Consider the following 72,089-nt stretch of genomic DNA (forward strand, 5'->3'; position numbering starts at 1 on the left):
GGGGTGCTACACTCATTTCCCCAACATGGGGAGGAGGGTTTAATGAGTCACAAGTGGGGCAGAACCAATTACCTCTTAAAGGGGCCAGTCACCCCATCACAGCTGGCCCCATTATAAAACATATAGTTGTGTTTATGCGACAAAGTCCACCTCACAATATTATTCAGAAAACAGAAAAACTTTCCCAGAGCAAATATAAACAACTAATTGTTTAACATTTGTGAACTTATTTCTACAATATTACATTGCATTACTTCAAAATTCATTTAAGAGAGAAAGTTGATTTTTAAAATGTGAAAAAAAATAAAGATTGCTATTATTCTTTGCAGACACTGTTACAATGAGCAAGAATATCCAGGAATTAAGGTAGTGTCTTTTTTGTTTGTTTATTAGTGAAGTTATTTTTAAAATACCCTGCTGCTTACCCTTATAGTGTACACCTTGATTATTGAACTTTGACATGACCAGAATAGTAAAAGATAGTCTTCTTAGCAATAATGTGACAACAGAGATAAGGAAGAAATGTGTTACAAAGTGCACCAATGTCAAAGCCATTCTGCGGAAAGGGATGAATTGCATTGTTGATGCCAGGGTAATAGTTAGGGCCAGGTACTTCCTCAATCCACAGTGGCATTCTTACCGATGACAATGGGACTTTTGCACAAAGATGAAGGGTAGAATATGTCCCTGAGTTAATAACTAAACTTTTATGGCCTGATTCTCTTTTACTTACATTTTCATACTGTTACATTGCGCATCAGTCCATGGGGTAAAAATGCTGCGAGGCCCTTTTAGGAATCTTTCTGCCTTTTGTTTATTTGCCCTGAGGTGTTTGCAGTTAACAAATTTACACACATAATTATGCCAATTAGATGCATATTTTAGGCACACAGTTACGCATCAAATAATTGAAAATCTTGCCTGAAAAGTATCATCATTGGGCTTCCGCATTAACAACTGAGATTCATGGGGCAGTTTTAACTCTCTTCAGGTTGGATTTACTAGTAGGTTCTGGTTGCTTTGCACCCTTTGGTGATGCAAAGCACAAGGAGTGTATCAGTGAATCTGGCCCCGAGTTTATAAACTCCTCTGAAATCTTGGTTTTTGTGTTATTTCAGTAGGAGGGCTCCATCTGAGCACTTCATATATCAGACTATTGAGGTGTGAGGTGAAGCTGAGGTGTTGTGTAGCAATATCCAGATGGTGAATGAAGCACCCTCTAATTACAATAGAGATTCAATAAGCTCAGATCAAGTTATAAACTTCCTGTGCAGCACCCATCCAGAGTGGGGGCAATGCAGAGTGCACAAGCTTGCCTCCTTCTTAACCCAACCTCTCCCACTGAGGCAACATGTGCCCTTGAGGCCTCATGGAGGGAGTAGTTCGTAGGGTCTCTTGAGCTCAGAGACTTGACTGAGACAGAGCCTTGTTTGAAACTCACAGGAGGGGGGCTCCTTACTTCCATCCCCTGCACACCCACTGTGCCAGTAACAATCTGGCCATTACTGCATGGGGCTTCGGTCACACCCAGCACACTTAACTGCATTTGCACCCATGAGAAGGTAAGCTTGATTGCAGGTTTTCCCTCCTGATGTCTTTAACATCTCTTAAAAATCTAGCGTTTTGTCCATTTTCATGAGCTGTCTATACTTCAAAAATAGGATATAGATCCACATTTAGAAATATCTCCCTTCCTGTGCCCTTCCCATTTTCTCCTTAACTTCCTCATCCTTCCTTCTTCAAAAGGCTAGATACATGTTTTTAAGAAATGTTGTGCTGCCTAAGTGACTTCAAACAAATAAGATTTTGAAACTCTGCATTCTATGGGCGATGTCATGCTGTGAGCTAGGAGAGTCCTTGTTTCTGTGCTGGAGATCAGTGTGTTTAATTTACAAATGTTTTCTGTTATTGTAGAGGGTTTCTTCTCATTACAACTCTCAAGTGTCTCCACGTAACATCTGAAAAATACAGTCCCATAGCACTTGTCAGAATTCAGTATGAAATTTCTCCTTAACCATTTGATTGATTGAGTTGTTAATGCTTTTGTCAATCAATCAGTCAATCAGCCATGCAAACTTTACACGGTAAAGCAGAATGTCTGTGGTTCTGTGTGAGTAGATGGTATTTCACCAGCCAATCAGGAGAAAAAGTAAGTGGGGGGGGGGAAGGAATCTTGTTTTGATATGATCCAAACAGGTTGTTTTTATTTGTTTGATGGAGTGTTTTGTTTTGTTGTATTTTGTGTTCAGCCCCTTCAGGACAAATCTTGGCTGGTGTATATCAGCAGAGTTCAATTGATTTCAGTGGAGCTATACAAATTTATGAGAGTTAACGATCTGGCACTTTCTTGCTAAATGTGAACGCAGACCCTGGGTGTGTATAATGTCACTAAATGGAGCTTATAAAATGACATTATTTTTAGTTATTCATTTCAGATACTATTTGTGGTGACACAATAAAGTTGGATACCTTCCTCTATTCATACATTGTACTCGCAACAAATACTCAAACATATGATTTTGCAGGGAAGCACTGGAAAGACAAACAAAAGAAACTCTGAAACTCCAAGAAGAAGCAACCAAATTTACGATGGAATCAATCACACATTCTCTGAGTCATGAAGAGACTTTATCAAGTGGCAACATTCCCAGTGGGCGTAAGTACTAAATACAGTTTAACAATACTGAGAATTCATTTAACATCAGGCTATCTCCATTGTGCAAACTGTCCCACTCAAGAGTTATTGTTAAAAAGGGTGTATAAGGGTTGAAATTTTACACTTACGGTGGAAGCATCTTTTAGCAAAACTGGTATTTCAAAACTGCTGTTTTAAAACTGGTGTCTTGAATTCTGAACAACGTACAAAACTATCTACATAAGAATGGCCATACTGGGTCAGACCCATGGTCCATTTAGCCCAGTATCCTGTCTTCCAACAGTGACCAGTGCCAGATGTTTAAGAGGGAAAGAACAGAACAGGACAATTATTGATTGGTCCATCCCCTGTCATCCAGTTGTAGCTTCTGGCAGTCAGCAGTTTATGGACATCCAGAGAATAGGGTTACATTCCTGCCCATCTTGGCTAATAGCCATTGGTGGACCTATCCTCTGTGAACGTATCTAATTCTTTTTTGAACCCAGTTATAGTTTTGGTCTTCACAACATCCCTTGGCAATGAGTTCTATAGGTTGACTGTGCATTATATGAAGAAGTACTTCCTTATATTTGTTTTAAGCCTACTGCCTATTAATTTCATTGGGTGACCTCTGGTTCTTGTGTTATACGAAGGGATAAATAACACTTCCTTATTCACTTTCTCCACACCATTCATGATTTTTATAGACCTCTGTCCTATCCCCCCCTTAGCTGTCTCTTTTCTAAGTGAACAGTCCCAGTCTTTTTCATCTCTCCTCATATGGAAGCTGTTCCATACCACTAATTTTTGTTGCCCTTCTCTGTACTTTTTCCAATTCTAATATATCTTTTTGGAGATGGGGTGACCAGAACCTTATGTGATATTTAAAATGTGGGCATACCAGGGATTTATATAGTGGCATTATGATATTTTCTCTTTTATTATCTATTCCTTTCCTAATCTGGTTTTAGTGAATTAACAAAGTGGTACAGATGTGTTATGATAGTGGATGGGGGTTGGACATGTGTGCAAAGGTGGCTTTAATCTGCTTTTGCACTCTCCTGATCCCTCGATTGCTATATACTGGATCCCCACAATGTAAATCAGGGCGGCTCCCAGATTGCCAGTGGTCCCAATGTGCAGTTAAGCCAGCCAGGGATCACTGGGTGCAAGGATGCCCTGGCCATGCCACTTTCACCAGCTCTAAGAGTGGGTGGCATAGGAGCTACCCTGAGCTGTACACCATCAGTGGATCCCCCTACCTGGGGGTGATCATCCTGTAGTCTAAGGACGGAGGCCAAAGGGCCTGACTTACCATTGCCCGCACATTGTGGTAGCATTTTCAGCAGTGCAAAGTGAGAGTGTAGTGGGTTTAAAATGTTACCAATCTGCTCTTGCAGTGTCTCACACCCACTCTGCACTCACTTTGCACTGGTGTCCATGACAAGATGCATTGCAAGAATGGATGGGGCCTATACAATCCTTAGAAAAAGCTGACTTCTAAAGTATATGGGCTTGATTCTCCACTGACTTGAAGAGAATGGGCAGAACTCTCATTTGGCTCTTGCTTTTCACAGGTGTAAAGAATTATTTTATTTTCATATAAGGATTCCATTTTCAATATATAATATTCTCTAATTTCAGGTGCTGCTAGCCCACTTTTCAGCAATCAGAATGTATTAGCATCTTCCATTCGCAGCACAGTGATGGAAACCTCTACCTCTGCTAGTGCTGGCAGTAGTCCACCCAAAACTGTCTTGTATTCTAAATATGAAGTGGACATTGATACCCAGAAGAGAAGCACTAGTTATCCTGGAAAAGAGCACATTGAGAGCATCTTGGAAGGGTACTCACAGCAAGTCAGAGATCTGCAGAAGAGGCTAAATGATGTGAGTTGAAGACTTCGGGCCAGATTCATGGGTGTGGCTGCCATGGCTTTGTTACATACTGGATTCCGGGATTGGCCAGGGGAGAGTTTGGTCACCAGCACATTTAGAGCAGCTTCTTACCTGTTCTCAGCTGCCATAGCTCACAGGGTGCCTCAGAACAGCAGCACTCTTGCTATGCTCCCTCTGGTAATGCCCCCAGTAAACCTGCACCACAGCATAGAGCAACAACTGGTATCTGAGAACACTAACACAATGTATCTTATTATAAATTATCATATTACCCTTAGCTACATTTATTTTTGGTCAAATATTCAATAATTTGCTTGTTTTGTTTGTCCAGAACACTGAACTGCATGAACAACAGAAGTTCAATTTAAGACAGACAATCGTTGATTTGCAGACCAAATTTCAGGAGGTGCAAATGGAGAGAGATGCTCTCGTGGATATCAGGTGTGCATGCTTACATCAGAGACTAGCCCATTGTAGTGTATCTGGTAAATGATACACAGCTCCGATGTGGGCTTGGGAGGAAGAGAAGGACTGCAGCAGGTGCTTGAACTGGTCCCCAAGTGCAAGGAGGGTTCTCCTGGAAGGAGCCTTGGGCAGCAGTAGTCATGGCAGAGTGCAAGGTCTGGCCCGTAGTTTCAGAAAACATACCAGATTCCATAATTTGCAGAAATAGTGATTATAAACCTCCCTCCCCCCATATCAGACAGGATAAAAACAAACATTGTACACCATTATCACTTTCAATATTTCTTAGATGTCTTCCTTTCTGAAATATAGACGAAGAGAATCCCAGAGCCAGGAGGACATCAAAATACAGCTACAGGCTACAGTTCATGAACTGGAAACAGCCAACCACCTTCAGGAGGAGATGCTGAGGGAGGCCAACAGCCAAACTGAGCATCTGAAAAAGATGGTACATGGCCATGAGGAAGTGCTCCACGAACTGCGGGGCGTCCTAGTGGACTATGAAGACAGCACAGGCAAGAGGGTGTATGAGCACGAGAACATCAGCGGTCTCCATATCCGCAACCTGGGCACAGCTTTTAGTAAAGTCCTGCGAGATTTAGACTCAGAGGTGTCGTATCTCAAAGGGAGGATTTTCCCGGTGAGTGGGGAGAACACTACTTTTCCTGCCAGTTAGTGGTGGAAGCTTCCAGATGACTATTTGTTATGTAAAAACACTCTGAGAGCCAAATCCACAAAGCAGTGCCTGACTCAAGTAGCGGAATCCTTCCCTTGCCTCAGAGCAGCTGTGGAGCCAATTCACAAAGACTGCTTCGGGGTGCTGCATGATCCCCGTGCATACCACTCCCACCTCCTGCACAAGAGAGCTCCAGAGAATCCAGGTAGTGGTGGATCCTCTGGCCCTGTCCAATCCCCACTCTTGGGAGCCCGGGGGAAGCTATTTTAGCTCAATATATCAATTCGCCTTCCTATAAAGATGCAAGGGCTTGTGATTTCAGCCGTACCCTGGCTTCTAAGCTGAGTCTCTTTTGATTATCTTCTGAACATGCTTGAAAGCCAAAATTTTACAGCTGTTGCATCAGTTCAGTAGTAGCTTCAGTATGAAAAGTTAGCTGTTGGATTGTTATGCTGGAAGGTAGTGTTAATACCTGTCCTCAATCCTAGACTTGGGTAAAATCAGTGGGTGCACTAAGCACTTATGAAGAAGCAGACAAAGGCCCTTTGTGTAGCAATAGCTGAAATAATAGATGCCACCGCCCAAGGCTCTAGCCAGCATGGCAAGGCCTGAGCAGAAACTAAGCCGTGCGGGCAGAGGGATTTCCCTGGGGACTGATTGCAGACACAGGTGCTGGGATATTGACACTGGTTGGTGGGGTGGGTTTCTGTGGCTGTCAGAGGAAGAGAGATGTAAAAAGCCAACAGACAGTGAGAGAAGTAGTCGTGAGGATGGCCCTGAGAGGGATCAAAGCTCCTTGGGGGAAAGGGCTTGCTTAAAAGTAGGCTTGGAAATTGTGAGCAAGGAAACTGGCTGCTGTTGTGTGTTCCTACTATGTTCAGTGAAACAGGTCTTTGTATACATTCTTTGTTAATGGTATCAAAGAAATACCTGGCTCCGTCATCAGTTTTGCCTCCTAATGGAAACAACGCTGCGATACCCCAAATATTGGCCAAAGGGCAACAATATTAATCAATAATGGCCTGAATCTGTATAGTGCGGAGCACATCTTGTGAAGTGTCAAGGGCCCTCAACTTCTATTGATTTAGATGGAAGTTAAGAGCACTCAGCCTTTTGTGAGATGAAGCCCTCCAGCAATCAGTGCTGGCTATCAAAGATTCCTTTGTCTGACGCTATGTCATTGGCTTAGGGCCAGATTGCACCTTGGCCACCATGCTGGTGGACATGCAAGTGATGACCTTGTCTTCATTAGGACAAAAAAGGTGTGTTCTTAACTTGCCTGCTAACTCCAGGTAAATTCCTAGTGAAGACGACAAGGGATTATGTAGCTTTCACACAAGTAAGCTCTTTGGGGCAGGGACTTCCTTTTTTCTATCTGTACAGCTCTAGCCTTGTGGAGCCCTGGTCCATGACTGGGGCTGCTAGACACTATGATAATACAAATAATAAATAATAATTAGTTAGCAGCTCAGGGTAAACCCCAAGGTCTCCTTAGTTTTTAACTCAACCTGCTAACTTCTGTAAAAACTACAAATGCCTTTACTGCAGGCCAAATCCTAGTGAAAATAGTTAACTCAAGGTAAGAACACCCTTTTTCCCTAGTGAAGACAGACTGAGAGGGCGCAAAGAGCCTCACGCCCTTTACACATCCCATTCAGTGGCCAGCTACACAGGAGTCTTTGAGCTCAGGCAGTGCAAAGACTGCAGGGCTAGCACTGCTTTCTACACTAGCCCATGGAAAGGGGACAGGCAGGAGTCCAACTGTGACCACATTCCCCACTGGCAGCAGGCCAGGCACAGAAGAGAAAATGCTGTAACCTCTTTTAGGAGGAGCACACTGGCTGAACTCCTACTAGGGTGATGTGTCTCTGTACTGTCCCCAACTCAGCTCTGTAGCTTACAGCCAGAATTTAACCTTGCTTGTGTGAGTTATGCAAACTGTTCTACAAGTGAACCTTGGTTTCTTAAACTGTACTAACTGTTGATTTAGATTGTGTTTTCATTTACTAGTGGGTAAGAGTGATTACTCACAATAAACAACACTGTAATTTACTTACAACAGTTGGAGGAACAACTTGAATCACTGAAAAAAGAATCACAGGCCAAAACAGAACTTCTGCTTCAACAACATCAAGATAGGTACCTTTTCCTTATTTAATCACTAGTATAGTTCAGGCACCAACACTTCCTCACTTTTCCAGGCTGAATTATTTTTTGTACCAGATGCTGATACTGTAATAAGTGAGAGGTGCAGTAGCAGTCACTATTATTGAGGGTTTATCTGTTTCTATTCTAGTTTTGTGTTTTTAAATACTCAGAACTTCCTGACACATTTAACAATTTCTAGACATGATCTCTGCTGAAAGGTCAATATTTTGGAAGCATCTGAGCAAAACCAATTCCATTGGGTTGTAGTAGGAGGATTTTCTGACTTTTGTGTTCTTTACCGTGTCATGTTAATATTTTCCTAATATAGGCATGTTTGTTAGTGACTAGAACTAAAACCGTTCAAATCATTCTTGTGTGGAGAGCAGCACTATTGTTAACGCTGGGTAGGATAAAATCAATAACTTTCTAAAGTACGATGGAAAATAGAAATGACCAGAGGTATTTTAAGTAACAGTGCAAAAAATCGTTACAGTGCTTTTTGCTTTTTTCAAATCAAGGCTCTTCCCCTCTCTCTGATTAAAATAAGCAACTGAGCTTGCTATTTATGTAGCTAGTGCAGATTGTAGTACACCTTGTCTAGTACATGGTAGTGCTTTAATGTAAATAACAATGTGTGGATGACATGACTTTTAATTGTCATCTTTCATTTTCCTGGTTTTTCCCCTCATCTCTTTCTTGTTTTTGGTTTTTTTGTTCAAAACTTTGGCCTTCCTTGGTTCAATAAATTGCAACTTCTCCAACTTTCTAATTTAATTATCTAGTTATGTCATCAGAATAAACTGTGAATTAATTTTATACAACTGATTACATTCATGACAAATCCCCCAAATCTTTAAATCTTGTGACTACTGGGGAAATATTCTTTTCCGTACAGTCTATGCAGTGGGAAATACCTTGTCTACAATTGTAACCAGTATTTTTTTTTTAAATAGGATTGAGCAACTAATAAATGAACATGAACAGGAGGTGGCAGCACTGACTGATAAAACCAACAGCGCACGCAGCCATGCAAATAATATCCAAAGCCAGATGGAGATCATTCAGTATGTTTCTCAGTTGTACTGTAGAACACATTAAAATAACCTTGATTCTAGAGAGGTCTCCCTCTGCTAGCATACATTCTCTGCTGGCATGATAAGATTTCTTAGTAACTTTGCTTCAGAGTTAATCAACCACTGCAGAAATCATGGGAGGCGAAATCTAGAAAGGGTACAAAATAGATAGAGGGGAACATAGTCTTGTGCTTAAGGCAAAGCTCTGAGAATCAGGAGACATGGGAACTGATTCTCAGTCAGAAGCAAGGTAAGTCAAATGAGTCATTGGAGTTACTCTGGTTCAGGTGAGAGGAGAATCAGTCCTGGGCTATTTTCCTGACTGACGTTAATTTCTTTTTGTGATGTTGAGCAAATCTCTGAGTCCTGAATTACGAGCAACTCCTGCAACACTGCACAGTAGTGAAGTGAAGGAGTGAACAAGAACCTTCCCCACGTGCACATCTGCTCGCAATAGCATTCCCTGCAATCTCTATCACAGGGACTGCTTCTCTTCCTCCCCTCTTTGTGAAGCAGAACTAGGAAAATGTGGGACCACGGCCCTGCTCCCTCTCTATACCCACCCACAGAGCAGGAAAAGATTGCTGCGGGGAGCATTCTGCACCAGCTTTATATAAATTAAGCAGAAGTGGGGCTGTGCAGAAATTACTGGAGTCCTTAACCATCAAGGGGGAGGCATAGCTCAGTGGTTTGAGCCTTGGCCTGCTAAACCCAGGGTTATGAGTTCAATCCTTGAGGGGGCCACTTAGGAATCTGGGGCAAAAATATGTACTTGGTCCTGCTAGTGAAGGCAGGGGGCTAGACTCAATGACCTTTCAGGGTCCCTTCCAGCTCTATGAGATAGGTATATCTCCATAAGAGTTGGTAAGATTCTGGTCCAAAATTCATTCCTGACAATATATTTCTTGTCAACTGTATCATAATTGGTGGGATAACTCACATGACTGGAGTACTGTCATGGATGGATATAAACTGTTCAGGAAGGACAGGCAGGGCAGAAAAGGTGGGGGAGTTGCGTTGTATGTAAGAGAGGAGTATGACTGCTCAGAGCTCCGGTATGATACTGCAGAAAAACCTGAGAGTCTCTGGATAAAGTTGAGAAGTGTGAGCAACAAGGGTGATGTCGTGGTTGGAGTCTGCTATAGACCACCAGACCAGGGGGACAAGGTGGACGAGGCTTTCTTCTGGCAACTAGCAGAAGTTGCTAGATCACAGGCCCTGGTTCTCATGGGAGACTTTAATCACCCTGATATCTGCTGGGAGAGCAATACAGCGGTGCACAGGCAATCCAGGAAATTTTTGGAAAGTGTAGGGGACAATTTCCTGGTGCAAGTGCTGGAGGAACCAACTAGGGGCAAAGCTTTTCTTGACCTGCTGCTCACAAACAGGGAAGAACTAGTAGGGGAAGCAAAAGTGGATGGGAACCTGGGAGGCAGTGACCATGAGATGGTCGAGTTCAGGATCCTGACACAAGGAAGAAAGGAGAGCAGCAGAATACGGACCCTGGACTTCAGAAAAGCAGACTTTGACTCCCTCAGGGAACAGATGGGCAGGATCCCCTGGGAGAATAACATGAAGGGCAAAGGGGTCCAGGAGAGCTGGCTGTATTTTAAAGAATCCTTATTGAGGTTGCAGGAACAAACCATCCCGATGTGTAGAAAGAATAGTAAATATGGCAGGCGACCAGCTTGGCTAAACAGTGAAATCCTTGCTGATCTTAAACGCAAAAAAGAGGCTTATAAGGAGTGGAAGATTGGACAAATGACCAGGGAGGAGTATAAAAATATTGCTCAGGCGTGCAGGAGTGAAATCAGGAAGGCCAAATCACACTTGGAGTTGCAGTTAGCAAGAGATGTTAAGAGTAACAAGAAGGGTTTCTTCAGGTATGTTAGCAACAAGAAGAAAATCAAGGAAAGTGTGGGCCCCTTACTGAATGAGGGAGGCAACCTAGTGACCGAGGATGTGGAAAAAGCTAATGTACTCAATGATTTTTTTGCCTCTGTCTTCATGCACAAGGTCAGCTCCCAGATTGCTGCACTGGGCAGTACAGCATGGGGAGAAGGTGGCCAACCCTCTGTGGAGAAAGAAGTGGTTCGGGACTATTTAGAAAAACTGGACGTGCACAAGTCCATGGGGCCGGATGCGCTGCATCCGAGGGTGCTAAAGGAGTTGGCGGGTGAGATTGCAGAGCCATTAGCCATTATTTTTGAAAACTCATGGCGATCGGGGGAGGTCCCAGATGACTGGAAAAAGGCTAATGTAGTGCCCATCTTTAAAAAAGGGAAGAAGGAGGATCCGGGGAACTACAGGCCAGTCAGCCTCACCTCAGTCCCTGGAAAAATCATGGAGCAGGTCCTCAAGGAATCAATTATGAAACATTTAGAGGAGAGGAAAGTGATCAGGAACAGTCAGCATGGATTCACGAAGGGGAAGTCGTGCCTGACTAACCTAATTGCCTTCTATGATGAGATAACTGGCTCTGTGGATGAGGGGAAAGCAGTGGATGTGTTATTTCTTGACTTTAGCAAAGCTTTTGATACTGTCTCCCACAGTATTCTTGCCACCAAGTTAAAGAAGTATGGGCTGGATGAATGGACTGTAAGGTGGATAGAAAGCTGGCTAGATCGTCGGGCTCAACGGGTAGTGATCAATGGCTCCATGTCTAGTTGGCAGCCGGTTTCAAGTGGAGTGCCCCAAGGGTCGGTCCTGGGGCCGGTTTTGTTTAATATCTTTATTAATGATCTGGAGGATGGTGTGGACTGCACTCTCAGCAAGTTTGCAGATGACACTAAACTAGGAGGCGTGGTAGATACACTAGAGGGTAGGGATCGGATACAGAGGGACCTAGACAAATTAGAGGATTGGGCAGAAAAAAACCTGATGAGGTTCAACAAGGACAAGTGCAGAGTCCTGCACTTAGGACGGAAGAATCCCATGCACTGCTACAGACTAGGGACCGAATGGCTAGGTAGCAGTTCTGCTGAAAAGGACCTAGGGGTCACAGTGGACGAGAAGCTGGATATGAGTCAACAGTGTGCTCTTGTTGCCAAGAAGGCTAACGGCATTTTGGGCTGTATAAGTAGGGGCATTGCCAGCAGATCGAGGAACGTGATCGTTCCCCTTTATTCGACATTGGTGAGGCCTCATCTGGAATACTGTGTCCAGTTTTGGTCCCCACACTACAAGAAGGATGTGGAAAAATTGGAAAGAGTCCAGCGGAGGGCAACAAAAATGATTAGGGGTCTGGAGCACATGACTTATGAGGAGAGGCTGAGAGAACTGGGATTGTTTAGTCTCCAGAAGAGAAGAATGAGGGGGGATTTGATAGCAGCCTTCAACTACCTGAAGGGGGGTTCCAAAGAGGATGGAGCTCGGCTGTTCTCAGTGGTGGCAGATGACAGAACAAGGAGCAATGGTCTCAAGTTGCAGTGGGGGAGGTCCAGGTTGGATATCAGGAAAAACTATTTCACTAGGAGGGTGGTGAAACACTGGAATGCGTTACCTAGGGAGGTGGTGGAGTCTCCTTCCTTGGAGGTTTTTAAGGCCCGGCTTGACAAAGCCCTGGCTGGGATGATTTAGCTGGGAATTGGTCCTGCTTTGAGCAGGGGGTTGGACTAGATGACCTCTTGAGGTCCCTTCCAACTCTGATATTCTATGATTCTATGATTCTATGATTCTATAAACAAAAATGGATGAATTCTTGTGATGTTTACTGGCAGAAATAAATAATGATGAATCTGTGGAAAAGCCACATATATGGCCAGTGTTGGCATTGCTAATAATTGAGTGACTAGAAAATGGTGGTTCCCTGTTGATGGTCTCTTGATGACTTTAGGTCAGATGTGCTCAGTTTATACATTAAAAGATGAGTTTTCTATCTGCCAACCCTGCAAACTCAAGCTGGGGTTTGGAAGTCAAACTGGGCCATGTGTGACTTGCACATAATCACCTGTGATAAAGATTCTGTGAGCTGAATTCTGCCCAGAGTTCCACTTGTGCAGTCCTCTGGTGCAACTAAAGACAGACTCTAGCTCCCCAGTTAAAACTTAGTTAACATGTGTGTTGATGATACATGACCCAGAATTGTAAACAGAAATAAAAGCAGTAACACCTTATTTTTGTCATTAAATTAACCAAATATGACTGAATACAGAGGGAGCAGATCTGTTAAGTAAGAAGGTGCCATTTTTATATTTTCACATTTCAGACTGCAACTACACTTAATACAGTGAAGTCTAGGGATCACATCCTTAGCATAGCTGTGTATGTATCATGCTTTGGCAGCGCTCACAATTTTTTTTCCCTTTCCTTTCAAAATTTTTCTTAGAGAACAAACACGAAACCAGAATTCAATGTACATGCGTCAGGTCAGTCAATTGGAATCCACTGTTTCTCAGCTGCGTTCTGAATTACGGGAAGCTAAAAGGATGTATGAAGACAAGGTGCGTGTGGACTGCATTGTTCGTAATAGCTCCAGCTGAACTTGGTACCTGGGTTTCCTCCTGAAATGCACTGTATCGTTCAGAAAAAGACAGTCACCCTCTCATTTGAAAAGGTTTTGTTTCAGAGAAATTCAATGGCTGATCAGATAGATCACTATTCTTTTATCCATGGCACTGTTTTTCTTTCCAACTATTGTATTGTATTATTATATACCATGTTTAAGCATAGGAGCTGGCTTGAAGTGGTTTCCATTATATACAGGGTTTGCAGTTTGGTTCAATGGCTCTCAGCGCTCCTGCTGTAAAAATTGTTCCAGCACCCCTGAGTTTAAGAACAAATAACATTGTTCTCTAACAAACAGATTAGAGGAGCACACAGATCAAAATTAGTGGCAAATGATTCCATCTGGAAATCAATGCAGAGGACCATAGACTTTAAACAGCAGTTTTATATGTGGATCAAAGGCATTATGTCTCCTAAAAGATAGAGAATGTAACAAGAAGACACAATTAGGCAATTAAAAAGAGCTTCTTGCATGAGCCATAGCACCCAGAAGTGTTCTCCAGTAACTTTCTGTCTTGGGAAATCAAAGAGTAAACGAATCTGCTGTAAACAGATCAAGAGCCCTAATCAGCATCTGGAATATTAATTTTTTACCCATTAGTTAAAGGAAACTTGTTGATTAGGTTAAATAAAGCTGCTGGAACTGGCAATTCAGACCTAAATGCTTTGGCCAGAGAAAGAAGGAGAATCATAGCCACAACCACAAGTACAGGCCAAGGCACTTTGGTCTTGAACCACCAGTTACAGCAGCTTCATTTGACCCAATCAACAAGCTTCCTCACAAATCCTTTATTCTGTTTACCAACCCTCTCCCATCTACCTATTCACAGTCCCAATACTATTTCATTTGGCTGTCTCAGGAACATGCCTTCTCTCAGGGGTTCTCTCAAAGGTTTGCATAGAGCAGATCATACCTCAACAGAGAGAGGGTGGTTTCAGCCACCTGCCCTTGCAGCTTCCCAATCATGAACCATTTGAATCACATAAAACCCCTGTGACTACTACAGCAATTGCTTGTGTAGGAAAATAGTGTTAGTATTTAAGTATTTTGAAGTGACCCAGGTGGAAAGACAGTGTTTGTCAGCACCTGCAGGTTCAAGCTGCTTTTCTTCTTCATAGCAGCAAGTTTAATAGCACACTGAAAATCCCCGATTCAAAATACGGGCAGCAAATCGTTTTCCTACGCCTCTACCTTTTGGTGATCAGTTACCTTAGACAAATGGAGAGGAGTTTACTCCAGCCAGTTCCACTCCAGAAGTTCACTCTATCCATTCACTTTTCAGAGAATTTATTTCATGTCATCTCCCCACCCCAATTCCACATCCCTTTCTGGGATCCCTCTTACAAGAAAATACAAAGACTGAAGTCAGTGCCCTTCCCCAAACGGGAACAAAAGAGTTACTTCAGCTGTAATTGGGAGCAGGGTTGCAGTACCATTATTTCCTCATTCCCGAATACATGAGAGCTCTGAAAATGGAACACTTACATCAAAAAGTTCCGTTTCTGTGTGGTGATGACGGTAGCCTCTACAGTATAATTCTTTCTCTGAGGTCACAAGATTGGTTTGAGACTGTACCCCTAAAGAATGCCTATTTCAATATAATATCTAGCTCTCTCTTCAAAAATACTTGAGGCTCTGCGCAAGTGAAAGCCACTACCCAGAATGACAGATTTCTTTCAGGATGTGGTCCCCATCAAATACAGGTTGTAATTGTTTGATGATACCCCATATGACATCCAGTGTGAGGTGGTAGGTAACAACTAGAGCTGTGTAATCATTTCCCTCTCCCTCATGACTGGAGAGGTATTAATGGGCCCGGGGAAGTCCTGATAACACAGCTCCATTGGAGCTCCATTGTCAGGGAACCCAGAATCCCAGAATAAGTAGTGGGCCTCTGTTCAGATGATCCTTGTCTCTTCTGCACCCCCCAGCATCGGCTGGTCTCTGGTGATGGAACCATGGCTCACTGGGCAGGGGAACACTCAGAGGAAATCCACAAAGAGATTTTCCCTGCACAGCAATAGATGACTCTGATTCACTAACCACAATATTTTGTGTGCCCTTTCTTTAGAATTTCCATTTCCTTATTCCCTTCCCTGGACCTAGGCCTTTTGGTTTCATAGATAATACCACTGTGATTCTGACATCTCATAATTATTATCTGAGGATAATTTCCCTTTTTCCTCAGAGGCTGACCTGAAAATGATTGCTCTCCGCTCTCTGTAAAATTAGAGCTGACAACTCATGCAGTAACATTTGACTTCTGGAGTCAAATCCTGCTTATGTTACACATCATGTTAACTTTGGCAGCCTTTTCCTACTTATTAGTGGAAAGCTGTTCCCATTGTAGAGCTGTTGTATGATTTGACATGGCTGTTATTCTCTGTTCAAGAAAGGCCCAGAAAGGGAATAGCAGGGATGTGGTAGGTCAAGCTTGAGGTAGCATGGCACAGATATGTTGGGTATTTGAAAGCAGGCCAACCTGCCCTCTGTCTGGCTCCACTTACTGCTCTGTTCACGTGCATCAAAATTCATTCCAGACTGTTTCAAAACAAGCACTGCCGATCTCAAACCAAACAAATTTTTTGTTGGGCTTGTAAATTAATCTGTTATGTTCCAGCTGTGGCAGAAGTGCAGTTTACCATGTACTTTTTCATATAGATGACTTTAACAAATTCAGTTTGGCATAAACAGAGCAGCACACAATACTAGAATCATAGTAATGTCAGGCTGGAAGGGACCTCGAGAGGTCATCAAGTCCAGCCCCCTGCACTGAGGCAGGACCAAGTAAACCTACACCATTCTAGAGAGAAAATGTGGGTGAGGTAATACCTTTTATTGGACCAATTTCTGCTGTTGAGAGGGACAAGCTTTCAAGCTTTTCCAGAACTCCTCTTGAGGTCTGGGAAATGTACTCCGAGTGTCACAACTAAATACAAGGCAGAACAGATTGTTTAGCATAAGTGGTTAACAGATTTCAAGATGACGTGGCCGTTAACATCTTTCCAGTTATACGGGGGAAAAGCTGGGGGTGGGATTTAGTCAGGGCTGGCTCCAGGCACCAGCCGAGCAAGCTGGTGCTTGGGGCGGCAGATTGAACGAGGCGACATTCCGCCTTGTCCTAGGGCGGTACAGCCGCTTTTTTGTTGTTGTTGTTGTTCTGCTCCGGCCACCCTGTAGGAGGCGGCGGCGCGGAGGATAGGAGCGACCTGCAGCAAGCCCGGCAGGGCAGTCCTTGTCCTTCCCTCTCTGCCGACCAGAGCGGAGCCCTTGCGGCAGGCGGCGCGGAGGGGCCCCGTGGCAGCGCCCCGCTGTAGCCCTGGCCGCCCCACTTCTCTCTCTCCCCCCCGCTCCCTCCTCCTCCCCCCCCCCCGCTAGCCGGTCCCCCTGCACCCGCGCTCCGGCCGCGCTGCAGGATTTTTTGTTTTGTTTTTTTGCTTTGCCATTCTGGCCGCCCCACTTTTTTTTTTTTTTTTTTTTTTGCTTGGGGCGGCCAAAAAGCCAGAGCCGGCCCTGGATTTAGTGGGTTATAGATTGTTGCGACAAGCCATAAATCCAGTGTCGCTATTCAGTCCTTGGTTTTTAGCGTCTAGCAAAGATATGAATTTAAGCTCCCAGGCTCATCTTTTGAAGCTGTTGTGCAGGTTTCCTTTGAGGATGAGAACTGAGAGGTCAGATATGGAGTAATCGCTTTGTGAAACGTGTTCACCCGCAGGTGAAATGGATGGTGTTTTTGTCTTTTATAATTTTTCTGCATGAGTTCATTCGTGAGCATAGTAATTGTCTCGCTTCACCCACATAGTTGTGATCAGGGCATTTAGTGCACTGGATGAGGTGTACCACATGTTGTGACGGGCATAGGTAGGACCCATGGATCCTGAAAAGTGTGTGGGGTGGGAGGAAGGGAGGGTTGATCATTGTAGCTGTGGAGGTATGTCTACAGGTTTTGCCTCTGTTGTTCTGGCAGGGTCTGGTGACACTTTGAGTTGGTAAGTCCCAGTCTGTGGAGAGTTTGCTTCTGATGATGAGCTTAGAGAGGTTGAGTAGTTGTTTGAAGGCCAGAAAAAGGGGTTTAGGAAAGATTTCTTTCAGGATGTGGTCCCCATCAAATATAGGTTGTAATTGTTTTATGATACCCCATGTGGGTTCCAGTGGTAGGTGGTAGGCGACAACTACGGGTGTGCAATCATATTTCCCACCCACCCACGACTGGAGAGGTGTTTATGGGCCATTTCCACTTGAATGGTCCCTTGAAATATGTGTTACCGACTTATGCTAAACAATCTGTTCCACCTTGCATTTAGCTGTGACGCTGAGTACATTTCCCAGATCTGAAAAAGATCTCTGTGTAAGCTCCAAAGCTTGTCTCCCGAACCAATAGAATCTGGTCCAATACGAGATATTACCTCCTCCACCTTGTCTCTCTAATAGCCTGGGACCAACACAACCTCAGCTCTAGACCATCCCTGACAGGTGTTTGTCTGGAAGATGCCACCTATATCTATGACTGCAGAACACAATCTTTGGGCATTTTTCCCTTTTGGAATTCTTAACAAAAATAGATTCAAAAATAGAAACCCAGAATTGTATGTGGAATACTTCTCCGAATGTTACTAACTGCAGCAAACATCACTTTCAGATACCTGCACCTGGCCCCGTCCACAGTCTTGGCGTGGATCTGGTCCTGGCCCTGTACCAGCCCCTAGCCTTGGCTGCTGTTGCGGCTCCATTCCTGGCGGCCAGGCTGGGAATGGAGCCACAGCTGGCCGCGAGCCCGACTGCTGGCTCCCATTGTAGCCCAGCTGTGGCTCCGCCCCCAGCCTTGGCCCCTGGCAGCAGCCCTGCTCCCAGCCCCACCCCCAACTGCAGCCCTAGCGTTGGCCCCTTTACCCCCGTCTGCATCCACCCACCCTCCCCGAGATGCAGCGTCATCCCGGAGGGGTGAGTGACAGGAGTTAGGTGGTGCATGAACCTCAAGAGTTTGGGGACTGCTGCATTAGAGAAAGTTTACCACCTCTAGGTGGAGATAACCCATTTGTTTGCATATAGATTTGATAATGTATTTATGATGAAGGAATGCAGCTCCCTGCTGTGTTGTAGGTATTATTGGCTTCATCAGCTATTGCTACAGACACGCAGAACCTTACACTCAGGCCATGGCATATCTGAAGGATTTCACTTCATCTTTAAGAACAAAGTGAATATGACCAGACATACAAGCATTTTTAGAGGAAATTGGGTAGTATAGGGTAAGCTATTATTTTTGTACTGCTCCATCTGGACATCGTTCCCATGCTGTGTTTAGCAAGGGACTCTCCATACTCTGCCAAATCCTGGCTCAGATTGTCCTCAGGAGATCCGTGCATGAAGGGCTTTCTCCATTAACAGATCTGTCCCACGTGGAAGCGAGGGGGCAAGCCCCATTGGTAGTACTTTCCCACACCTCTGGAGCCTACAGAGGGCTCTCCACTGGTTGGTTTCTCACAGGAGGAGGGGAGTGGTCAGCTCAGGGAGTGGGTAAGACTGTATGGACCATCATTCTTCCCCAACCTCCCAGATATTATGTACAATAAGTAATATGTCCTTTCCCATGGAGCCCCACCATAGGGGGGCTGTAGGAATGGCTCTAAGGGCAACTGGAGACAGAAAAGGCCCTGGGAGTGGTCCTTTAATGTTGCACTTCTAGCAAGCAGAGGAGTTACCAGGGACCCCACAGCCAGGCCTCACTGTCTCTCTACCCAGAGAGCACTGTAGGCCTTAGAATCAGAATTGCAGCTCAGTGACAGGGATGGCAAATCCTGTCTCTACCAGGCTTTGGGATAAGACTTGTCGAGGAGATCCTTATGGACCTGTCCTGAACTCTCCTGTTGGATAATGACAGCATCATTGGCATGATGTTCCCACTCTCCACTGGTCTGAAAGGCAGGAGTTTTGAGGTCACTCCTGAAAAACCGGCTATGCAACTGTATTAATAATCAGAACATGTGCTATTCCCCTGTAATTATAATTGCATTATAGAGAGAACAGTTTACTACTTCTGTCCTATGCCAATGAAAGGTTGGTTGGTTGTTTTTTAAAGAAGGCAAAAAGGTAATTTCAAGATCTTAGTCGGGCCAAGAAAGATTTTAAAGTGTAGTTCTTTGAAAAGTGTTACAATAGCATTGTGAGTGGTACTATGTTTATTCTCACACAGGGACTCCTTATCAAAGGTGCTCAATTTTCAAGTAAAATGTTGATTTATCTAACTGCCAACCATGCAATCTCAACTTAGAATCTGCAAGTCAAACTGGGTTTTTTCCTAGCTCAGCCATGACCAACATAAAGATTCTGCATTTAGACTGTAGTTAACAATGCTCTTGATGAGGTTTGAGTGGGAATAGAATCCAGCTCATTCTCCCCTAGCTGTGTTGGCTCTCCAGGACTAACAAGAGGAAAAATAGTAGTAAAAACTCACTTTAATCACTAAAGCAAGCAGATATATCTTTGAATACACATAGGGAACAAATCTGCCGAGTACAGCAGCACCTTTTGGACATAGTCACTTTTCGGAGTAGAACTGTCCCATAAGATAATTAGCCCCAGATGTTTCATTCTTTTTATTTGCATGCGTACTTTAGATAGAAGATTTGGAAAAGCAATTGCACCTGGCTCATTCTGAGATGGCAGAGGCACAGACTGAACGGGATCAATACAGTCAAGAATCTGGAAATCTGGATGATCAGCTTCAGCAGCTGCTGGTAGGAATTTGAGATATTAATAAACCATTGAAGAACAATGTATAGGGGAGTTCCATTTTAGTAATCAGTTTGTCTCGGAATCAGTTGAATACACGGATTCAATCTTACTTTCTAAGAGCTTTTGTTTTTATTGTTGCTGTTGTATTGGCACCTTGCCTATTATGGAAAGCTGGCAGCCTCTTTATAATTAAGATTGAGATTTACCATAAATTTAATCTTCCTTGCCCCAGAAATCCTCAGAAAGGTCTGAAAAGAGCACACTCAATGCAGGCATACCCCTTGTGGCTGGGCATGGCATAGCAGACTCTCCTTCATTCCTGCCAACACCAGCTCCGGCCTGGAAGTGGTCTGCCTGTTCTTATGACCTCAGCCCCCTGGTCAGGTCACATTTAGTCCCACCCCTTCTAGGATAACAAGAAGTCTTGCAAATAATAGTTCCAATCCTTACTTTGGCCCTCAACTCTGGTCCCCATGGTCCCTACCAGCCTTCATTCAGGGATTCAACCAGAACCCCTTCTCAGGGGTTTCACACTATGTGCCACAGTGAAAGCTAGGGGAACCCAGACCCCTCCTTTACACCGCGCCCCGATAGCCAGCAGCCAACATCTGCTCCATCAGACTCCTTGCTGCTGCTTCCCCGGACATCCTCCTTCCATGGCCTTTTTCCAGCCTTCTCCCCACAGATTCTCTAGTTTCATCTTTCTTTTAGTGGCCAGGACTCTCAGGGCTCTTCCCTGTGTCCCCCAACAAAATCCCAAACTAGAAGTACAAACTTAAACAAACTTCTGCCCTCCTCAAGCTCTCATTTAATCTCTCAGGTTTCCCCTGCTCTGTTCCTCAATTGAGCATCTACCAGGGCTCGGTCTCAATCTCTCTCTCTCTCTCTTTCTGGAAGTCCCAATTCTGCCTTTTTAATGAGCTTACTCCACCTCAGTACTTGCTCCATGTCTCTCCTAGACTCTTACCAGCATCCTCTATTCAGGAGAGGATCCCAGGGAGCTCTCTCCTTGACCCGGCCAGGCTCTCCTCCTTACTACCAAGGGAGGCACTGCAGAACACTTTCTCCCCACAACCATCCTCTAGGCTGGGCTTCCTCTCTTTATACTAATAACCCAGCTGGGATTCTTCTTTAATTGGGCCTGGCCCACCCTTCAGGTGCAACCAGGTGCCTTAATTGGGCTCTCCACTCCAGTTAATTGTTTCATTACTTATGTGGGGCACATACCTTATCACAAGTTCATTTCCATTAGAAACCCAGGAAATTCAGAGCTCAGGTTAACATTAAAAGCAATGCAAACATTTGAAACTATGAAAATCACAGTTAAGGCTCCCAAATAGAAGAACAGCTGGCATCCTGGGTCAGATCAAAGGTCCAGTATCCTGTTTTCTGACAGTGGCCAATGCCAGGTGCTTCAGAGGGAGTGAGCAGAACAGGGAATCATTGAGTGATCCATCCCGTCGCCCATTCCCATCCTTAACTCTGACCCCATAGCTAAGCTAGGTTAGCATCCCACCTTTTTTCCTTTCATACCTACTTTGTAAGATTTTTTTTTTTTATCCAGGACTTTCCTAACTACTCTAGTCCCTAGCCATAGACTGAAGACATCTTAAATGGAAAAAAAAAAACCCACACTGTACCTGTATAGCTTGCACAGATAGTAGCAAAATTGTGCATCACAGATCATTGGTTTCATACATACACCCTATTTCCAATGCTAAGTGTAATACTTTATCATCACACTCATCTTTTGCTCTGTGTATGAGTTCTGTAATGTCATGATTGGGTTTTCAGAGGTTAGTATACCAACTCTCTGTCTAGTGTCACTTGTACAATAGGTGACACATGGAATCTGAGGAAGAGTTTTGCATGACTGCATTCTGTATGCTGTTTAAAACAAACAAAAGGTGTTTTTTCACACAGCGTACAGTCGGTCTGGGGAACTCTTTGCCAGAGGATATTGTGAAGGCCAAGACTATAACAAGGTTAAAAAAAGAACTAGATAAGTTCATGGAGGATAGGTCCATCAATGGCTATTAGCCAGGATGGGCAGGGATGGTGTCCCTAGCCTGTTTGCCAGAGGCTGGGAATGGGCGACAGGGGATGGATCATTTGATGATTATCTGTTCTGTTTATTCCCTCTGGGGCGCCTGGCATTGGCTACTGTTGGAAGACAGGATACTGGGCTAAATGGACAGGGCCGGCTCCAGGCACCAGCATTCCAAGCATGTGCTTGGGGCGGCAATCTGGAAGGGGCGGCAGTCCGTGTGTTTTTGCGCCCCAAGCAGCGCGCCGAATTGCCGCCGCGGACGGCGGGGGCAGTCCATGTGCCATTAGGGCGACACGCGCGTTTCCGCGGCCGTGGCAATTTGGCGGCAGCTTCTCTGTTCAGCTGCCCACGGCGGCAATTCGGTGGCTTCTGTCTTCCGGCTGAAGACAGAAGCTGCCGTCGAATTGCCGCTGCCGCGGAAACGCGCGTGCTGCCCTAACGGCACACGGACTGCCCCCGCCGTCCGCGGCGGCAATTCGGCGCGCTGCTCGGGTTGGCAAAAACAGTAGAGCCGGCCCTGTAAATGGACCTTTGGTCTGACCCAGTATGGCCGTTCTTATGTTCTTATCTAATCAGGAAAGTGTAAAGTATATCTTTTCCTGTGAACTCTTTATAGCGTAGAGAAGGCTGGAGTCAGGAGAGTCACTATACAATTAAGAGTAAAGCATTCTAGTTTTATGGTCACTGATGAAATGTCACTGTAATAGATGAGTAAGATAGTCTCCGTTTCTAATATTCTTCAAGGCATTGGGGGAAAAGTTAAATTTGTTTCAATGCCTTTACTGTGTATGTTCATTCTTTCACTCTCATTTCATTCCCCTTTTCTTTGGCTTTACTAGTATTCTGCGTGCTGCCTCCACTTCCAAAATTTCAGCCCCTTCACGTTGTACTAAGAATTCTGCTAACCCCTTTTTTAATTAACATTTCCAAAATTGCCGGATAATTTTGGATTGTGGCATCAGTTTTTTAATCTTTACATTTGTTTCTGAGCTAAAAATGATTGAAAAAACGTACAACAAATTGCTGTCTGCAAACAGAGTCAATCAAGCCATGAAATTACAGTTCTCGTTATTCTTAAAGGTGGATGATATCCTTCCTTGGCATGTACTGTAGTATTTGTATTTTCACTTTTAATTTTGATACAATGCAGTTTTTTGCATTTGCTGATTTTTTTTGGCTAAGGTATATTGGCATAGAAATGGCATCAAAGGCTTCAAGTCTTGAAATGTTAAATAAGATATTGATATCAGTAGTACTTAGAAGAGGATTGGTTTCAAGCTATTGCTATGTTGAAGGATGGTGCCTCAGAAGCATCAAACTAGCTGTTCACCAGAAATCCTGGCTTTTATTAGATGTAAAGATATAGTAATAATGATTTAACTATATTACTGATTGTTGCTAATATTAAAGGAAACAAAAGACAGGATGGCTTTACAATTTAAAGAGGACAATGGCTGCTGTAATTTCTTGTAGGCTGATGTACATAAAAAAGAGATGGAACTGAGTCTGGAAAAGGAGCAGAACAAGCGGCTTTGGGATCGGGACACTGGCAACAGCATCACCATTGACCACCTACGGAGAGAACTGGACAACAAGAATATGGAATTGCAGCGCATGGAGAACATAGTGAAGACAATGAAGACGGAGTGTCAGGGACAAATGGAACGTCAGGTCAGGAAGGAACTGCTGAGTGGTATTATTACCATTGAGAGGTTTCCCATTCCCATACACCTAGATATATACTAAAAATAGCACTGTTTTTGTTATCCTAGTTGGAACATGAGCAGCATCTATACATAAGGTGCCAGAGGTTTTCATTCTAACGCCCTAGTTTCGATCACTCATAACTTTCTGGAACTTTCACCTATCAGTCAGAAATTTTTGGTCCTAATCTCTGGCCTAAGGTGATTTTATACCAAAACAGCCGGAATTTGAAATTTGGCACATTAACACACTTCATGAAGAAGTGACTTTGAGTGTCTGGTGAAACTTGGTTTGGCTTTGGCCAAGTTATAAGCCTCCAGAAATCGCATTTTGTGCATGTACAGTAAATGTAAAGTGCACAGGACTGATGGCAGCACCCTATGAACCTCTTGTGGACTGTTCTCTATTTCACTTCTCTTTCAAGACGGTGTTTCTGGTGGCAATCACTTCTGCAAGAAGAGCTAGTGAACTAAAGGCCCTCATAATTGATCCACTCTATACAGTATTTCATCGGGAAATGGCAGTGTTTATGTCTACAGCCTAATTACTGGGCTGAGTTGAGCCCTGTGTCCAAAAGGACTGTTCTGTTGCTTTCAACAGAGTAGACTCTGGACATCAAGCTCTAGAGTCAACTCCTTCCTTCAAACTGCTGCATCCTCTCAAAAAATCTTCCAACTCCAAATATGTAACCCAGTGCCAATCCTGTCAGCTGCTGCTCTCCACTTTAAGTCAAATTAATTTGTCTATAACTTGATTCCTTTATTTGCCACCAACTAGCCAGGCTTTTCCTACAACTATTTCTTGCAACCACCCACCCCATGAAATTCTACCTTCAATTCCTGATATTTCTGGCTCCATTCTTGTCTTCTGCATCTGTACTGCACTATGAGCGGCTCTTGGGTCACGATGCTTCCTGTTGGAGGTTGTCCCATAAAAGTCTATGCACTTTGCTGACTACAGCAATAAAACTAGTTATATGCTATTGATGCACACATACTTTTTCCAGGATATATTTGCTGTAAAGTTCAATTGGCCAGGCTTTAATATATTGAATGATTTAGACCTGTCTCCTCTAAATAGTTTAGAGACAGTTAATTTGTTTATTCTATTTTTCATCATCAGTCCTACTTATTTTTTTTTCTATATTTCACACTGTGTTTCCTTTATCAAGGAAGGAAGAAAAGCAGAAGAATCATGAAATCCACTAGGGTCCTTGTCATGCAAACCTAATTTACCGATGAAGCTCTTAGATACTATAATGATGGATGCTATAGAAAATCCATAGATAGGTAGCTAGAAAACCTGTAGGTAGGAAGGTAGATAGAAAATACGGTTGTCAAAGTTGACCATTTTATTGTTACCATTCAGATGACTGCAATTAAGGAAAAGAATGAAAGCATTGAAAGAGTCTCCTCCTTGACTGCCCAGCTAGAATCAACCAAAGAGATGCTCCGTAAAGTGGTTGAAGATCTAACAGCCAAGAAGATCAATCTGGAGGCTTCTGAGAGAACTGTGTCTGACTTGACAGCCTGCCTGCAAGAGAAGGAGAGAGCCATTGAAATTACCAATGAGGAAATTAAGAAGCTCCGGTCACGGGTAGATAGTAAGTTGCAGGAGCTCCAGCACTTAAAGAATGAAGGAGACTACTTACAAAATGTGCAGTCGGAGTGTGAGACACTGAAACTGCAGGTGATGGAAAAGGAAAGAGTTATTGAGATCTTCCAAAAGCAAATTGAGAACATGACCCAGATTGTGGGCCAGCATGGCCGAACTGCTGGTGCAATGGAGGTGGAGAAATCTCAGCTTGTGAAAGAAATCAGTGACAGGAAACTGGAAGTACAAGAACTTAAGGTCTGTACATTTCACAGTGTTTACGTCTCTGCAAGACAGTACATTCATTCTGTTCTATCAATATGTTACACTGTCTGTGTTTTCAAGCAGGTCGGAAAATGGGCCTAGAAATCTATAAACATTTAGAAGACATAGCATGGCTGGGAGCATCATCATTATGTTATCATTATTATTTTGATCAGTTTGTATGAAAAATAAGAGAAATATTTCTAGGTCTGAAGTTAACAGATTATGGGCGAAATCATGTGCAATCCTGCAGGGCCAGGATTTCACTCTATGTCCATGAGTCAGAGAAGTAACTAAACTGGACTAAATATTCAAAAATGTGTACCTGTGTTGCACATATAAAAGCATGCTTTTGCATATACCAAAGGGATAACTGCATGCACAACTGCAAATTTAACAAGGTGTACAATTACCCAATTATGCACAACCAAATGTGTGTCTGTGTGAATAGCTTAGCCTCTTATTTTTATAATCTGTATGCCAATTGTTCTGCTACATCATTTTACCAAAAAACAAACAAGGACTAGAAGGAGGTGGCAAAAGAGTGTTCTTCATCACAAAATTACCACTGTGGATCCCCACTGTAGAATAGTGCTTCAGCCATTGTGTGTCCCACTCTAAGGCAGTTGAGCAGCAGGTGGTGGTGTGAACGCATTGATCATATCTGTGGTTATAAAAGGCCACCCTACCATTTTCAGCTTCTTTTCTACTGATCATAGAGGGCATAGAACCATTGCTTCATTGTTCTCGATTACACAGTGAATTAGTTTTAGAATAACAGTGGATGTTAGTATAATAATTAGCCATTATAATTGATGTTAATTGTTACTATAACAACAGTGTGTTAGATCCAGAACTAGTTTGTTCTTTCATAGACAGATCCAGAGAAGTGTTTAGGCTTCAAAGGTTGATGACAATGAGAAATGCATGACGGACCAACCTGTGAGGCTCCCTTTACTATACAGGCTTCACCACCCCCACCACCTCAGGCAAGAGGCGAGCGGGAGAAGTAGACAAAAGTTTAGGAAGAAATTTTGTCCACTCAGCACTCAATCTTGAAGGCCTTGGAGATGTCAGATCTGAAGGTGTCAGACCACACCTTCAACAAAACAGAAAAAGTCATATTGTTACTGAGAGGTGATAATTATGAGTGTTTAGTTACAGAAGGAGAAGCACTCTCAACCTTTGTGGCACTCTTCATTGAGACTGATTAAACATTCCTCATCTAGAGTATGCCCTATAGACCTGACATCTTCTTTAAAGAAGAGGCATTCTAAGCTCGCCATATTCAGGTGCTGACAAGACACCTTAGAAAAGGAAAGGTTGGTTTTTGGAGCTTATTCAGTTCCAAGTGGCTCAGATTTGTTGGTTCATATAGAAATAATTTGATCAGTTCAGCACTGGAGGAACACTTGAGCTCTTTCCGTTGATCTCCATTGGTTCCTGTCTGATGTCAGTTCAGCATCCTGAGTTTTGGGTGAGGGCTAAGGAGTTTTGCAGTGCATCATCAGATCCAGAGCTGACTCCCTGGTTCTGTTACAAGCATGGTTATAAGTCTCTTGGGCTGAACCCACTAGAGACTTTGCAAGTGATGTATCTGGCCCTATACTTAGCAGGGCTTTCACTTCAGAGACTCATATACAGAAGTCTCCCACCTCATCTGCAGCAGCCTTCAAAGCCAAAGGACCTTATCACTAAAATATTCCGATCTACCTCTTCATCAGCTCTGTCTTCTCTCAGTGCTGGTTTAGTATGAAGCCATCTTTGCCTCCTTGTATTTTTGCTGTTGTGTGATGTGTATGGGGTGCCACAGCTGAGCTATGGCCCCTACAACCTTTGGAGCATGTGACTTTTCTGGTTTCAAGTGCCACTTTACCCTGCATCTTCTCATGGTCACCTCATGTAGATGGTATACAGAGTACCTTACCAAAGGCTCAACCTAGTTTCCATCAACTTGGTAAGAAATCATTTCAAATCCCAGATCATTCACAGGTGAAAAAGTGCAAATCAGTCTTTTTAAAAATCTTGTGAGTAACTATAGGAATCAAAACACAAAATATCCCTGAGTTAGGGATCTTATAAACTGATTTAGCCACTAGCTGAATTCTGATAATGCTTAAGACCAAAGCACAATTTGTTAAAAACAGTAATCAATTGGGTTAGCAGAGACAGTGATATATGCTGAAATAATCTGTTTATATATTTATGCCCCCCATTTTTAAGTACATGTGTCTTTTCCATTCTAGTTTTATCTTTGCACCAAGTTATTCCATGATAAAAATCAGATTTCAAATAATTCTGATGTGTATATGTCTTAATTGTTAATTAATAGATTTATTATAATTTATTTATTTACATAAGTAGATTGCGATGGACAAGAAAGAAGATAGAATCCGTGAAATGGAGGCCAGATTGAGTGAGCTGGAGCTGGAAAAAGTTAAACTGATAAATACCTGCACTGAGAGGCTCCGTGCAGTAAAGGATATGAAACTGGAAAGAGACCAACTAATGAATGAGCTGAAAGCCAGTCGCACTGAGCTAGCTGGCCTCGCAGGTAGGGAGCCTCAGATCAGATATCTGCTAAATCAGGCTGATGTTAAAAATAGAATCCAAATATTCTATCCAATCCAAATATGGCTACCAGTAAAGTCAAGTAAAAGGTTCCCAGATAGAGTACACTGATGGTCAGGCTGCTTCAGAGAGCTAATTCATTATTTGGATTTCTAGTATAGAATGAAGATGGTGTAATTTAGAGGCATAACTCCCAGTGCCTTGTGCAAAAATACTTAGCACAGCCTGACCTTCAGTAGGGCCCAGAATGAAAACCCTAGTAGGTCACAGAATATAAACTTCACCAAGACCCCTCCTTCTTCCTCAGGTATTATACAGGGAAGCTAGATACTGCAATGTTCCATAATTTAAATAAACTGATCCGGCACATCCTATTAACTGTTTACTATCAAACTAGTGAAAATCTTGTATCTTAACTCATCAGAAAGAGGACATTAGCAAATGCATTCCTTAAATACTATACATGAAAGGAGATCAAGATGCCAGGGACATACAGTATGTGATATTGGCAGAAAGTATCTGAGCCCCATCACTGCCAATAATAGCCTACTCAAAAACTCATAACTATGAGGTGAGGTTGTACATGTGTATTTCCTTTCACCACAGTCACCAGAACTCAAGGAAATCACCTGTTAAGGCAGCGTTAACATCCAGACCAACCACAATTCACATGCTGTACTATGCAGACATTATACCAGCCACACGCATTCACAGATTCCCCCATTCATTTTCAGCATAGACGCACCCACAGTACAGATGCCCAGATCCCCACAGTCATGCTCCAGTGCACAACCTTAACTCTGACCTCAGCAAGATTAGTAGATGGTAACCATATACATACTTTTAGTTGGAAAGTCTGTCCTCAGATTTTGTGAAAAGTAATAATAACAGAGTTAAAGTGTGTGAGGGCGTGGGGTGGTCTGAAATGGAGGGTCCAGAGCTGGGGGGGGCCACACTGTGTGGGAGCCAGAGATGTGCAGGTAGCGGGAGGGAGTTGTGTAGGGAACATAGTGTTGTGGAGGATGATTGGGGGAATTTGAGGGGGTCAGAGCTGTTTGAGAGATGCATTTGAGTTGCAGCTGTGCCAAAGCGATTTCGGGGGGGATTGTGTGGAGAGGGGGTGATTATAGCTATGTCCGGACATAGAGCAGGTTGGAGTTGTGAAAAAGAGCCCGAGAGAATGGGCACAGGTCAAATATTTTATCTCACAAGTAGCTATGCCACCCCAGGTAGCAATGGGCAGTCTGATCCCTGAGCAGCACACAATCAAGAAGTGTAGCTTTATTGTCACGTTGTAGAATGGTAGCCTTAGAGAACAGTTAGGAAATGCATCTCATTTTGTTCCAGTGAAACACAGCCTTTCAATGACATCATAGCAATGCAATGGCATATGATGTGTTTTAATTTGTTAGCAATTTTTTCTCTGTTAATTGCATAAATATCATATTCCTTTTAAGGGATTAATCAGCACATAAATAAATTAAATAGTAACAGGTGGGTGATTTTATGAATCACTTGACACTTTCGTTCAATTCAATGTGCTTACATTGAACAGAGGAATATGAAAATTTAAAGAGGAATTATCGAGACAAAAGCGAAGAGATGGAAGGTATCACGAGCAAACTCAAAATGCAATTGAAATCTGCCCAGGCTGAACTGGAACAAACCAGAGCCACGTTAAAGACTATGGAAGGTTCCGACGGCCATGGTAACTTTGGAAGGTTTTTTTTCTTATGTCATATTTGTTTGTCTTTTTAACAAGTGGAATTTGTAAATATATTTATTCCTTCAGTAGATGTTTTTAATGGTAATTCAAATATTTTATAAAAGGAATAAAAAACAGTGGCATATGCAGACACCTTGTTGTTTTATGGTTTACTAGGAATCAAATTAAGCCAGGAAATTTGGAGCTGCGTTTCTTCAGAGTATGAGGTGGTCTATATTAAATTTACCAGTTTAGGTTCTTCTGTTTATATCACAGTCACCACCTAGGCAAAACTCCCATTGACTCTAATGGGAAGTTTGCTCACATAAGGACTGCAGGATCCCAACCCACAGTCTGTTTTTAGTGTATTATTGACAATTGATTTCCAAATAAGAACACAGAAAGCATCATGCTTGATCCATTTTGTTCATAAAGGACTAATCAGTTGGGAACCTTGTCTTTTACAGCTATGAAAGTTGCAATGGGAATGCAGAAGCAAATCACAGCCAAGAGAGGACAGATAGATGCATTGCAGAGCAAGATTAAATTCTTGGAGGAGGCAATGACAAATGCAACTAAGGTCACAAGAGCTCCAAGTAAAAGTATTTAACTATATTTAGATAAATAGTTCCAAGTAGAGATTCAGGGCCAAATTCAGGGTTAGTCCAAGAGAGACCAAAGGGAGTATTTTGGGTACGTCTATACTTACCTCTGGGTCCGGCGGTAAGCAATCGATCTTCTGGGACCGATCCCGGAAGTGCTCGCCGTTGACGCCGGTACTCCTACTCCGCGAGAGGAGTACACGGAGTCAACAGGGGAGCCTGCCTGCCGCGTCTGGACCCGCGGTAAGTTCGAACTAAGATAGTTCGACTTCAGCTACGTGAATAATGTAGCTGAAGTTGCGTATCTTAGTTCGAAGTGGGGGGTTAGTGTGGACCAGTTGTTATTAATGTAACTTACACCTTCATCTGGCTTCCTCCAGTTGAATGTTACATCAATTAGTCTCTCTCCAGACTTAAATCCCCTGAGACTTAGGGCCTAATTTTCATCTACATTAAGTCACTTTATACTGCTCTAGTGATGTAAAGGAGCCCTAAACTGAGGGTAAATATAATTTACTGCCAGATCAGATGAAAGTGACCTTAGCGTAAACAAGAATCAGGCCCTTAATTACTTACAAACTCATTTAGACTCACACCCTCGTACCAACCAACTCCCCTTTCTTGCACATCCTTCTGAATCTGGCCCTCAGTGCTTACCCTCAGTTTTGTTTGCTGCTGGATTTGAGATACTATTTCCTAACTGAAAAATCCATCCAGAGGTGATTTTGGTTCTTTCTGCTCAATAGCAGGCAACTAGTATATGTATTAGCTAACATATCCTGATTGACAAAAACTGTCGGGCAGCTACAATAATTTATTTTCATATTTTCTGTAAACATTATTGTTCATACAATAATGCCACAGTGGGTGCTTGCTTTGGAGGACAGTTTAGCAGAATTTGTCTTAATTCAGATTCTCAGCATTTCAAGTTTTGGTGGATACTGCTTGTCAGTTTCTTAACGATGAAGGTCTGTCTAGTAGAGTCCAAGACAGATAAGTGGTTTAGTTACCAGTAGAGTTGACTGGATTATCACCTACATGTGTTTACAGTAATTCATCGTCCTCTGCTAGTTTTGGATCTAGTCACTTGCATGGAATATGACAGTTGTTTCTTCGGTATTGGGCAATGGAAGAGCTTATAATAATGTGGAGCATAGTATGCTCATACACTCTCAAAGCTTCAAATTTCAGATATGAAATGGTTCAAGGCTCTGTGAGGTGACAGTCTAATGCTATAAGAGGTCACCTTCTTATTGTGAAAGCTCCTGTTTCTGCTTAGTATGATAGCTGAGCTTCTGGAAAGGTTCACTGAAATTTTTTTAAAGAATATAAACTACTTCAAGTCATAAAGCTCATAGACAACAGATGTGTATATTGTTAGCCATCCTAAACTGTTATCTCATTCACTTTGGTCTTGATCTCTACAAATGCAGGAGAAGCATTATCTGAAAGAAGAGAAAAATAAACTAAGCCAAGAACTGAGTTGTGTTGCAACAGAAAACAACAAGATGACTGGAGAGCTGGAGATCCTAAGGTCACAAGATCGACGTTTGAAAGAAAAGATTGCTAACATGGAGGCAGCTCTTGATAAGGTAGCTCGTGGTTCAGTCAGACTTTTCATTCCCCAAACTTTTCTGTACTATTTCCTGTGAAGAGAAGGGACTTTAAGAGATGACATCTGTTAAAACCTTGACCTGGACCTCGCGATAATACACTTCTGCTTTCTTTAACAGAAGCCTTAATTTAGCCCTAGCTGGCTCGGGAGATACAAGTTGCACCTCCTTGAGCTAGAAGGGAAGAATTCACCCCTAGGGAAGGGCAAGTGTGGTTTGCACGGCTATCTTCCGCTGAATGCTCTGTGGTCTGGACTCTGTAGGAGCGCTGCCAGAGAGACACTGAATCAGTATGTTCCTGGTGATCACCCTGGCCAGTATTGCCCATTTATGGAGGCTGCAGGCCTCCCAGTTCAGGGAGGATTGTAAGTACCTTGTGCTGTTCCAGTTGCTGTCTGGTTGAGCTTATCACAGCAGATCCTGCCCCCTGGGTCTAGACAGCACTCCAGCCTCCAGGTGAGGACCCAAAGAGCTATGTAAAACTAACTGTTGTTAGAGGTGGAGTTGGTAGTGACACCTATACTTAAAATTGCCTAACACTTCTGTCAAGGTTCCTTCCCCACTCTGAACGTTAGGGTACAGATGTGGGGGCCTGCATAAAAACTTCTAAGCTTAACTACCAGCTTAGATCTGCTTTTGCTGCCATCACCCAAACGATTTATGAGTTATTTGGGAAACTCTGTCTTCCCCCCAAAAACCTTTCCCTCTCTGGGTAGCCTTGGGAGACTCTTCCACCAATTCCCTAGTGAACATTGATCCAACCCCTTGGATCTTAAAACAAGGAAAAATCAATCAGGTTCTTAAAAAGAAGGCTTTTAATTAAAGAAAGAAAGGTAAAAATCATCTCTGTAAATCAGGATGGAAAATAACTTTACAGAGTAATCAGATTCAAAGAGCCCAGAGGAACCCCCTCTAGCCTTAAGTTCAAAGCTACAGCAAACAGAGATATACACTCTAGCAAAAGGTACATTTACAAGTTGAGAAAACAAAGATAAAACTAATAGCCTGGCTTGCCTTGCCTGGCTGTTACTTACAAGTTTGAAATATGAGAGACTTATTCAGAAAGATTTGGAGAGCATGGATTGATGTCTGGTCCCTCTTAGTCCCAAGAGCGAACAACCCCCAAAACAAAGAGCACAAACAAAACCCTTCCCCCCACCAAGATTTCAAAGTATCTTGTCCCCTTATTGGTCCTTTGGGTCAGGTGTCAGCCAGGTTACCTGAGCTTCTTAACTCTTTACAGGTAAAAGGATTTTGGAGTCTCTGGCCAGGAGGGATTTTATAGTATTGTACACAGGAGGGCTGTTACCCTTCCCTTTATAGTTAAGACAACTTCCCATTATAACATGGTTTTCTGTGGCTTTACAACTTTGCCATACTTTAACCATTCAGGCTGAAAGTTTCCATGCTGGGTTCTGCCTCAGGCTGAAGTTTTCAGGAGAGTTTCAGCTAGAACCGTTCATCCCTTTCTGAAAAAGATATTGTGGAAAAATAATGTGCTTTTCCCATGTTAAAAATTTTTTACAACCATTTCACGGAGGAGCTCAAGTGCCTCCATTCTGTGGAGCAAGGACTTGGAATTCGGCAGGGGGTTGCCTTGGGGCCCCAGATGTGCCTTTTCCTATCCCTGTGAAAAACACCCAAGCTGCACCAACCTATAAACCTTTGAAAAAAATCTCCATTTGCATATCTTCAGTATAGACTTGTTAGAGTTTGGCAGCTAAATTCCATCTGTACTGGCCATGCTCAACCTCTCACAGCGCCTATGTGCCAACCAGACTGTGCATGTGCCATCCCCATAAAACTCCATCTCAGGACTGCATGGGCCACCAGGGGGCACTGGGCACAGGAACTGAGAGCAGGTGGACCCTCCCTCATGTGCCACGAAGTCCCCCTCCCTCCAGGCATACAGGCAGCGTACAAGAGGTACATGCTTGACGCATATACAGAGGGGAAGAGAGCTAGGGGAAGAGAGCTAGTCCTAGTGAGGTGCGGAGAAGGAGTAGATTAGAACAAGGAGCCTGTGGGTGGACAGAGACTGGTTGGGCAAGGAGACTGAGACAGGGTGGTTGTTGGGGTGACTGGGATGAGGAGCCTAAGGAGGGAGACTCAGCCTGCGAGGGGGGGAAGACAGATTAGATGCAGAGCCAGTACCACAGGCATCCTTAATTCTGGCTGTTTCCTAAATTTGAGTGCTTGACTCTGCAACATTTATAATGTTAGCACAGCTTTGTTGTGTGTAACAGAACATACAGTAATAATATAGCCAACTAACAAAGGCACAGACACAATGAAGGCTGGTGCTGTCTGAAAGTGAGTGGGTGAAAACTATCTGTAAAAAGTACAGTCAGAGCCCATTTAAAGCAGAGGGTAAAGATCATAACAGTGGTCAGACAGGACAGATAGTGCCTATCTTACCTACCCTGGAGAGCCTCCACTGTATAGACATCATTACAGGTAATTGATCAACCTGCTGCTCATAAATTATTTCTGAGTTGAATGTTGAAATAGAAACTACCGTGCAAACAAGAGGCAGCTAAGTATGTGTATGAACACTGTATTCATCATGCTTCAGTGAGCATAGAGAGTCAACTGCCTTTTTGTCATGTGGCAATGGTAAAGAATGACAGAAAGAAACTCAGTTTCTTCTAACACTGAACAAGAAACTTTATTAGAATTATGAAAACACCCTCCCTAAAATGTCCCTGTCTCTGTCTGCTTCACAGTAGCGCTCGGGCTCAGAAACTTCCCCAGCTCCTGTTGCTTAGTTTCCTGCTACAGATTTAAAGAACCAGAATACGTATTATCATATCTGCATATATCACATTTTTCCACTATAAACAATCTTTAACAAGTTGTATTATTTAACAGAGTATAGATTCCAGACTTCACCCTGTCATCCATTTTAAAGCCTTGAGGAGGGCTTTGCACAGTTAATACACTTGGATTACCAAAGCCCATAGGTGTTCAGGATTCTTTCCAATAGGAATATCTCCTTTCACTAAGGTTGTTGTGTGGATATCATTGCTACGAGGGTCATATGGCAATTCAGATGCCTTTTGGAAGCTCTGCAGGGCCGGCATCTGGTCTTATATTTCTAGAAAGCACCTACCACACTGCTGGCACTATACAAATAAAAGATCTCTTTGTAGGGCCCCTTGTTCTTATTAGAGAGAAAGGATTAAAAACATTTAATAGAAAATAAAGAAAAGGTTAATTAAATCTCATATTCTCTCTTGCAGGCATCTATGCAATTTGCAGAATGTCAGTGCATAATCCAGTGTCAGGAGCAAGAAGCTATGCGCTTCAAACTACAACACGCTTTGGATATAAAAGTAAGTTCTTTATAGCTAATATGTGGACTGAAAAATTTAGGCATTTACTCTTGGTTCTAGTTTTAATACTACCCTCCTTTTACTTCAGCATATGCCCAAGGGTACTTATCTGATACCCTTAGCTCAGGTTTAATATCACCCCTTCACAAGTGGTGCCTTTGATATCACTTACTTGTAAAATACTATTCCATGTGAGTAAGGGTATCAGGGTCTGACTTTAAATGAATTAAAGCTGTAATGGGAATGCTTTGGCACCATGCTTCTGTGACAAGTCCTAAGACTTCTGTGATACTCCTGAAATTTTCTGGCAGTTTCAGGTGAATTAGAATTTGAGAGTTTTATTTAATTATATATGAAAATGAATAATGCACCCAGAACAGTAATAAGTTATTTAACTGGACATTAAAATATGGGACAATTTTGTTTTGTAGTGGCTCCTGTAGGATGGCCATCTTCTAAGCACTCCATCCTGGGTCACTTTACAGGCACACTGATCCCTTTAGCCCCCCGATTTGGAGGACCTGTAAGAACTGCACACAACTTTCACACAGCTGTCCCACCCTTTGCCCGTGGCTGGCTTAATAATAGGACGATTCTTTTCTAGGATAACATCACCCCTGCCTAGGGCTGATTTAGTAGCAGAAACAATTCCTTTCCATATTATCACCCCTGCCTAGGGCCACTTCAATAACAGAAATAGTTCTTAACCATCACAGGGTCCCAAAATAAAGCCCATCACCACATAAGAGTCCATACTAAGCTCTGGTGCCTTCCCTCATAGCCAGAGCTCTTATTCTGTCCCAGCTTGTCCTCCCAGTTCTTCCTAGCTGGAGCTTAGCCTTCCATCTCTTGCCTTTAGGCCCAGACTCCATCCAGGTTTCTCCACAGAAGCTGCCTGGTCCCTGGGCTTCTCTCTGTCACAGCTCCCTTGGCCTCAGGGCCTTCCCCACATGCGGTCTTTGCACACTCTGCAGTTTCTCTTTGCTATTCTATGCTCCCCCCACTGCAGCCTCCTTCTGCTCTTTACAGGGCAATCACCTTGTTCCCTCTCCTGTGTGACTCCTTCTATAATCAGGCCTGGCTCATCGGGTGAGCCACCATGTGGCAGCTCCTAAAAATCATTACCCTTGAGTGGTTCCCAGCTAGAAAACAGTTGTAACCACCACAGCAATACATGGAATTCTGAGCCCAAAGCAAACTGCTGGAAGTGTGTGTGACTAATGGGTTTAAAGGGGTTAACCTGTGTGTGCCTTGTAAAGTACATTATAGGACTACACGGGGCACCATATTTTATAGCATCAAACTGCCTGCTGCATTCAGGATTCCTTGCAGTCAGTGTGATCCTATTGTTTTTTACTCTGCATTGGAGGAACTCCAGTCATGGACCAGCCAAGATTTTCAAAAGTGACTATTGATTTTGGGTGCCTCCATTTTTGTGTTCCCAACCTGAGACAACCCTAAAGGGGTCTGAATTGAGGCCCTCAGAGTCACTAGTCACTTTTGAGAATCTTGGACCAAGGCCCCATTGTGCTACATACTATAAAAAACAGCCCACAAAGATGGCCCCCGTCCCAAAGGGTTTAGCCTGTACACCATTTTGTCTGCTTACACCTGACTACTGTTCTTCGGCAGGAACTGCAGGGCCCAGGATATACGTCAGGTTCTACTTCTTCTGGAAAGCCACGCCACATATCATTGCCACTTACTCATCCCCACGCTAACGTGCCATCTTCCCAAGCCTTTCAAGGCTTCATTCCTCACGTGAGTATTGGCTCTAGGGTGTGAAGTCAGCATGACACAGAGCTGTTCTGAAGTTCAAAAACAGATGTCATTTCCAGTGGGGGTTTTTCAAAGGGATTCTTACCTACCAGGATTAACTCATTTCCTATAATGTCTCATATTATGGACTTACTCCTTTTCTTTTTATTTAGCTAAGACTATCTTAGCAGTTGGAGAATAAAAACTAGCTTTTTAAAACAAATTTCCTTACCTGTGTCACTAATAACACTTTAAAATATTGAAACAAAGACTACATTGAAATACATTTGACTTTTCACCATTTATGGCGTGTGTTTTCTGTAACTCACTCAGCACAGACAGTGAGAAAAGACTAGTCAGAATTCCAGTTTCCAGCCAATTTCCTTTTCTGGTTCTCATGCACCAGTACAATCCTGCAATGTTTTCGTTGCAAATGCTGCAGGAGAATGTTTTAAAATTTCCTACCCATACAGGCTTTCTCTGATTTTTTTTCCTTTTAGTTTATGACAGCTTTTGTATTAATATTAGATTACGTAACCTTCCCCCCTTCTTTTTAAATACACCTAAATTATGGATTTAACCGAAGTCTTTAGAGAAAATAATGGAGAATTATTTTCTGCATTAGTTTTTATATGATTCTCCATATAGGACATGCCACAGCTCCCACCAAAGTAAATGGGAGTCTCCATTACCTTTGGTAGCAATTGGATCAAGCCCATGATCATTAACACACCACAGAGTGTGGGTTTGTCAGTCACTATGCGCACACCTTATTTTTTATCAGTAAATATGTATTGTGGGACCAATTCTGTTCTCACACAGATCCATTGACCTCAGTAGGAAGTGAACCTAATTAAGGCCCCATCAGCCCTCTGTGTGTGCTCATGGCATGCCCCCTCCATGCCCCTACAGATGCCACATGTAGGGAGGGGTGCAGGGTCAAAAGTTGCAGACTGTCCCCACCAATCCCCTGGGGAAATATAAGATACTGCAGATAAAATCTACAGTATTTTTTTCTGCTTTGCTCTTTGTGTTTTGGAAATTCACATTTCCTACAAGGACAGCTGTGGCTCGGGGGAGTCCCAAATAGCACAGCTCCTGCAGGAGCTAAACTAGTGCCCAGGGATTTATGGGAGTGGGTAGCAGGCAGCAATGCTGAGGAAAGGGCCCTGTGCCCAGCCTTTCCCTTCCCTTGTGTGAGAATAACCTTCCTAGAGGGTGTGGCCAGGTGAGGACAGAATTGGACCTTGTATATTTACAGTACTGTATGTTCAGCTTTATCTTTGCCGGGTCCAGTGTAAACCAAATGCCGACATTTAACTTGAGCATACTAATGCACCATTGAGAGAACTTTAGTAACTCCAGTGCAAAAGGTTTTTATTGCTTTCTCAGAAAAGAAATGGTTTGATCACTCTACAGCATTGCTAGTTTCTCTTTCACACAGCAGAGAAAACGTCACTAAATGATGGCCATAATTTTGCGGCTCAGGCATGTTTGTGTACTTTAGCCTATGAATTGTCTATTTGCTCTGTCCATTGACTGTCTGCATAAACTGTTACCTATCTCTGAGTTTTCTGAGAACAGACAAAGCAGCTAGGAAATTATAAAAAAGCTTTGACCAAAGTTTTCCTTATATCACTTGGAGACATGCACTAAAAAAGTTTCAGTTACCAACTAACTTCACTTTCTAATGTGTCCCTTTTTCTGTATATACAGCATGTGAGCAAAACGTATCAATTGTGTGACTCCAATGAAATCAGTGGAGTCACAGCAAGGATGCAGTTGGCCTTGCTGGGTATGTCTACACTGCAATTTAAAACCCACTGTGGGCCAGTGCCAGCTGACTCTGGCTCAGGGGCTGTTTAATTGCAGTGTAGATGTCCAGGCTCAAGCCGGAGCCTGGGCTCTGGGACCTTCCCCCCCTCGTGGGGTCCCAGAGCTCGGGCTCCAGCCCAAGCCCAAATCTCTACACTGCAATTAAACAGTCCCACAAGCCCAACCCCCGTGAGCCCACGCCAGCTGGCACAGGCCAGACATGGGTGTCCAATTGTAGTGTAGACATACCCATTGTAAGCACCACCTATTAAGATTGCCTGACACTTCCCATTATAATATCCTATTATTAGATGCTTATAACTTTGCCAACATTTAATCATTTGGGCTGACATTTTTTTATATCGGGTGTCTGTTTCAAGATGACTTTAAGAAAGAAAAACCCATTTCAGCCAGAACGGTTTAACCATTTCCAAGAATGAAGTTAGAGAAAAGTGCATTGTTTTGCCCATGTTAAAAAGAATTCTGGCAATCTTTTCTTTGAGGAGCTCAAGCACTCTAATAGTGCAGTCCTCATTTTCTGGGTGCCTGACTTGAGCCCACGGGTCTTGATTTGCAAAATTGCTGAGCATTCACAGCCGCAACTGAAGTCAATCCGAGTTGTGCTTCAAACAGATAGTGTTATATAATGCTAAGTAATCTGAAAAATCAGGTTCTAGGGGTCTGAGATTGGGCACTCAAAATTAGTGGACACTTTTGACCTCAAAATCCCTGTGCCTCTGTTCCCCATCTGTAAAATGGGAGTAATACCAGCCCCTCATTTCACAGGCGGTGTTGTGATAATGAATCCATTTGTGTTTGTGAATAATCAGATACTGTCGTGAGGAGCACCAGAAGAAAGCTGATGAGGAAATTAATAATTCTCTGTTCAAAGCCGGGTTTGAATAGGGTTCACTAAATAAGGCCTAGGGCCACCCATTGCACAATCGGGAGAAAACAAAATATTGAATTTAATAAAATTTAATAAATACTGAATGTAACTTAATTTTCATTGAGTGAGGACTGTGCACCATGTACGCTGAATGAGATGGAGGTCCTGTGGAAAATATAGTATGTGATCATGTAATTAAAGACTGCTTTACAATGCATATGCACCAGGGGGGCTGAATTAAGGTTGCATTTCCTAACTTTTGAGTGCTTAACTTTGCAACCTTAATAATGTTTTTTGAACATAGTATTTGTATATGTATATAAAAATGTACATCTATATCCAGTACCGTGTATAATCATGTTATGATTTTCTTTACAATATTCTGAAAGAGAGAGAGTTTATTAACTTACATAGTATATTCACCTCTTATAAAGTATTTTGATAATGATCAAATTTTCATGGTCAAACCTCTAGATAGCTTCCACTAAAATAGAGTTAAAAAATCTAATAACTAAGAACAAAAGAGAAATGTCTGTCTTTAGCTGGGTATATATAGGTTATGGAAAGCAAAATGCCATTTTAAACATTTCTTTTATAAATGAATATTTAATTCAGATGCCACCCAAGCCAGGCATTGTGAAGGAGGACCCACTGCGAGATTTAAAGCGGCTTCTCCAGGAATTAAGAAGTACGATTGATGAGATCCCCTCCATGGTTCTCAGTAAGAGTGACAGCGATGGCAGGAGAGAGTTACCTTTATCCACCTTGAGAAATACAATGTAAGAAAAGTGTAAAGTACTCTGGACATATATAGCCTTCGGAAACTAAAATCTGGCCACTCAAGTGCTTTGGGGGTAGTGCAGGATACAGTTGTACAGGAAACCTGGATTTAGGAGTCGACTCAAGGTATCCAGAGAGATTAGCCATATTGCTCATGCAACAGCCCTTATTGATAAGCTGTTTTCTGGGAGAGGAATAGTGGTTGCTTATAAGAGTGCAGAAGGAGAACGGTGGCCCAAATTAAAAAGATCGGCAAGGTATCTGCGCCATGGTCTAATGAATCCATATCACAGGCTGAGGATGGTATATGGCTATGATGGTAGTGGAACTAGAAAATGACTGCATCATTTGCACCCCCGTGATGTCTTGTTTATTTACTTTCCATCTAAGCATTTCAGATGTTATGATCATTTGTGAATCCCCTTCTGCTGTATTATGGAAGTATCCTGTCATGTGGGAGACAGGCGAATGGTTTCTCTTAGCACACTAAAATGACTTCATAGATCATGTTAAACAAAATATCAAAACCAGCATCACTTGTAAAAGCCTGATGCTCCGGATCCAGAAATAGAGAGTTTGTAAAGATTAACATCATTCATGACTTTGCATTAGAATATATTCTTTATTTCAAGAATGATTTATCTCCCATTGTATGTAAAATTGGGGCTTTGTCAGATCAGTCTCATATACCAAACACGCTTTTACTGTTTTGGCTGAGTAGCTGTTTTTTACTGAACCAGAAATCAGCATCAAACCTTTTGAGAGTCTCGACAGTCATAACGAGGGCCCTACCGAATGCATGGTTCATTTTGGTCAATTTCACGGTCATAGGATTTTAAACATTTTAAATTTCATGATTTCAACTATTTAAATCTGAAATGTCACGGTGTTGTAATTGTACAGGTCCTGACCCCAAAAGGAGTTGGGGGGGCGCAAGGTTATTGTAGGGCAGTTGCAGTTCTGCTACACTTACTTCTGTGCTGCTGCTGGCGGCGTTGCTGCTTTCAGAGCTGGGCAGCTGGACAGCGGCGGCTGCTGGCTGGGAGCCCAGTTCTGAAGGAAGAGTCAGCACCAGCGCAGAAGTAAGGATGGCATGGTTTGGTATTGCCACCCTTACTTCTGTACTGCTGCTGGCAGGGCACTGCCTTCATAGCCGGGCACCCAGCCAACAGCTGCCACTCTCTGGCCGCCCAACTCTGAAGGCAGCGTAGAAGAAAGGGTGACAATACAACCCCCAGCAACTCCCTTTTGGGTCAGAACCCCCAATTTGAGAAATCCCCCTGAAATCTATATAGTATAGGGTAAAATCACACAGAAGATGAGATTCACAGGGGGAGACCAGATTTCATGGTCTGTGATGTGTTTTTCACGGTCATGAATTTGGTAGGGCCCTAGTCATAACAAGAGAAGAATGTTTCAGAACACAGGGCAATCAACACTGCTGAATTGCCAATGTCTGGATTATAATGATTGTCTGTATTATATCTTTATGATGGAAGTGAGATAAGCCATTGTTTTCTGTGTTGCTAATTTAGCCGTGAGTTCAAGAAATGGTTTTCAACGTCTAGCAAAAGGACTGGTGAATCTTTGACATTTTGTAAGAAACAGTTTCTTTGGAAAGATTTGCCTACTGTTTTCTCTCTCCTGTGTGATACTGTGTTCCCCGTGTGAGTTGACATGAGGACTGGAGAATCCTTTCCAGAACTAATTATCCCTCAGAAAATGACTATATCTGCCAATCCTCATGGTAGTGCTTTTCTTGATATTGTTAACTGTGGTACATTTTTCCCATACAGAGATGCTGCAAGTAGAGAATCTGCTGTCACATGCAGCGTGCGACAGGATATATACAGCAAGTAAGAAACGTTGTCATTTGACCAAGAATGTCCCAGACTTTTACCAATAATCTGGGAATTAGTCTACTTGTTTCTCTGGAGGATGTTAAATAGAAGTTACTAAAGCTAAACATTTTAAAATCAGTAGGTCCAGATAACTTGCTTCCAAGAAGTTCAAAAGACCTGGCTGATAAGCTCACTGAACCATTCATATTGGTTTTCAATAAGTCTTGGAACAATGAGGAAGTTCCAGAAGACTAAAGGAAAGCTAATGTTGTGCCAATTTTTAAAAAGGGTAAACGAGATGATCCAGGTAATTATAGGCTTGGTAGCCTGACATCAATCCCAGGCAAGATAATGGAGCAGCTGACATGGAACTTAATTAAAAAATGAGAGAGTAATGTAATTTATGCCAATCAACATGGTTTTATAGAAAATAGATCCTGTCAAACTAGCTTGATTTTTTTATGAGAATATACATTTGTTTGATAAAGGTAATAGTGTTAACCTCATAGACTTCTCTAAGATGTTTGACTTGGTACTGCGTTATATTTTTATGAAAAAAACAGAACCATATAAGATTAACATGGCACACATTAAATGGATTAAACTGGATAACTGATAGGTCTTAGAATGTAACTGTAAATGGGGAATTGTTATCAAGCAGGTGTGTTTCCTGTGGGGGTCTCAGAGGGATCAGTTCTTGGCCCTGTGGTATTTAACTTTGTCAATGACCTGGAAAAAAACATAAAATCATCACTGATAAATTTTGCAAATGAAACAAAAATTGGAGGAGTGGTAAATAATGAAGAGTACAGGTCACTGATTCACAGTGATCTGGATTGCTTGGAAAACGGCACAAACAAACAATGTGTGTTTTAATACAGCTAAAGTATACGTCTGTGTATGGCACAGGTCCAACCGCTGCTGGAATGCCGTGTCCAGTTCTGGTGCCCACAATTCAAGAAGGATGTAGATAAATTGGAGAGTGTTCAGAAAAGAGCCAAGAGAATCATTAAAGGCTTAGAAAACCTGCCTTGTAGTGATAGACTCAAGGAACTCCATCTGTTTAGCTTAACAAAGAGATGGTTAAAGGATGACTTGATTCAGTACCTACATGGGGAACAAATATTTAATCATGAGCTTTTCAATCTAGCAGAGAAAGGTACAACATGATCCAATGGCTGGAAGCTGAAGCTAGACAAATTCAGACTGAAAATAAGGTGTACATTTTTAATTATGAGAGTAATTAACCATTCGAACAATTTACCAATGGTGGATTCTGTATCACTGACCATTTTAAACTCAAGATTGGATGTTTTTCTAAAAGATTCATTCTAGAAATTATTTTGGGAAAGTCTATGGCCTGTGTTATACCTAGATGTCCACAGAGGTCTCTTCTGGCCTGGGAATCCCTGAATGCAGTAAAACCAGAGGGACTAGCTTTTGGGAAACAATGGCAGTAGAGTTGATTAGCAAGGTAGGTTTTAAGGTGGTGAGGAAAATCCCTGGTATTGTGTTCCAGGTGACTGGAAGTTCTTTTAATATCAAAGCACTGAGATACATTAGCATGATACATATCTGTGAGCTCTATTGATCAGGTCTGTACCTCATAGGTATTCATACAATACTAATTAAACTCCCCAAACCCTTTTCCAATATGCTCCAGGCGCAGTGCAAAGCCTGCAATCTCTTTTTTGATTGTTTCAAACCCCAATAAAGAATCTGAAGGTGTCATCCTCAGGACGTTACAGAAATCCCTGGGAGTGCATGTGGCTCCTTTTCTAGAAAAGTTACATTAATTGAATACAGAGCTTTCGCTAAAAGAAAGAAAAAGGGCATATGGACAGATGGAACAATATGCTTCTCTCCAGCTGGGACGGAACTGACTTGTTGAAGATTTGGATTGCAGGAAAGCTTTTATTTATATGGATGGTTTTCTCCTCCAGGGTCTTGATGGAGAGGAGGTGGTGCTTTATGAGTAAAATACCTGATAGAATGGGCTTGCGGCCTGGAAGCGATCACGGTAGCAGAGCTGGTGATGGCAAGGGAGTGTTTCTGTGAAGCTCCAAAATTAAATCAACCAACATTTGCTTCTCTAGGTCACAGCCAAGAAACCTCCCAAACCTGACACTTTAAATCAATCCGTGTCCTTGGTAGGTTCTGGAAATTGATCCAGATGCGTGGTCCGCAATCTAACCCTACACTTCTGTGCAATAAGAACTTTACAGTGGCTGATACGTGAGACCAGATTGGGAAAAGGCAGGAATTCATACTATGGGAGTTGTAATCCATGGGAGTTATCGGATATCATTGGATGAAATATGAGCTGAATACAGTAGACTCCACTGCATAGTACCTTTCCTTCATGCTCTCTGGGCTGTGCCCTGCCCTGGCACTGGGGGCCCAGGCTCCGCATGTCGCCATGCCCCAACTCCCTATACAAAGCCCTGGCTGCAGGCAGGTTTGTGAGGCTGTAACCAGGGAAGGAAGCGCTGAGAAATACCAAGTTCAGGGATGGAACCTATTAATAGTTTCCAAAGCAGCTATTGTGAAAAATCAGTCCGTGCTGTAACCTTGCTGACAATGAGAAGGACAGTGGGTTCCATACTCTATCACTATCCGCCCACAAAGCCCTGAGAGGTAGCTACATGTGGAAAGAGGAAATGTTAAGGGTGCCTGTAAGCAGTTGACTTCACCATCATAGCACTTCTGGCATCAGGTCAAGGCCCTGCGGGGTCTTCACCTCTAGTGCCCCCATCGGTCATCTCTTTGGCCCTGCAGTGGCCTGATTCTGTCTGTGAGTCAGCTCTCCGACTAAGTCCTTTCTAGTCCAGACCCCTTCCAGGATGACAGAAGTACAACTAAAGACCGAAAATGTCCCAACATCAGAGATCCTGCTTCCCTCACTTGGGCTACTCCTCATCCCAGCCTTTAGGCTCAGTCCTCAGCCTCATCCTGGACTCAGTAGTCTTATGTTGGGGTTGTACACCTCTTCCTCAGGTCTTGAAGGTGGGCTCTAGCCCAGAGACCCCATATTAAACAGCCTTAACCTCAAAGGCCCTGGTGCTGCTTCCCTGTGGCCTGTGCTTAACACAGCCTCTCTGCTGGTTCCCAGGCCTCTGGCTTCTCCATAGGTCCTCCCAGTTCCTGTTTGCTCTGCCAGAATGCCAGCCCCCTCCAGGACTGCCTCTCTGTACCTTTCCCCTTTTCTAGGCCCCGCCACAGGGATTAATTCTGTCCCTATTGCCTTCTTCGGTCTGTTTTCCCCTGGCTCAGCCTAGGTCGTCCCTAACTGAGTTCTCCATCCTCCTTATCGAGTCTCTTCCTGACCCTTTCACAGCTGGGGTCACTAGGTATAATTAAGTTGCCAAATCAGGACCAGCTGACAGATAGCTGCTAGATCACTGGCATGGTTGAGCCCAAGGGTATGTCTACACTGCAATAGGGAGCATGCTTCCCAGCACGGGTGGGTAGACATGGGAGCTCTGCTCAAACTAGCATACTAAAAATGGCAGTGTGGCCAGGGTGACGCAGGTGATGGTTTGGGCTACCTGCCCAAGTATGGATCCAGAAGGTCAGGTAGGTTTGGACTTGGGTGCCTCGCCCGAGCTGCTGTCCATGCCGCTGTGGCCACACTGCTGTTTTTAGCATGCTAGCTCAAGCAGAGCTAGCTTCTCTGTCTATCCCCACTGGGAAGCTCATCCCAGCTGCAGTGTAGACCTAGCCACAAAGGGCAGCCAACCTGTGACAGTCCCCCAACTTCCGTTATAATGTGTAAACGTCTGGATGAATGCAGATAACATTTTAGCAATTTTTTCTTCATATCCGGATGTGTACTGCTGCATCTTGGGAATCCTGGGAAATCTAGCAATCCCGATGGTAATGCTTCATGGGTTTCTAACTGGCCTATGTCTTTTCATAAAGAGATGCTGCCGTGAGAGACTCCACTCCGGAAGGCAGCTTGGGGCAGGATACTTTCAGCAGGTGAGAAGAGATGTCACTTCACTGAACTCCTTGTGTGTAACCCCAACACCATCAGAGCATGCATGTTGATCTCACTATCTCTTTGTTATGTATTTTCTAGGATGTGAAGGATTTGTTAAACTGAGTTATTCCTGTGCTTTTCAATGCTGTATTCTTTGTGAAGCACTGTCAGGATGCTTCTTAGAAAGAGCGTAACAAATATGATCAGGCCAAATCAGTGCTGGTTCAACCCCACTAAAATCAGTGCTACCACACCAAGAATAAATGAGTCCCATTAAAGCCTGTGTGGAATTATGAAGTTGCTGCAATGATATTTAAACGATGGTTGTTAGTGAGGACTAGCGGCTCCTCATGGTGATTCTGCTGTAGAAATAGGCCCCAAAAGTGCTTGTTGTAGACGTAAAATGGCAGGCACTAATGACCTGAATTTCAGATATGCTACAAATCCCATTTAAATCAGCAGGAGCTCTGCCTCTCTGAAAATCAGAGCATTAGTACGTTAGCACCGAGACACAGAAAGCCAGGAAACTGGGGGAATCCAGAAATCATGAACCAATTTCATATTTCCAGAAATCCATTTAGGGCCAGATTCTGATATCCCTCCTCATGTTAGGTGATACGTTACTCGACAAGTGGTCCCGTTGACTTAAAATGGGACTGTTTGCAGAGTAAGGTACTATTCAGCATGACATAGGACATTGGAATCTAGCCCTAAATCATAGCTGAGAGAAAAAACAATGAAGGAACTTTCCTTTCAAATAACGTTCTTGAATAATATTATCAGATAGCAAGGTTATCTGATCTAGTTTTCCAGACACTGGTTGGAAGGTATGTACCAGTCCTTCTTACCACACCATTTGCTAAACAAACCCCTTATTTTTCAGTTGACATTAGTAATACAGTAAATCAGTTCTCAATCTATACACTGAATCATCCTATGAAATGACTGATGCAATCATCTGCTTTCTGTGTTCTAATATTCACCATGCATTGCCACTGAATTAAAACTCTCAGTGCTGATTTATAGGCTATGTTTTTATCTTTGTAAAGCCTTCCGGCCAGATTCATCAACCCATTTTCTGTGACAAAGCAGTAGTTTTCCCTCCATTTTTCCTTTTTTGCTGCCATAAAATAACCTGTCTTTGTCAAAAGGTCAAGAGAAAATAACTAGCAGTAGGTTATTATTTGATAAAATGATCAGTGAATATAAATATGCATGAGTACAAAAAAAACCCAGCCACTTTGTTGTTTTTAATGTGCGTATTGCAATTGAACTGCTACATATCTATACTTCATGTAACCCCAACATCAGAGCATGCATTTTGATCTCACTGTCTCGTAGCATGCTACCTGCCTTATTACTTAGTAAGATAACATTTCTCAAACAAGGAAGAATCAAAAGCAGGAAAGCATACCTAGATGTGAACCTGAACAGTTCTATATCAAATACACTGTGCCACAGACAGCCAGGAGTAAATCCAGGGCTGTTACACCAGGAATGCATGTAGCCCACCACTGTGTATAGTAAATTTATCTTAAACAGAATGCTTGTCATTACTGCTTACATAGAACATTATGACACACGTATGGAACCGCCACCAGTGTTACGTTGTCCTTTCATAAAATGTATGCCTGAATTAAAATAACTACTGCATGTACTATTTATACACTAGCACTGTTACATGGAAAAGGATGACTACTCAAATGCTGCCAATAGCCAAAGCACTGAAGTAGCTGGTGCATAAATGTTGAAATAAGCTTTTCATGTCAATGTTTTGTTGTGTTAGCATCATCACCTATTTATGTCACTCTGCTGGAGTTATACTCCTTTAGCCTCAGTGCAATCCTCCCCACTAACAGTATGAATTCTACAGCAAGATTACTGCACAGCTCTGGTAATTGTATTTCCGACTGGGTATAACCCTAAAGTCCGCAGTAAGACCCTGCTCCTGCAATTTGTTTTGTGTGGGCAGACTCCCTGTACCCAGGCAAAGCTCCAGCCAATCTAATGAAGCTCCATTGTAGACCAACCCCTATCTTTGCCTGACTTCAGCAGGGCCCTCATGGGCACAGAAGTCAGTCCACATGGAACCCACTGCAAGATCAGCACCTTAGTCTTTACTCCATCCTTATGCAGGCAAAACTCTCCCTAGGAATTAAGACTGGAGTAAAACCTAAGCAAGGACTTCAAGGTTTAGCCCACTGGTTACTCTCGAGGTAGAGCTTGTGTGATGTGTTTTCCTTACTATTCTATTTGCTTTGTTTCCGTTCTGTGGACTGACTGCAATTATATATGTTAACCCTTTTATATAACATACTACACCCAGTATTCTAAAGATATGAACCTATATGAAAGTCAGAAATCCCCATATTGTACAAGAGCATGATCCAGAGCCCATGGATGTCAGTGGAAAAACTTAAATTGATCTCAGCTGGCACTAAGCACGCAAATTGTGGTACTAGCATAGCTGGGGCCTGCAGCTTTAAGTTGCAGTCAAGTCATCAGTAGAGACTCTCGGATACTATGTTTATGGAGGACACGTAAACAGGGCCAGCGCAACCCATTAGGCGCCACGGTCACCTAAGGCACTAACATTTGGTGGGCGGCGACCGCGGCGACCAGATCTTCGCCTGCCCCAGTCATCAGCGGTATTTCGGGGGCGGGACCTTCCGCCGCCTCTGTCGGGGGCGGTATTTCAGGGGCGGGACCTTCCGCCGCCTAGGGCAGCAAGAAAGCTGGTGGCGCTCCTGCATGTAAATATCTATATGGGGCAGCTCACTGAATGTGGTACATTTTGACATCTCCCAGCACCGTAGGCATCCCCTCCTCTCCAGCCAACATCGCCCTCTGCTGGGCTACACTTTCTCACGCCCCAGCGTTCCTCTGTGGGAAGAGAGGTTGTGGCCACATTACAGCTTTCCCCAGTGATGGACTGACCTACACCCAGGCATGAGGCTGGACCATTAGCTTTAACATTATGCTAAAAATTGCATGAGAATTAAATGCCTGAGCACAAGAATGCCGTAATGGTTCTTTCATCCCTCGAAGTAAGCCCATTTGAACCCTGTATACACCATTTACCTTTCATGTATGTGTATGAGAGTTCTAGAATGCATGCAAACTCTTCACTTTCTCATTGTGGGCATTACTCTACTCTAGCGAAATCTCAGCCTGGCACTTTCAGAATGGAATGCTAGTCTTGCCATTATTTTGCTTGCAGGGAGCCTTTAACTTTACATGTTTCGGATCTTGAGGACCAAACTGCTACCTTGTCTTTCGCACCCACTGGTGAGTTTTCACTGGCTGCACTAAAGAATGCATGTTTCAAGTAGGCATGGCTTGGCACAGAGCAGAATTGTATAGAGACAGGAAACAAGTGTATTTTCATAGGTAAGTTTTACAAGTGTCTCTTAGCAGGAACCTTTTACAAAATCTCTAAAGCACTTAGCACAGTGCTGCATCATATGCGTTTGATTGTTCATAGCTCAGCTCTTGAGAGTGACATCAGCACATGTACTAAGAATTGAAAAGACGAGGAGGGCTTTCCAGTTAGCTATTTTCCCAGTTCTAGAGCGAGTTCAGCAAATGACCATGTTTATTATGGTTTTCCCCATGAATATCTTCCACTTGACAAAATAAATTTCCATAACAGGTATTTGTTAACAGTAGTGGTCTTACCTAATTACAAAGCAACATTTTCAAACTTGAGTGCCTCCATTTAGGCTTCTAATTCCATATTTGGGTAACTAAATAAGTGACCTGATTTTCAGAGGTGCTGAGTAGTGGCACCTCCCATTGACTTCATTTGGAGTAAGGGATACTCAGCCCCTCTTACAATCAGGTCATTTTTATTTAGATGCCTCCATATACATTTTGGGCACCCAACTTTGAAAATATTGTCCTAAGCCTTCTCCTAAGTAGCTAGACAGAAGGTAAAGCAAGAACTGGGTTGGTGAGCAACCTTGAAACTCGTGTCTGAATTGTTGAAAATCAGGTGCTTCTCCAAGGGTGCCAGACACAGGTAGTCAGCAGAAATACACTTGGCCATACTCCTCTAGGGAAAAGGTACAAGCTATCTTCCAGTTGACAATCCATGCATCAATACTGCACGGGACTTGCAAAGAAGTTATACTCTGTTCTCTTAGATAGAGGGCAGGTGCTGCCGTGTTGGCTGCTGATGGAAAATGGGAAGGATCAAAGAATGCAATGGGGAGAACAGGGTTATGAAATGATTGCATAGCAGTACTCACATTAACGGTAGAATATGAGCATTTATTCAAATTGCACTGTGTCAATTTTCTAGCAAGTCAATCCATCTTCACTGCTGCTCCTCGTTATGCCTCTTCCCCAAAGAAGTTCTCCCAGGAGGAGAGATACAAAGATAGGTCTCCAGTGCACTCACTGTTAACCGCTCCGCTAGATGACCTGAAGGCGGTCCCTAGTACCTCAGCGGACCATAGAGCATCTTTGAGGAAGAGTAGCTCACCAGAAGCTACAACTGCCTGGAAAAGTAAGTATGGCCCCTTCTTCCAATCAGGAGGACTCTGCTGGCTTTTCTCTCTCCCCTGTAGTGAATTACAAACAATAGGCTAAATTCATCCCAACTGTAATTCTATAGAGACCAGTGGAGTTACACCACCATATACAGCTGTTATGTTATGTGGGCCATGAGGGTAACGTTTTTAAATGTTCAGAAATATATTTATTTTCATGTTTCCATTTTAATAGATAATTATTTAAATCAGGGGTGGGCAAACTTTTTGACCCGAGAGCCACATCTGGGAATAAAAATTGTATGGCGGGAGGGAGATCAGGGCTGGGACAGGGGGTTGGAGCATGGGGAGAGGCTCAGGGGTGTAGGCTCCAGGCGGCGCTTACTGCAAGCGGCTCCCGGAAGCAGCGGCAAGTCCCTTTTCCGGCTCCTACGCAGGGGCATGGACAGGCAGTTCTGCACACTGCTCCGTCTGCAGGTACCACCCCTGCAGCTCCCATTGGAGTGCCGGAGGGGGCCATTGGAGCATGTAGGAACCAGAGGGGGACTATGCCACGACTTCCAGGAGCCACATGAAACGGCCTCCAACCCTGCTCTCCGGCTGGAGAGCCAGAGCAGGGCAAGCCCCAGCCCCCAATTTAAATTCTCCCCTTTCACTCAATAAAAGTAGTGGTGATTCTCAAAATTACATTATTGGCCTTTTCTTTTTACACAGATGTCTCCTTCACTCCCAGTTCTTGTAAGTGTAATTCCATGATGCACATTTGTTCCAGTGAATTTGATGTTCCATTTTAAAGCTGTGTTCTAGAGTTCAAACCTGCTTGCCCTACTGAAATCCATCTCCATTATTACTAATTTTCTCACTTCACACTGCATGCATTTAAAAGACAAAATACTTCCACGTTTAGGAAGTGCTGCATTGTGACAATCCATATTAAGACAAATATTTCTCCCCCTGTATTGTATAAACTCTGATGTGTATCACAGCAGCTGTTTAACAGTGACTATGATTAACACTATATACCAGTTTAGGATGGAAAGTAAAGAAAAATACTGTATCCCATTAAAGCTGCACGAGAAGTTACCAGAACATTAACAAAACTGAAAGAAAACAATGAGGGTGAGATTTTCAAAAGTGTTGTGTTGATTTCATTGATTTCAATGGCAGCAGAGTTAGACCAACATTGAGTGCTTGTAAAAATGCCACTCTGGCTGTATAAACGTACTGTATAAACTGTAAAGTGCTTCTAAAACCAAACTAGTACTTGACAATGCAGAACATAGAGAAAGGGAGATAAATGTATTTCAAAATCAACTACAGCATTAAAAATTCTGGAAGGCTCGACCTTCCCTTATTAAATCAGAATATACAATTTACGAAGGGCTAGAGTGTGAAATCATTATCCAATCAAAACTCCATACAAGAGATTTGCTGCCACATTCCTGGGAAGAAAGGAGTCACTGATCACTTGAAGAGGGGGAAAAAAAGTACCGAAATTCAAACAAACAGGTGCCTTTTCTCCATCAGGCAGGGAACAGTTTGGGCAAATTCCTGTTGTTGCAGGTAGACAGTCTTAGCGCTTCCTCAGTAGGAGATAAGCAAACAGCTCTTCCTTGCAGGGGGGTGGGAAAAGAAGGGGTCTCCTTTGGTAAGTGTGTTGTTGTTGGGCTATTTGGGGTTTTTTGAAAGCAGCCCTGGTTCTCCCTTTTGGCAAGGAGATAAAAGCAAATGATTCTTTCATCAGGGGAGAAAACACACACACACACACACACACACAAAAGTTGACTCCTTGTTTGCAGGGCAACCAGTTCCAAGTCATAGTCATAGAGTTCAAGGCCAGTTCATCTAATCTGACCTCAGGCCACCAACACCACCCAGCCACCCTCACCTTCCTCTTCACTGCAAGTCCTTTCTATTCTTCTTAGTCCCTGGAGAAAGCACAGCATCTTCCAACCAGCCCAAAACATCTCATCTTTATCATCATGAGGTGTCATCAAGGCAAATCCCAAAGGGACATAGCCTCCTTACAGATCAAGCACCACCAGGACTGATGTCTAGCTAGGTCCTTTATGGCTACATCTTAATGGCCAGAACTGGAGAATTCTTTTCTCTAGGCCTGAAAGCTATGAGACAAAGCAGGCTCTTTTCTCCTACGCGGTGAAGGGCTTTAATCCCTCTTCTGTCTGGCAATAAGGATACATTCATTCCTTCACAATCCCATTGTAGGCAGTGGGAATTTTGCCTAACTAAGGACTGAGCAAAAAGGCTTTCAAGATTTGGCCAAACGAATGGCTTGTAGAACAGATCTAAATCCTCCTGCCCAGAAATGACCCTAACTAGTTTGGAAAAGCATAGGTAGCTCACCCACGGAGCCCCCTTCTAGTTAAACCAAAAACTTGTCAGTTGCCTTATCTAATTAAATAAAATGCGCAGTTACCCTGACTTTCGCAAATACTGAGATTAGGTATTTGCTATGGTAAGAATTGAGAAATGCCAAGGACTAGTGGAAACACTGATGTAACCACATCTCTCTCATATATATAAAATCTTAGGTAAAAGTAACAAAACTTTTCCATCCCACCACTCCGCTGGTAGAAGGGTGTGTATTTTAACACCAGCGTACCAGCCACTTGCCGGTGGCTCAGGTTGCCTGGAGTACTTTGTTAATCTAGTATCAAAAAGTCCCTAAAAAAGGGCCATCAGTGATAAATAGATCAAGGCTAATCTTTGGAGTGATACCCAGCCACATGCTACTTATTACATTTTCTTCTTACTCGGTTTGTAATTCCCTTTAGGAGCCTGACAATAGCATTTCCCACTCAGTTGTTTTTATCTTTTACAGTTGGCAAACCTCCGGCTTTTTCCTCTCTGTTTTCTAAGGAGCCCTAGCAAAAATAGCTGTGCTGGGCTCGCATTCTTGCACTGAATGCTCACAGTGCTGTGCGCCTGCTGGCAGGCTGCCTGGTTCTGCACACTAGTGGGCTGACCCTGCAAGACTTTGCATGCTTATTGTTGGTTTAAAAACTAGGAGAAGGGTGCACATAAGCAGAATGAAGTGCTCATGACACTTCCACACTCACGGCTGGGGACAGTCAGGCAAATGCAAGTCCATTTATCTACACAACAGCACAAGCTTCCGCCACCAATGTGCCTTAACGCTGATGGGGCTTCTCAGCTCAGGAAGTAATTAGTTGCAAGCGTAATGATGAATTTTGTGGGGTGAACATCTCTGCAGTTGCAATTGCACATAACCCACCAACTTATTTCACACAGACCATTAGCCAGATGACATTGATGACTTTCAGTCACTGCCAGCCCTGGCTCAGTTCAAACCTGTAACCTAGAGATGAAAAGTTCCACATTCCATGCTTTTTCTATGTAGCTGGTTGCCTGTGTCTCTGCCCAGCCTCAATCTACCTGTCCTTTTCCCACCTTATTTTAGAATCAGCAGCAGATATGAATGGTGCAGCTCCTGACCAGAAGTGGTTTACCCGTGTTGCCAGCCGCAGAGTGAAACTGACTATGACAGTGCAATTGTACAGCATTGATTTGCATGTGCCATTATACCTGCTAAATTGGGCTAGTCCATAGTCCACCTCCTGATCAAACTGAATCCCAGACAGACCAGCTACTCATTTGTTTATTCCTATTACATCCTTATATTTCAACTCTGACTGAATACTGACGTTCAGCAATAATCAGTGGCCTAGTGGAAGGAGCACTGTACAGGGACTGAAGACCTGGCTTCTGTCCCCATGTCTCCTACTGGCTTCTTAGATGACCTTGGGCAAGTCACTTCACTTCTGTGTCTCTGTTTCCCATCTATAAAATGGGGATAATGATACTGACCTCTTGTGTAAAGAGCTCGGAGATCTAATGAAAAATGCTATGCACAAGTATTATTATTATTATTATTATTATTAACAACAAAGTACTTTTTCTTCCTTCCCCCTCCATGCAACCACATAGCATTTAAAAAGTTTGGCTTGGTTGAAATAGAAATATTATTAATTACAAAAACTGATGTTTATCATCTTGTCATCCCATTTATTTTCTCTTTGATATTCAAAATAGTCCTGTTTGAAAACTTTATTTTAGAACTAATTTTCACTCTGTAATTTGAAGGTTCCTATATAAAAAGACAACTAGTTAGATAATGTATTTTTGTACCTCTAATAGTATAGTGACTAATCATTTTCTCAATAGCTTCTCAGCCAGTGGAAGCCAGTGGGAGCACATGCAGGCAGCTGCAGAACAAGATGGAAAACCTACAAAACCTGGTGGAAACGTTACAGATGAAAAACCAAGGTACTGGAATTTATTCTATTGAAATCACTATTTCTTTTAAAATGTACTGGATCTCCACTGTCTCTTTGTGGTACATACCATAGCTCTGGCCACAGTTGTCCATTCCTGTCAGTTTAGATGTGTCCAATTTACTAATAGCCACTTCCACATTATCCAGCTCCTAGGAGAATAAACAGATTAACTCCACAATGTACTGTACTCAGCCCCTTAACGCTAATGAGCTCTGAGATCCTAAATCTTTCAAACATGGCAGCTGTTCAGGGGTGCAGTCATGTACTGCTGTGACCAATTAAATGGGATTTTTAAAGAGATGGTGACACTCCATGGAAATTGAAGGCTATTCTGTTTCTAGAAGTCTTCATTTAAAAAGAAAATCAGAGTTTACCAACAGTGACCACACAACCATAGCTGATCCTCCACAGCTATTCCTTATTCTAAAAACAGGGAAATACTGCCGTCTCAGCCAGCCCACTAATCACAGCTGACATATTAGGGCCTGATTCTGCTTCCACTCACACTGAAACCAGCTAAACTCCTATCAACTTCAGTGACTGCAGACTACTGGCTGCTGGAATTCCTTTTATCAGCATTTTTTCTTACTCCACTTTCTGATTATCTTCCCTTGCCCCTTCCCTTCTGTGCTTATGGACCTGGAAAATGAATGCTTCCACACATCATATAATTCTTATGTGAAAGTCATAAGCTATGGGAATTTGTTTGATAAAACTTTAACAAAATTATTTATATAAAATAAAAACCAAGCAGGGGAGAGTTTGGGCCAGCTCATGTAAATGGTCATATCGCCATTGACTTCAAAGGCCCTTCAGTATTTGCTCTCATTTAACTTCCACTTTATACACCAGCACGTTTTCTGTAACAGTAATGTATTATACAGCAGCTGTATAAAAGATAGAGAACAAAAATAACCCCTCATATGAGCATTAGAACAAACTCCACCTTACAAACATTGCCCCAAAGTCACTTAAAATTCAGTCAATTTCAATATAACCCATACAACTAACTTTGAAATCAATAGAGTTGTGCCCATTTATTTTCTTACAGTAATTAATTCAGGCCATTGGGTCCAAATGAAACAGCTGTATAGTCAAGCTGAGGTAATATCCATTTATTATTAGGCCTATTTTGTGTACTAAAACATCAGCCTACTAAAGTGGAAGCCACATTTGTTTTCTTAAGGGCATAGTAAGCACAGAGCTTTGCCTGTGTAATGTGTTGGCTGGCTGTATAAACTGCAGCTGTCAAAACCTGAAGCTTGAGTTGTTTTCTGCTCAACATGATCTAGCAATACACAGCATTCAAGTGATCTTTTCTCAATGCTATTTTCAGCAATGTCTTCAATGATCCGCTGTCAGGAAAAGAAGATTGAGAAAGTGAAGGAAAAGGAGAAAAAACTAACAAAATAAAGAAACTCTGTATGGTTGTGATCATTCTAATGTATGTAGATTCAGCCCCATTAAATGTGATGCTTAAAATATAGGATACTGTTAAAGATTCATAATAAAGGTTCTCATAGTTTTGTAATCTGTGTCTTGGACTAGAATACTAGCTGCAGTCTGCAGTTCTAAAAGAGCAGGAAGTAGAGAAGTAAACACAAGACATGGAGATAAAGGTATTGTATCTTTTATTGGCATACATTGGGAATAGCCACGTACTCCAAGGGAGACAGCCAAGAGAGTTATGCTGGTCATCCCAAACAAGGCCTAACAGAGCCCACACCCCTATCCTGGATCTGCCACCTGTTCAGTGACTCTTTCACTAAAATATTTAAAGACTAACAATTTTTAGACTCCTTTTGTTAGCTGTCCACCTCTGAAAACAACATGGAGTAACTTCTATATGTAATGTATCAGGGGGTAGCCGTGTTAGTCTGTATCTACAAAAACAACAAAGAGTCTGGTGGCACCTTAAAGACTAACAGATTTGTTTGGGCATAAGCTTTCGTGAGTAAAAACCTCACTTCTTCGGATGCATAGAGTGAAAGCTACAGATGCAGGCATTATATACAGACACATGGAGAGCAGGGAGTTACTTCACAAGTGGCGAACCAGTGTTGACAAGGCCAATTCAATCAGGGTGGATGTAGTCCACTCCCAATAATAGATGAGGAGGTGTCAATTCCAGGAGAGGAAAAGCTGCTTCTGTAGTGAGCCAGCCACTCCCAATCCCTATTCAAGCCCAGATTAATGGTGTTGAATTTGCAAATGAATTTTAGTTCTGCTGTTTCTCTTTGAAGTCTGTTTCTGAAGTTTTTTTGTTCAATGACAGTGACTTTTAAATCTGTGATAGAATGACCAGGAAGATTGAAGTGTTCACTTACTGGCTTGTGTATGTTACCATTCCTGATGTCCGATTTGTGTCCATTTATTCTTTTGCGGAGGGACTGTCCGGTTTGGCCAATGTACATGGCAGAGGGGCATTGCTGGCACATGATGGCATATATGACATTAGTGGATGTGCAGGTGAATGAGCCCCTGATGGTGTGGCTGATGTGGTTGGGTCCTCTGATGCTGTTAAGTTCTGCTAGCTCATGATATTCCATATTTCAGAGCTACAGACAAATAGTACTGCCCACCTCATAGGCAAACTGGGAACTTCCCCTTTTCACTTGTATAAACTAGCCATTTTAGTTCCCCACCTCCACCCACTCTTGGACCCTACACCTGGCACTGGGGCAGGACTAAATGCATCTCATTCCAGTGTGACTTTTTGGGGGTGGAGTGGAATGGGGTGGGGTAGGGAGGAGGTCCTTTCTCAGTAGGAAAAAAAAAAGTTCTATAGCTGGTAGGATTTGTTTTTAATACAGTAGGTATTTGAAGATGCCATGCACTGGGATATTAGCAGTAGTCCCAATGGAGATAGATTAAGGAGCAGAGTGCAGGTAAAGTAGCCGGAGGTGCATGATAAATGTAATTTAGCATATGGAAACTACTACCATCTATAGGCATTTCTCAGACTAGGGAATGTATCTACAATGTGCACCATTCAGCCAATTCGCTGCAAAGCAAAAAAGGATCACCTGTTGCTCTTCCCCCAAAGACTCCTTTTCTTCTGTCACTTCCTCCAAGAGGATCTCTTTCAGCGTTCCCATATCTTTCACTTCAATCACTGGGTCTTCCTACAACTCTGAATATAAATGAGAGATGTTTAGACCCAACCTTGTAAGACAATCTCTTGCACTTCAGAGAAAGATGAAAGGGGAAAAACCATAATTCACATAAGCAATTACGTAGTGCTGTATAGAAGGGGGAAATATCCTTCCTGATTCTTGGGGAGAACGGCTTCCACGTTGAAGCATGTGACCGGATTGGCTGTATCTGATATATAAAGTAGGTAGGCAGGCAGCATGAGATTTATTCTCATTAAAGTTATATTTTTGGGTCTAGAGACACTGGCAGTGTTTCTTTAATCATAAACAGAGGGTTGGATTAGATTGTCATGAAACACCTCAGAGCAAGGTACAACACTCTGCCCTAGAACAATCCTGTTCCTCCTTCTGTCATGACCGGTACCTTGCTGCACCTTCCAGCCTAGGGCAATAATTAACATCCCTCTGGAGCACTGCCTATCCCACATCCTCCAATAATACACACTATAGTAGTTGCATGGAACATTATCCCCCACCTTCCAAAATGGCACATCAGCAGTACTTGTCCTGCCCCAGAGATCAAAAGGCAAGATAGGATGTGGACTTTGATCTCTCACACAGTAGCATATCCATTACCTCTAGCCAGACCCAAAGTGTACTGTACCTCATTCCAATGGCAATAAACTTCCTTAGAGCAAGTGTAATACAACTGCTGACACACCCAATCACAAGAGATAATCTTATAGAAGTAGAAATTAAAAATCAAGACTATTGTAACCTACAAATAACTTTGATAAGGAACATTTTAAGACAGTTGCCTGGGGGTGAGGGGAGAATGTTCATATGCCTGAGGACAAGATCACAGAAAGGAATGACCTAGGGAGGAAAAAACTGAGTTTTAGATTCAGAGTAGAGAGTATAAAAAGGCAGGGCCCCCAGTTTTGTACATCTGTGAAAGAAATAGAAATACCTGAAAATATGAGCGCCCATTTGCAAGTGGCATCTCAGAAAGTTGCCAGGCGCTTAAAATATTTTACCTAGCAGTGATTGCCAATGTGATTTCATGGGTGGGGTTTTCCTTACAGGTGGAATGATGCTTACAGACTTGACATTTTTTGCACAGATTAATTTGAGGATGTTCTGGGTTTGGATGTGGAGTGCAAACAGGGACTGTGTAGTCTTCCCCATAGCTTAGTTCTGATATCATAATACCCATATTTTGTCTTACACTGACTTTGGTTTCTACTTATGCATGTTGGTCCTCCCTTAAGAGCTATAAAAGGAGAACACGAGATGCCAAAAACTTGATTTGAAACTACCATTGGCTTCATTTCTGAGTATCAGGCCATCGCTTCAGATGCATAAACAGACTAACCTGCCTATCTTTAGGCTCCCGTTTTTTTAAACTATAATCTTTAAATATTGCTTCCAACTCCCACCCCCAGAATGTTGCTTAATTATTTCACTGAAACACAATATTGCCTTAACATCAGTATCTAAGCAAAGCGTGTATGAAAAACCACCACCGACCTAACTGAGCAATAAGCCCAGATGACTGTGAGGCATGTCGGTCAAACTCAGCGATTTATTTTTAATCTAAAATTTGATGGTTGAGGATTTTTGCATGAGCGAATGGGCAGATGACAGAACAGATAAACAGGTGCTAATTTAATCTTAAAAGAATAAACAGAATGCTAAACAGGAGGCAGTTAGAAAGCGGTGACATCACTAACCAGGCTAATGTGTGTAGGCCCAGCAGAAGGTGACAAGACCACAAGGGCAAGGCAATCATAAAAGAGGAAGAAAGAGGCACATGAAACTTTAAGGCAACCTCTGTACAAAGAAGCCCGGAGGTAACATTTTCAAAAGTGCCTATGATTTAGAAGTCTACAGCTCATCTTCAGTGACTTAGTAGAGGCTAAGGCTAGAGTCGATGGCAGCATAGCCCTGCAGCATAGATGCAGTATACACCAACAGAAGGAGTTTTTCTGCTAGTGTAGTACCACCACCTCCCCGCCCTCTTCTGTCAGCACAGCTGTGTCTATAATGGGGGTTCTGTTGGCCTAGCTATGGGGCTGGAGAGTGTTTGGGGGTGGTGGTTTTTTTTTTTTTTTTTTTTTACACCTCTGACCATCATAGCTATGCCAGTATAAGTTAAGTGTAGACCACGCCTAAGTTTCATTGATTTTCAATAAAACAGACTCAAGTCCCTTTGAAAATTGGGATAGAGGTCTACACTTAAGTTACACTGGCATAATTATATCGGTTAGGGACGTGGAAAAAAAAACTACACCCCTCTGACCGACCTAACCCCCAGCATGTAGACAGCTACGTGGACAGAAGAATGCTTCCATCGACATAGCGATCACCATTCGGGGAGGTGGGGTTTCTACACCTACAGAAAAACCCCTTGTGCAGTGTAGTTGCAGTCTACACCACAGGACTATGCCAGTCGAGTGTCCATAACTAGTATTACCATATCACTACCCTTAGATTCTTCTGCAAATGTTACCATGGGTCGGCCCAGAAGGTTACATATGGGGAGGAAGTAGAAGAGGAATAAACCTAGTTACCCACTTGAGCTTGATGAACCCATCACTTTTTTAAAAGCTGTATCATTTGGAGGAGAGGCCCTGCAAAGGTCGCTTGGTTACCACAAAACATCTCACTTACTTTAAAATGTGTTGGTTTTAAGCTAGCACGATACAATACTCAGGACAGACCAATCATCCAAACTTGTTCAGCCCAGTCTCCATTTCATTTGCTGGGGTTTGCGGGTGAGATTACTGTTCCTTTCTACTTTTCAAAGATTGGTCTTTCATCATTGTCCACAGTAACATCACACACTAAGTCTCTCATTGTTTCAGTTCCTCATTAGTTGAAGCTTGTGACTGGGTAATAGCTTGCATCAGTTTCACAGGCCTTGCTCATAATCTAGATACAACCCACCCCACTAAGCAACCCTGACATTGTGGTAACCTTAAGGTCAAAGCTTAAGTGATATGACAGCAAGTTGGGTGTAACTTTAGTCTGTGTTCTTTTATATTTCATTTAATTCTCAAGAATTTTAACTAGAAAAGGTTTTAGAAAAGCCAATGCAATTTAAGATTTTAACACTCCCATTCCAAAGAGCTGGAATGACCTATGCCAAGCCTTTATGCAAGGGTGGAAGAAAAACACATTCAAAGGGAAGTCCATTTATGAAAATTATCTGCAGAACAAATACAGAGCAGGAAGTGGCAGTGCAAGCCTCTATGCACTACTCTACCAACCCGCCCCTCGGCTGGCAGCGAAGGACGCCAAGTCTGGACTGGGAGATTGCCAAAAAAGGGTGTCCATTACAGTGTCGGTGTGCCAGCAACCAGATTCATGAACAAGGCTAAATTAATTTCACATAGGCCCCCCTCAAAAACCAGTCAGATAGTAACACCTTCCAGACATTAACAACCTGGGCAGGATCTGAACCAGGAACCTAGAGGTCAAAGGCCCTCTAGCCCAAATTTGCAGAGCCCTCAAGCAGGATAGGTTTAGATGGCTTTTTAAGAAAGTTCTGAGCAGCTCGGTGTTGGGCCTTGTGCCTTCATACCAAAGTTGCAGCACATTAGCTATAGTGATATAGTTAAAGTGGTGCAACCTCCGCGGCACAGATGCACTTACACGGGTATAAAGCTTATCCTTCTTCCTTTATGGAAGCTAACCAGTACAAGGGACTATTATACTGATATAACTGCACGAGGGTTTAAACTCTTATTACCATATCACTAAAAGAATCACATCCCCAACCAATAAAGGGACACACATGGTGCACCTTCCAGGCTTTAGGATAATGAAATCTAATGTAATTTACTTCATCATACCACTGATGTTACTTTGTTTATCTAGTGTTGGGCTGTTAAATATCCATTTAGGATTTCTCTTCCTGCTCCACTGCAGGTCTTTGATCTCACAGCTGTAGGATATAGCCGTCATGATTACATCACAGATCACTGCAGAATTCTTGCTTTATCATTAACAATGCATGTTGTCTTCTGAACACTTATTTGAAGAGACTTTACTCCTTGCCAGGGTTAGAGTCTACTTGAAAGACATTCATCATTGCATTAAGTGGTCTATTCTAGTGGAGGTTAAGTGGCTTTCTGGTGAACATCTTAATCTAATACTGCAGTTTTAGATTAGTTTAATCCTCTCAGACAGGCTTCCAATGTATCTATAAATCCGTTCACAAACTGAAGCTGTACTATATATGCTTTTTAAAATTCACAGTATGTCACCTTTTGACCAGTTAGGGACGATGCGTTAAAAATTGCAAGGCAAGTTGACACAATACGCCCTGACCTGCAAGTGATGGGTTAATGATTACTTTTCCCCTTCAACTGTCTCTTCTGGGAGTGTTGGTCACTTTCATTGTGGGGAGGGGGAGAATGAAGACTCCATTAACTTGTTACATCATTGCAAAAGTTTGTTCTGCCTTGAATCACTTAGGTACATAAATTATTGCTTTAAACACAAGTAAGAAACCCAGACTATTTAAATGCATTTAGAACTGGTGAAAGGTGCCAGATTAGCAGGCTTTAGAGCCTTCTAGTTATACATTAGAGAAAGCAGGGTCATCAATAAACAGGGACATTGTTATGATGCACTAGAGATGCTCAATAGTTGAAGTGAGCTTCCCATAATTAGCCTGATTCTCAAACCTCCTACCCACAGCTTTCCCAAAAAGAAGCCAATCCTCTTGAAACTTGATATGCCACACCTCAGCCCAGTGTAGATGTTCTCTGGAAAGTCTGGGGTCAGAAAGAGTATGCTATGGTGTTAAAAAATAATCCCCTATGGTTGACTTTTTGAAACCCCACCTTCTCTGCAGTCCCAGGCCCCACACTTTTTGGATCCACCACATCCAAAAATGCCACCTCGTGACCCAAATCCTGCAACACTCTCACAAAAATGAGGGGCCAAGATCTGTTCCTCATTGTGGTCATAAGGGGGGAAAAAAGCATGAGTCACAAACTTAAGGGATCGGCCCCATTCCCTTCTGCCACTTCTTCCACACACACTAACATCCATCCACCATCTGTTCTTTACCCTCCCAGCCAAAGTCTCTAGGTCAGTGGTTCTCAACATATTTACCGTTGTGGACTGCATATGCAGCTGTGTGTTATGTGAGCTGCATCCACACACACACACACACACACACACACACACACACACCCACCCCTGTATGGCTCTGAAGATGTCACATGGGCTGCAGTAGTAGCAGGAGCTCTTTGGCAAAGAGGATGTTAGAGGACTCTACGTCCAGAAGACTGACTAATGAAAGCCCCACATCCACCTGGAGCCAAGGAGTCCATCCACAAATTGGTAGGCCTCTTCCCAGGGTTGGGCTTTGCAGCCAGTGACCGGAAGGGAGAGCTGCTCCCTTCCCAACTTCTGAGTCAGCTGAGGACAACCATCTCAGGAGGGGTGGAGACAGCATTGATGTTGGGGGAGGGATAGCTCAGTGGTTTGAGCATTGGCCTGCTAAACCCAGGGTTGTGAGTTCAATCCTTGAGGGGGCCACTTGGGGATCTGGGGCAAAAATCAGTACTCGGTCCTGCTAGTGAAGGCAGGGGGCTGGACTCGATGACCTTTCAAGGTCCCTTCCAGTTCTAGGAGATGGGGTATCTCCATTATTATTATTATTATTATTATTTTTGATAGCATAGCTTGGTGTCACATGTCCTCTGGACCAACAGAAGGTCTCAGATGCTGGGAGTCAGGTCTCCTTTGTAGAGATGGCCCTCCCCCCACTCACCCTCAAAGAATGGAGGGTGCAGGCAAGGCTCCAACTTTCCGACAGCCAGACAAGGCTCCAAGTGGAGAGAAGACTACCTCCCATCTCAAGGCCTTCTCTGGACTGAGAACAGAAACCCTAAAACACCAGACAGTAACCCTACAATCCCATTTGGCACAGGGTCTTGGCCCTCATGAGAGGTTCCCCACATACACAATTCTACTGGGGCTCCAGGCAGTTACATCAGTGCTGAAAAAACATACTAGCCTTGCTGGGGAGGAGTGATGATCCGGACCAACACCCCAGCAGTGATCTCCTACATCAGCTAGCCAGGAGGTACCTGAAACTGCTACAAGAAGCAGCTATTTTACAGCATTAGGCAAAGCGTCATTTTCTGTCCACGGTCACCCACTGGGCAGGATCCTGTACACACTGAGGTGATTGGCTGACTCACCAGAGGCTCCCTCCTGGCAAATGGTCCCCATATTCAGCAATCTTCCAACTACACCCCCTTTGGCATCCTGCGATAGGCAACAGCAACAAAGCAACAGATCTCCAACATTCTTCAGCTGGAACAGGCAGCCACAGGCCTTCCCCAGCAGGTGAAGTAACCAGCTGTACTCTCTACAGGTCCTCCAAGAGGTGAAGACAAATAGCAAATATCCTACTCATGCTCCAGCCTATTCCTGTCAGTCAGTCCTCAGCTAGCCCTAAAAGAAGCCTTATCCCTCTCAAAATACGAGAGAAACACCATTCTAAGGAATCTCCTCCTTCAGCCCAAGCAACCGGTTTTGCCTGTGAAAGGAATTAGCACTCCATTAAAGACCAGAAGAATGTTTTCAGAGCATACCTAAGCGAAGGTAGAGTTACCAATGGCAAGCCCAGCACTGCCTCATTTTGTATCTTGGTGCTTTCCCCAGGACAGCCTTTTGGATGCTAAAGGATCAAGCACCTATAGCTATTAAAAGTCCCTCTTCGAATCTGATCCTTCATGCCTCAAGATGCACAAGGACAGTAAAGAGAGTGTCTCAGCCAGTCACCCCAGTGTGAGAGTTTGACCTTGTTCTGCAGACAGTTCTGCCATAACTACAGTCTCCTCCTTCTGGTGCCCCCTTGCAGAAGGGCCAGTTGGCAGCTATTACTTCAGCCAGAAAGCTTAGTCAGGGGTGGAAGGGAGCCACTTGAAGGACCTCATTATTTGGGTCAGACTACATGGTAATGGTACCTGTTGAAATAATGGGGCCTACAAATTTACCCTCACGGTGAGCTCACTGTAGGAAAATGTATGGAGTCTAGGAAAGGTTCCAATCCCATAGAACAATAAATGTTGACAGGAAAAGGTGCTAAAAGGGAAACAGACTGAATTAGTCCAAATGCAAAAAGTGGGTAAGATTATGCCTAGTAAACGAGGGACGTGTGGGACTGGAAATCAGGGAACCCAAATTGGTGCTGGAAATAAGGTTTAATTGGTGAACAAAATAATAAGGTTGAGCTATTCCACCCATCACTCCCTTTTAAGGGTTCTTAAAAAGGGAAGACTTTTGGAGGGGGGAAGGGAAGAATTTTAGCAGAAGCAGCTGCCTGCCAACAAGTGCTGCAGTGAGCTTTATCATTACGGCTGCCACTCCTACAACCATCTCCTGAGACCATGGAATTTACTCTAACAATTGGGCCCTCATCATCCTAATCCTGAGATGTCCTGACCAGACTGAGCCAAGAGAGGGACCCAGATGACAGCCATCCCCATTGGCTGCAGCTGAATTCCAAACACCACTGGGACATGACCCTCACCCTCTACCCCCTTTTTGTATCCTTTTCCTTCCCCACCTTATTTCTTCTCTTTCCTAGCCCTCTAACAGGAGCCTGGCTTAGCCAGTCAAGACTATTTTGCAACACTGCTGTAAGCCTGTGATGAGAAAGACAGCTAAAAGCAATGCCCTGAACAGCCTGATGCTGGTACAGGTGTGCCAAGTCTTGGAGTGGCTGATATCACATACTATACCTGGGTTTTTCCAGCAGCGAGGTTACTAGTGAGTCCACATCAGGGACAGAAGTTGCGTTTTCTATCTTTGCAGTTCTTCTCTTTCCTTGCTCGTGGGTGTTTATCTTGTTTGGTCTTTTAGAAAACAGGATTGGACTGTAACAGCCCATTTCAACTAATTTATCTTTCCCCACCCAAAAAGGACAGTTATTAGTATCTTTACCACTCAAAAAAAAAAAGAAAAGTGGTTTCTCAGTGTAAAAAACTACAGCTAAAGGGAAAAGAAACCGTAAAAAAGATTCAACCGTGTGTTACTATGGCAACAAGCGGGCCAAGGTCTCTGTATAGCCAAACCTTTTTCAGTGTTGGACAATAACAGGATCATGTCAACATCTTTGACTTTTTGGGCCCATATATTCCATCTAAGTTAAGACAGCATACCTTCAAACCTTTCTGAGTTTGCATAAAGCATTGCATGGTTCAGCCCAACTTTCATGAGAACCAGAAAATTCACTACTTCTGTCTACTGCGACCTTACTTCTCCCAGGAAGTCCTTTGCCCTAGCCACATCCAATGACAATGTCATTCTATTTGCCTAGGACCAGGAATATTTTAAAATCGTGCTCTTCAAAGGGACTGGATAGGGTGAAAAAATCTCTTTGACTTGATTAGAGAGTCAGAGCATGTCTCCTTTCTCCTCTTTGAGAAGGAAGCTTAGGAGGAGGGCCCTACCAAATTTACAGTCTATTTTGGTCAATTTTACAGACCTAGAATTTAAAAATCCTAAGTTTCAGGATTTCAGCTATTTAAATCTGAAATTTAATTGTGTTGTCATTGTAGGGGTCCTGACCCAAAAGGAGTTGTGCGGAGGAGGGGGGGGGGTCGCAAAACTTCTGCACTGCTGCTGGCGGGGCGCTGCCTTCAGAGCTGGGCACCCAGCCAACAGCCACTGCTATCCAACCGCCCAGTTCTGGAGGAAGTGTAGAAGGGTAGCAATACCATGACACCCCCCCCAAAAGTAACCTTGCAACCCCCCTGTTTGAGAAACCCTGGTCTCCCCCATGAAATCTGTATAGTATAGGGTAAAAGCATAGAAAAGACCAGATTTCCACAGTCCCTTATGCATTTTTTAGGGCCCTACCAAATTCATGGCCATGTTTATGAGTCAAGAAAGTCTGCTTTGGCAGACGAGATCTGCCCAGGTAGTAACCTGGAACTTACAACACCTTTGCATGTTATTTTAAGTGCGGGGGGGGTGGAGTCTGCCTTCAGCTGTACAAGAGTACACTCTGCAAACCACAATCCTCTGCATAGTACAGGTAACTCTAGGCACTAGATAAACATTTTAGTCTGACACAGAAAAGTCAATTGGCAGGGTAGCAGCTCCCACCTCCCAAATTGGAAGCCCACCCTGGCTTTGTTCTAGTTGGGTTAACAACCAACCTAGAAGCACGTCTTATGCTAGTGAATCATTGGACTGGAGAGCAGGTGCCAACTGCAGCAGAGAAGTTGAAGTGCCAAAACATTAGAGGTACCCGGGCTTCTTGTGAGCAGCCCACATGGTCCTTCCATGCAGAAGGCTCATTTACAAGGTAAGAAAATCTTTTTAACCCATGTATAACTAAATGACACTAGTGTTTAGGAGTGAAATCCCTGCCTTGGTTAGCTTCTAGAGCAGAGTACTCCCTCTGTTTTGTTTTAAGTGTAAACACTACAGATTGATTTTCCCTTCCCACTACCCAAGATAACAATTACAAAGTTCATTTGGAAACCCCTACCTGTTCCCAGTGAGAGGAAAGTCACTTATTAAACATGTCAGCTGGTCACTCCTGAACTTCGGCCTTCTGGAGGCCACCATGATAATCTGAGCTTTTAGGCTGGCCAACTATTCCCTTTTCAGATAGGAGGGTGGGGCTGAGGAAGAGGGGGGAGACTTTGGGGATCAGGCCCTCTTTCCTCCATAAAGGTGCAGAGCACCTATCAGGGAACACCTGGGATCTCAAAGGAAGCAGGTCCAGTTACTCTGAATTAACCTTTTAAGACAACTAAGGTTATGTCTAAGGGTCAAACATGAAGGACTGTCAATCTGAAAATATATTACGTTTATTGCTTAATTGTACAGTACAATAAATTAAAAACATTTTATAGCAAGCCACAAGTGCAGTGTAGTTAGCTACACCTCCTCTTGCATTCAGTCCGCTCTTAAACCTTAAGCCAGTCGTACAAAAATTCATCCCACTGCCCCATTCATACAAAGTCAAATTTAGCATCAAGATTTAACGTGACACAAGGAGCTGTCTGAAGTGCTGCTCTTGCTTTCCTATCTGCCTGGATATCATTAGGCAGATTTTGGTTGGGCTTCAACTGATGAGTTTCCTCACATTGAGGATCCCTTCCTAGAGCCATAGCTAACTATAGCAGAGGAGAGATTGGTGGATCAGACACTTCTAGCAGGGATTGGTATATGATGTACAGTAAGGTCTACTATCCAAGAAGGTTCTGCTGGAAACTGGAATAAAATTAGAGGCCCCCATGCTTAGTCTAAGCATTTTCTTTGCTGGGTCAGTAGCTTCCACTGAGATCCTGTTTAATGATATCCCCACCACTGATGGGCGGTTCTATCTTCATGTTCCGTCATTAAGGTTCTGTTGTTACATTCTTCCCAACGTGTGACCTTCCCATTCTCCACCAAAATGAACTTCCACTCTATTTTGGAATCTGCTGGTAAGACAACAGTATCAGACCAGAACCCATCCTTGTCGCACTTGAGTGGTACATAGTTGTGCCAGTGACCAAGACTCTCATGGTCACCAGTGACAGCAATCAGCTGAGCATCGATGTGAGTGATGTAGTGCACACGGAAGTTCACGTGGATATTCTGAGGCATTGGGGGCACAGCGGCAACCCTCTTTGCTTTTGAATCCGCCTCAAGGAAGTCTACTTGTTCCAATTCCTTGTTGCCTTGGCCTATACTGGTGTCGGAGTCATCTGCACTACTGATTTTACTAGCATCTCCCCAGGCTGAGTCTTCAGGAACAACTTCCCATTCCTCATGATCAACCAAGTCCTGATACTCAAGTGTCTGACCTGACTGTTCTTCACTTTTGTCCTCATGCATGTCACTAGAAGGAGATGCTTCTGCCAAAGTGTCCCCACACCGTGCCTCACTCTCCTGTCCCTTTAATAGTGCTGATTCCACTGTAGAGGAACCAAGGGTTTCATTGCTTAAGTATTCATGGTAATTCATTAGCGGGGTGGCAGGTTCTTTGACCAGTAACTCCATTTCAGGAGATTCTCCAGAAACACCATCACTTAGAGATGGGACATGTTCTTCTCTTGGGGTAGTTGCCAGACTCTCTACTGGCTCTGGAGGGCTGGACAGGACGCTGGCAGTCGTTTCCAACAGGGTACACTCACTGTTTTCCAGGAGAGGCTCTAATTAAACACAATATTAAAATACTTAGTTAACCAGAAACAGACAGCCTCTTGGTTTCAGCATTAGGCAACTGAAAGTGTTCACAACTCACAAGACTTAAGTTACTTTCTAGACACTGCTGTTCCAATTTACTAGGCAAGTTTTTTTTTTTTAAATAATGGAAGCAAATTATATATCCCTGTACTACAGTTACATTAGGCAAACATTCTTACAAGACATGTTCGAAGTTTGTCCTTGCTCTTTAAGGCTAGATTATGATCAGTACTCCCTGCCAAGACCTCATAAACCCAATCTCTACAAATCAGTATATTTACTAGACAGTCCTAACTTCAGAACATTCAAAGCATCCACTATTCTTGTGGGAGTCCCCCTCCTTTTTTGACTTTAAAAGATCACCTATTCACAACCAGTTAGACAAGTCAACTCTTGTTTGACATGCAGCTCTAGAAGTGCTGAATATTTATATTCTCAATACAAAACCCTAGAACATTCTCCTACCAAAGTTTCTCCCCCCCCCCCCATGCTTTTAGTTTTCTAGCCATATATAGTGTCCCTGAAATAGTCTCTAGCTATTAATGCCAAGCACCCCCGGTTTCCAGTAGCTTCAGATGTGTTTTTTGGTCGCTTAGCAGCTCTGAAGTGCAAGCTACAAGCCTGCTAGAGGATTTTCAGGCCCACAGTTTTAGCGGTTTCCCACTTCCAAGGTTGAGCTACTCTATTTGGCTGAGTCAAGCTCCTATTTGATCCACCCCAACACTAGGGAGCCCAGTGACCCTCTGTGTTACGACAGCTCTATTACTGGGGAGGGGCGTTTGTAACCAGGAGCAGAAAACAATCCCCAGCCCACGTGCCTGCCGCCTGCCCCACCTCTGCAGAGGAGTCACAGAAAAGTTTGCAGCGTGTTTCTAAGCCAGGGGCCAGCCGCCCAACGCTGCCAGCCCGGAGCAGCGGCAGCTGAGCTCCCGCACGTCCGCCTGGCAGGGGCAGCCCGGAGGAGACATGACTCACCCCACACCCCCGGCTCGGAGCTGTCTGGCCGGGCGAATGGGCCGCCCGCGGGGCTCGGCAGCGCCGGCTGCTCCCCCAGACCGGAGCGGGGACGGGCAGGGGGGGAAGCAGCATCACCCCCATATCTCCCCGCAGCGCCCGGCGGGCGGGGCCGCGCTCTGCACCACGCCTCGCAGCGCCGCACTGCAGCAGCCCGGGGAAGGTGCCCGCAGCTCCGGGCACGGGGGAGACGCCAGCCCAGCGCGCCGGCCGCCTCGGGAGCGGGGACAGGGACCCTGGCCCGGGGAGGCAGAGCCCCGGGCGGGTGGGGGGCGGGCAGGCACCCGCACCCCGCGTGTGCGGCGCCCCCGGGGACGGGGAGCCCCGGGCCGGTACCTGTTGCTGGTGGCGCAGCTCCGCAGTGCTCGGCGCCCGCGGGCGGCTCCTGGCAGGCGGCCCCGCTGCTGCTGCTGCCGCCCCGCGTCTCGGGGCCCGCGGGCGGCTCCTCCCCGCCCCGGCCGTACCAGAGCCAGGCCAGGAGCGCGGCCACCAGCCCCACCAGCAGCGCCGGCCACAGCCCCACCAGCGGCTCGCCCGCGGGCTGCGCCGGGGAGGCCGCGTCCAGCCGCGGGGAGTCGCCTTGCGCCATGGCTGGGATGCGGAAGCCCCACCGCCCCCTCGAGACGCCTTATATCTGCTCCCGGGGCTCGCTCGGATCCCGCCCGGGGCTCGCCTGCCCCGCCCGGGCCGCGGGGCGGAGCCGCTCCTCCCCGATCGCTATGAGCCGCCCGCCAGCACCCCCGGCCGGCCAGAGCCTGCCCTCCCCTGAGTTGTGTTTTAAACATGTCCAGCAGGTCCCAGGAAAGCCCCTGGGCTGGGAGTAGGGTGCCCAGACAGCAAGTGTGGAAAAGCCTGACAGGAGGTGGGGGGGTAATAGGAGTCTATATAAGAAAAAGACCCAAAAATCGGGACTGGCCCTATAAAATCGGGACATCTGGCCACCCTAGCTGGGATGGGCGGGATCAGGCCCTTGCTTCTTGTTTTGACTTCTTCTTAATCCAAGTTTGGGCCAAGCAAATGATTCCCTTTGCAGCCGGCACCGGCTCCCCACCAAAAGGCTGCCCCTAAACCACTCCGGAGAGCTGCAGGGAAGTTCGGCTCCCAGGGCTGGTTCCAGCAGAGCTGGGGCCCCTGTGAAAGCGGCTCTGAGTATGACCCGGCTCCCAGGCCAGGCCAGCTGGAGGGGGACAGTCCTTGGGGGAAAATAGGTGGTGGCCAAGCTCGTCAGAACTCAGCCGTTTGAAAATCAGACTGCTTCGTTAGATGCCCAAATGTGAATCCAGGAGCCTATTTGTACAGTCAGGGCTAA

General features: G+C 43.7%; 2 protein-coding genes across 2 annotated transcripts; one reads left to right on the forward strand and one right to left on the reverse strand.

The window, feature by feature from the left end:
- The first annotated feature begins 340 nt into the window (after positions 1–340).
- Positions 341–56,929, forward strand: CCDC158 (coiled-coil domain containing 158). The gene is made up of 24 exons (XM_054030372.1): positions 341–366; positions 2,526–2,656; positions 4,280–4,524; positions 4,865–4,974; positions 5,311–5,638; positions 7,737–7,813; positions 8,776–8,886; positions 13,223–13,337; positions 20,020–20,139; positions 23,661–23,858; positions 25,260–25,742; positions 28,113–28,302; positions 29,875–30,027; positions 30,492–30,604; positions 32,060–32,218; positions 35,482–35,574; positions 37,207–37,335; positions 40,652–40,815; positions 42,613–42,672; positions 46,579–46,638; positions 49,860–49,927; positions 50,943–51,149; positions 55,339–55,440; positions 56,788–56,929. Exons 1-24 carry the CDS (start codon positions 341–343, stop codon positions 56,862–56,864), a joined length of 3,519 nt encoding a protein of 1,172 aa, XP_053886347.1. The 3' UTR covers positions 56,865–56,929.
- Positions 56,930–68,384: 11,455 nt separating this feature from the next.
- On the reverse strand, positions 68,385–71,443 carry STBD1 (starch binding domain 1). The gene is made up of 2 exons (XM_054029599.1): positions 71,117–71,443; positions 68,385–69,732 (listed from the first exon to the last, which is right to left on the reverse strand). The coding sequence occupies exons 1-2, from the start codon at positions 71,367–71,369 to the stop codon at positions 68,885–68,887; spliced, it is 1,101 nt and encodes a 366-aa protein (XP_053885574.1). The 5' UTR covers positions 71,370–71,443; the 3' UTR covers positions 68,385–68,884.
- Between the last annotated feature and the right edge of the window lie 646 nt (positions 71,444–72,089).

The sequence above is a fragment of the Malaclemys terrapin genome, chromosome 5, assembly GCF_027887155.1.
Source record: "Malaclemys terrapin pileata isolate rMalTer1 chromosome 5, rMalTer1.hap1, whole genome shotgun sequence".
Taxonomy (NCBI): Eukaryota; Metazoa; Chordata; order Testudines; family Emydidae; genus Malaclemys; species Malaclemys terrapin.

Coding starts and splice junctions, on each gene's coding strand:
- CCDC158 (XM_054030372.1), top strand. CDS start 341: ATGAGCAAGAATATCCAGGAATTAAG. Junction 20,140..23,660: donor ATCAGCTTCAGCAGCTGCTG/GTAGGAATTTGA, acceptor AATTTCTTGTAG/GCTGATGTACATAAAAAAGA. Junction 30,028..30,491: donor GGAAGGTTCCGACGGCCATG/GTAACTTTGGAA, acceptor TGTCTTTTACAG/CTATGAAAGTTGCAATGGGA.
- STBD1 (XM_054029599.1), bottom strand. CDS start 71,369: ATGGCGCAAGGCGACTCCCCGCGGCTGGACGCGGCCTCCCCGGCGCAG. Junction 69,733..71,116: donor AGCTGCGCCACCAGCAACAG/GTACCGGCCCGG, acceptor GTGTTTAATTAG/AGCCTCTCCTGGAAAACAGT.